This window comes from Plecotus auritus (genome assembly GCF_963455305.1).
Source record: "Plecotus auritus genome assembly, chromosome: 4".
Classification (NCBI taxonomy): domain Eukaryota; kingdom Metazoa; phylum Chordata; class Mammalia; order Chiroptera; family Vespertilionidae; genus Plecotus; species Plecotus auritus.
In genome coordinates, this window is record NC_137775.1 from 186235863 (window position 1) to 186307437 (window position 71575).

Here is a 71575-nt window from a genome sequence, read left to right on the forward strand (position 1 = left end):
AAAAATATATTTTTAAAAAGTTTATAGATTTAGGATATAATATTGTTATCCTGGTGATAATTACCAAGTGCATACATGTTTAATAATGAAAACAGTTTTCCTTACCTACTGAAGGGAAGACTGGGTAAAAGGAGTGTTTCTCTTACAACATGTGACGCTGCACATTGCATAGCCAAAGTTTTGAACTTGAGTTACCGAGTCACGGCGAAGCTTGACCGCCTCACCAATGGGGTGGTGAAATCACTCCACCCACTCTACTGGAGCCCTATTTTCTCCATATAATTCAGCTGACATACAAGCAGGACAGCCCGGAAGGCAAGTGAGAACTTCAGAATGGGGATAACCACCCCGACATCTTTCTGAAAACCTCCGAGGCAGTATGGGGTGAGGATGTTCTACCTAAGAATACTCATTTCTTGGGCTTTTACAGAATTTCCTTTTTCTTTTTTGGGAGGGGTTGGGATGTTGTTCAATGACAGAGATGCGGATAAGGGTGGGGGCGGGGAGACCCTGGGATACCCCCCAAATCTGTGTGACTCCCATTATCAGAGCCCTACAGCGGAGTTTGGCTAGATGATGAGTCATCAGGACGCTCTGGATCGCTCCTCCTGTGTGCCCACCCACCAGGAACGGTGGTACACCTTCCGGACAACGTACCATTGCTATAAACTCAGAGGGAGCGGCAATGAAATATAAATCCATTACTGTAGACCTTGTGGCCCCATAATGTGGGGATGTATTAGACACAATCTGAATGTGTTTGTCTTCATACTGCTAAGTGTGGGCAGAGGGGGAAGGGGGGATTTACTAAGTAGAATAAATAACAGAACTTAGGAGTTATTGATAAATGCTTTTAAAACAAATCACAGATGCAGGCCCTACTAAGCTATGAATTCATTTCTCTGGGCTCGATACAGCGGTTGTGGCTGGGTCTCTTTCTATCAGCTCTTCACGTCGGCCATGCTTTTGCTACCTGAGGGGAAACCTTGAATTCACGCCAAATAACTCATGCTCTTTCTTATTCAGTTGGCATTCCGTTATCTAGTTCCTGTAATTACTTTTGGTAAAATACACGTAACAATTTTAAATCGTGAATACCCAAGGAGTTAAGTAAGAATCAACAACCTGAAAAGCTCATAGGACTCGGATGGGGTAAACGCCTACCCTTGGTTCCCATGGCGACAGTGACTGACGGGTGGAGCTCCATGTCCCTTGTGCTTTTTTTTTTTTCTGGTTCAAACAAAACCCAATACTAATACATCCCATTTAAAGTTTCAGACGTGACTTTCCAATAGCATGCTTTGCGATCTTAGTCTTCTCTAAGCACTCTACTTACTGTCAGTCTTACTGCTTGATTACCAAGGAAAGTTATGAAGTCAGGAAATACTGGTGTAAACCCACATTTAACAAAAACACACACCCTCCTTTGAGACACACCGATTGGGAAAAATATCCACATAGTATTAAAATGATCCGTTCATTCTCACGGAAAGGAAAGTTCAGGTACGATTTACTCTAGCAGACCAGTCATCTACCAGGGTCTTGAGTAGCATCATGTAAAATAGCATCTACTTCTGCTGTTCCTGCTTGAAGCAGCCACTGTCTTGAAAGGAGCCACTGGCGAGAGGCCAACTATTAAATATCAAATCCCTATCCTAAGCTCTACGGCTACTGAAACATTACTCATAACTGCTTTTTAAAGGAAGTGCACACTGCACTGTGCTTCAAAAAAAAACAACAAAACTACCTGTGGATACTATAGCATAGCATGCCAGGAGCTATAGGTTGGCCTACAGTGTCAGCCACAGGACCCAGACGCTGGGTTGCCTCAGCCCCTGCTTCTCCATCTGTAACCCGGGGTACAGCCAAGAACGGCCGTGGCAAAGTCCAGCGACAGCATCCATGCCCAGGCTGCGCCATCTCGCCTTGTTTCATAAGCCGCAAGTGCCCGAGAAGAGGATGTGGTGTGGTGAAGCCTAACGTGAAACCACCCAATAAGATCCCAGGGGCGTCGGTTGTGGTAAGCGTACTGCATTTACTCTGAAATACACCTCTACTCTCTGCAGCAGCGGTTCCCATCTCTTCGGACAGATTCCATACGTTTGCAGTCAGACGGAGTAAAATGATTATTACGTAGAAAACTTAAATCCAATTAGAACAGAGTTGGGGGAGCTTGGTGAAGGAGACCCGGTTTGTCCTGCGGCTAACGGCATTGTATCTAAAGCTGATGGTCTATAACAGCCGTGGGCAAACTACGGCCCGCGGGCCGGATCCGGCTGTTCTATCCGGTTCTCTTGCTCTCCCCTCCGCTCCTTTACTTTGAATTTATTTTAGTTCACACAAACACTCCATCCATGCTTTTGTTCCGGCCCTCCGGTTCAGTTTAAGAACCCATTGTGGCCCTCGAGTCAAAAAGTTTGCCCACCCCTGGTATAAACTTCATTAAATGTCTGCTATTAGGGTCACCAACTGTTGCAAAATACCAACTGTTCTACCCTGACCGTAAATATTTGGATCTATGTTGCCTCAAAATAATAGAGAGATTATATATAACTAAAATATAATGAGTTACTGTACCACATCAGAGGAGGGATTGGGGAGACAGCAAGAGCTGGAAATAAAGTGGATACGTGTCTAGATTTACTCATAAGCAATGCTTCAGTCAGGGAGTCATTGAGCAACATGTCATTTCACAGGACAGGCTAGAAACATGGGGAGTCACTGAATGTAGAGTGAGGAAAAGGGCAGATCAGCGAGGTGGACATCTAACTCCGTGTGAGCACGGGCTCACTGGTGGCTACACAGGCGCTCATCCGTCGCCATGGCAGCTGACCCAACCGCAAGGCAGATCCACCCACCACACGTGAGAATGTGGCCCGGGGCCTGCTAACCTCCTCAGGGCCTCCCACAGCTGAGTACAGACGCGGGGGCCTTTGGCACCCGTGGCACAGACGTGCCTTCCAGAACAGGCCCGCCAGCTCTTTATCGCCCCAGTGAGGAAATCAGTAGTAAAAAAACCGCCCCCCGGATTTACACTGTCACACACAGAGCCTCTTGCTTCACAACTGTGTACAAAAGAGCTTTCCTACCTACATGGCAAGGGTTTGCAAAGGACGGAATGAGGCAGCAAGAAGACAAGACGGTGAGAAAGCGCCCGCCAGACCCTGGCCCTTCATTATCACAAAAAGAACGGCGCCAAGTCACTGCCAAGCTGTTCACACAACAGGACGCGTCAGCGGGTGGCGGCACCTTCCCCAGCCAGCGAACACAAAGCAAACCCGCACATGCCTACACTACAGCACCAGCAACGCGTCCCTCCCGCCCAGCTCCCACAGGGAGAGACGGGCTCTCGGTCGTTCTGCATGATGCCGGGATGCTAGACGGCACGGCCTCTCCGAAGAGTCTTTTAACCTGCGGGAAGCAGAAAGAAACCCTATACACGTTGATTTCATACGTGACTGCATCGACGTGGCGTCTTTAACCCCTAGGAATAATGCACTTTAAGATTCATCTGCCTTGTGTGATTCAACTGTCTGGGGAAACTGACATCCTATCAGTTGCTGAACTGAGGCTGGCTGAGACCTTTACACTGATTCTTTCTCGAACCCATGACCGCGCCCCCTCCCCCCTCCCCGCCCCAGATGAATCCTGGTCCATGGTGCATTCCCTCAGGCTTCGCTGGGAGTCCAGCTCTCCTCCTCAATAGATCGCACGTCTCCTGGAGATCCCTCGCGCCAACCCTCCCTCCCCCCCAAAGCCTGTCCTTAGTTCCATACCCACTTGCACATTCGGGGGTGGGATTCTCCTGCTTTCAGAAGAGTCATACAAAAGGCGTCATCACGGCGGAGGAGTGGCGCAGTCCCTGGATGGCAGCGTAGGGGCCCTGCTGAAAGTAGTGGTGGTACCGGGGCATGTGGAAGGAGGGGAATGTGGGGCCGCTCCCCTGCATGGAGCTGGCAATGGCCGAGGGGGTCAGGGGCATTCCGAGGCGGCTGTATGGCGGCAGAGAGCCCTGGATGGGGTGAGGAATGGGTGTTGCTATGGACGCTGTGCTGGTGCCCAGAGCCGTCAGGGACTGTGGGTGCTGAAATCCAGGGAAACTGGAAGAGGAGGACACCCAGGAGCTGAGAGACAAGTTGTCGGATGTGGTGAAGGCTGACCCTGAAAGGGGGAACAACGCATTAGACTGGAAACTCGACGTCCATGTGCAAATCGAGAAGTATACAGGGTGTCCCCCCAAAAATGTATACACGCTGTAACAGCTGATAGCTCGACTTTAAAAATGAAACATATTGCCGAAACCGGTTTGGCTCAATGGATAGGGCGTCGGCCTGTGGACTGAAGGGTCCCGGGTTCGATTCCGGTCAAGGGCATGTACCTTGGTTGCGGGCACATTCCCAGTGGGGGGTGTGCAGGAGGCAGCTGATCGATGTTTCTCTCTTATCGATGTTTCTAGCTCTCTATCCCTCTCCCTTCCTCTCTGTAAAATATCAATAAAATATATTTTAAAAAATAAAAAATAAATAAAAATGAAACATATTTTAATAATCACTGTCTTAATAATGATTCAAAGTATGTGTATATATTTTTGGGACATCCTGTATCATTTATCTGCAAGGATCATATTTCTTATTTTAAGAAATACTACGTCATAGATCTATAATCCAAAAAGACAAACATGTCAACCCTGAGGCAAATCTACCTTTGCAGATACACAATCATTTATTACATATCTGGGACAGAGAATTTCCTAAGTAGATAAAGACAACGCATCAGATGGCCTGCATACTCCCAGAGAGTGGCCGAACATCCGCATCTGCCTGAAGGGCAGGGACCGATTCGCTTCGGAGCAGCTGCAGGTAGCTGACACCTGTCGGAACCTCCGAGGCGTCCCCGTAAGGAGGGAGGGCCAGGGCAGTCTCCCAGAGCTCCTGGGTTCCCAAAGCCTTTGAGAGAACCCACATGAGCGTTTCCTTTTCCTTCCCCCCCCCCCCCAAGCTTCCACAGTTCTTTGTTAGCTACAGGACAACTTGCAAAGTAACTTCTTCTTACGTCGCAGCACCCAGATGCCTACACGAGAGTTGACATTAAATTTTCCCACCGGATAATTTCTAGTCGCGTATTTGGGTGTGGTTTTAAGAGATGTGCTATTTTTTGACGGAGTGTGCTCTATGTGATGGACACTAAAATAGGGCAGAGGGCGCTCTGTCCCTACAAACACCCCTGTGCTCCGGGCTGGGCACCTCTGGTCTCCCGGGGCCTTTGGACGGAGGACCTTCCAGTCCCCTCTCCCCCTCCCCCTGGGGCCGCTGTCTCTCCATGATGCCCTGCACTGGAAGAATCTTCTTTTTAACGTGTTTCCCATTTTGGTCATTATCCTCACAAGGTGTTCCTGACGTGAGGAGGACAGATTTTCAGATTATAAAACTGAGGGTCAGGAAGACTAAGGGACTGCCCCCCAAACCCTCCAGCTCTTTGGTTAGGAGGTCACCGACAAGTAACTCAGAGGCTCGAGATTCTTCCACAAAAGATCCAAAGCCCAGGAAAGCTTCGGGCAGCAGCATCTCCTAAGACTCAAGGGCAAAACACTGAACTCTGAGCCTCAGGGGCTGTCGCTTCCCGAAGAGGCTCCTGAAATACTTTGGGGCCGAATGTACCCTGAGGTCAAGGCCTCATCCCGCACCTGCCTCTCTCCCTTGGGCGCGGGGCATTGGGCTCCCAGCAGCTGCACGTCCGTCCGGAGCATCTTACCTCGGGTTTGTGCCGTCTGCACCTCATCCCCCAACACGTCCTCCTCCCCGTAGGTGCGGATGGGCGAGCGGGCGTAGGAATGCTTCTGAATGAGGCTCTCCACGCTCTCCCTGGGGGAGAGAGCAACACGCCCAGTGAACGGAAAGGCCGGTACGCAGGGAGCAGAGGGGTCTCACAGGCATTTACTAGGAAGGTCTCAGCCCAAAGACCTCCTTCCGGGAAAGATGACACGCAGAACATTTACAAGTGATTCCACCGCAGAACTGCGGAGACAGCTGTAAACAACAAAACTCAACAATCCAGGCCTGATGAGGGAGGAGGCTAGACTAGTCCAGGGGTCGGCAAACTCATGAGTCAACAGAGCGGCAAACCGCGGCTCGCGAGCCGAGCCACGGTTTGCCGACCACTGGGCTAGAGGGAAGAGAGAGACAGTGAGGAAAAGGTGTAGCATATTAGATGATATGCTGTATGTCGGATGATATGCTGTGATTTCTACAATAGTGCTGTAGAAAAATAAAACGAAGTGGGATTAGTGATAAGAACTGTAACTGTGAGGATTAAATGGGATACGGCATTTGAGTTGCCCAAAACAGTGTCTGGCATTTAGGAGGTACTCAGTAAATGCTAGTGATTTATAAGAGTACAACTAAAGCAGGTAAACACGTTTTATTGTCTTAGGTTATATTTTCTCCAATTTAATTCTACCCATCTGAATAATCCTAATTCAGAATAATATGATCCAAATAAGAGGATTTTTCTTAGTGAATGGAAGCTGAAGGCAGCAGAGAACTTGACTAGAATGGTATCTGTGGAGCTTCTATAAAATTATATCTATCATAAGAGATAAAATGGTAAGCTTTAGTGAGTCTGTATCACTTGTTTAAGAGTGTAACCTACTTTTTAGAATCCCTTAAACAGACTTGTTAAATCCCTTCACAAGTTAGACTTGTTAAAATGAAAATATTTTATCACTTAGTAAGAGGTACCAGTAAATACATTAAATGGAATAATGTTATATATGCTAATAAATATATGAAGGGAAAGGATAATTTGGCATGACATGGACCCTAATTAATCAATTTGACACTTATCAGATATAGGGTGTCCCCCAAAAAATGTATACACACACTTTGAATAATTTTAAAGGCAGTGTTGCTTCATTTCATTTTCAAAATTAAGCTGTCAGGTGTTAAAGGATGTACCCATTTTTGGGGGGGATGCCTGTATTTTAATCTTTGTATGTCCCCACGCTGATAATGTTGGACCCCCACAGCCTGCACAGACAATGTCACTTACTCAAGGACTTAATTCACTACAGTGTTGGAGAGGAACTGTCTTCTTGGGTAACCTGGGTCATTAAGAAAAAAGTCAAGTGAGCTGAGCAACCCTTAATGAAATGACAACCCTTACTAACAGGACACTCATGTCCTTTTACTCTGAGCCTCATGCCATGCTGCTAACACATGTGGTTATTTCACATGAGGAAGGCACTCGCTTCCAATACCCTAGCCCAGTGGTCAGCAAACTCATTAGTCAACAGAGCCAAATATCAACAGTACGACGATTGAAATTTCTTTTGAGAGCCCAATTTTTTAAACTGAAACTTCTTCTACCGCCACTTCTTCAAAATAGACTCGCCCAGGCCGTGGTATTTTGTGGAAGAGCCACACTCAAAGGGCCGAAGAGCCGCATGTGGCTCGCGAGCCGCAGTTTGCTGACCACTGCCCTAGAACCTATTTTCTCTTTGCATAGTCATGAAGGAATGACCATCCGTGGGCCCATTATGGATGGTGTGTCGCTGAAAGCATATTCCTCTTCCCGTTTTAGGCACATAAACTGCTCAATCCGAGCATTTAGCTTGAAAGCAGAGTTTAGCATCTGCTCGACACACACACGAAAAATCATTTTCCGAGCAACACAATGCATCACGGCCTGGTGAAATACGGTGCTTTTCCAGAAGAGGCACATTATATTCATTGTGTCCTTGGTAGACCACTGGTATTGTTGCTTATTCTCGTCTCCAGGAGGGAGGGGAGAAGGGGGGTTTATCGAAGTGATTTACTTGTGCCGGGCCGGGGAGTGAACTGCAAGCAGTGACAGTTCTTATACAAAGGACGGCCTAATTGAGTTACTGCCTTTTAAGTGATTGAAAACAGTGGTGCATATCAGGGCCATCTCTTCCAAGATGTTACGAAGAGTAGACAGCCCTTGCTGTTTGTGTCTAACCCCTGTTTCCAGCAAAATGGAAAGTGCAAAGAATGTATTTAGCCTGGAAACCAATAGGGAAGATTTCTAAAATACTGTATCCTGAAAAATAACAATGGCTCGCCTAATGGGTTAAGTGGTTTAGGTATTACAAGGTATAACAGTGCCTTGTAATGCTCAGTGCTGTTATATCCCAAAGCTAGAGATGGTAGTTTTAATAGACCTGCTTTGGATTGAACAGATAAAAGAAGCAGGTACTGTGATTGAAGGTCAGCCTTGCGAATATCTACGACTAAATTACTTCTCTAGGCAGAAAGAGCACATCAGCCCTGGCCAGTGTGGCTCTTATGCATGGACAGGTTGCCGGTTCCATTCCCGGTCAGGACACATGCCCAGGTTGTGGGCTCGATCCCCAGTAGGGGGCATGCAGGAGGTTGTCAATCGATGTTCTATGCTCAAAGCAATGTTTTTCTTTCTCTCTCCCTCTCCCTTCCTTTCTCTCTAAATACAAATAAAACTATTTTTTTTAAAGAGTACATCGTATCTTAGATATTTTTTAAAGATTTCTTCTGATTACTTTGTAGACATCAGTTCCAAGAATAACACGTAAGAGGCACAGTCGTGTTCAGAAGGTGGGCAGGACAGAGAGTAGCTACAGTGCCTATGTTCATCCTGCCAAAATGATCAGAACCATTCGAAGTCATTTCAACTATCTGTTCAGACTCTAGATAAGCAGAACCAATCCAGCCGTGGGCAAACTACGGCCCGAGGGCCAGATCCGGCTGTTCTATCCGGTTCTCTTGCTCTCCCCTCCGCTCCTTTACTTTGAATTTATATTAGTTGACACAAACACTCCATCCATGCTTTTGGTCCGGCCCTCCGGTCCAGTTTAAGAACCCATTGTGGCCCTCGAGTCAAAAAGTTTGCCCACCCCTGCAATAGACTCTACCCGTTTGGAATGGACTGCCTTTCCTCTGTCTTTGAAACTGGAGAGCAGATCCCTGCTTGAACAAGGCCTTCCTTCTCCCTCCCCTGCTCCTCTGCACCAGCAGGTACCTCACGCGTCCTCCTCCGCTGCACTGACCAGATCCATGGCAGTTGCGTGTTTGCGTGCGTGTCTGTGCTGCTCCACTGCGGGCCTCGGGACCAGCAGAGCACCGTGTTTCTCCATCAGGCACGGTTCCCACACTGCAGTGTGTGTTATGGACTGAATGTTTGTGTCCCCTCCGAGGTGCAGTGCTGAACTCCTCATCGCCAATGCGATGGAATTAGGAGGGGGGCCTCTGCAGACAGTTAGGTCTCGAGGACAGAACTCTCGTAAATGGGATCAATGGTCTCATAAGAAGAGATGGGGAGCTTGATTTGGTTCCTTCTTCTCAGCCAGGTGAGGACACAGGGAGAAGATGGCTGTGGGTGAACCTACAAACACTGAATCTGCCCACACCTTGAGGTGGGATTTCCCGGGTTCCAGAACTGTGAGAAAGAAATGTCTGGCTCTGGCCGGTTTGGCTCAGTGGATAGAGCGTCGGCCTGCGGACTAGGGGAGTCCCGGGTTCGATTCTGGTCAAGGGCATGTACCTTGGTTGCGGGCACATCCCCAGGAGTGGGTGTGCAGGAAGCGGCTGATCGATGTTTCTCTCTCATCGATGTTTCTAACGCTCTATCCCTCTCCCTTCCTCTCTGAAAAAAATCAATAAAATATTTAAAAAAAGAAAAGAAATGTCTGTGTAAGCCATTCAGGCGATGGCATTTTTGTCCCGGCAGCCCAAGCAGACTAAGACAGTGTGCACCAGAACTACCTGGAGTGCTTGTCAGAACAGGAGTGCCTGCCCTACCCTAGAGTTTCCGATCCAGTAGGTGTGAGGAAGGCCTGGGGTTGTGACATCTGGGTGTTTCCAGGCGATGCTGCTGCTGCTGACCTGGCCCGCCCCCCTGGGAGAACCCTGCCCCCGCTAGCAGGAAGAGCATGCTTGCTGCAACCCACTTAGCTCAAACCCTAGCTCTCCACTGGCCAGCTGTGTGCTTGTGGGCAGATCACTTCTCCAACCCTCAGTTTTCTCATCTGTGAAGTGAGGACATTACTATGCTCTAGCTCAGGGGTGGGCAAACTTTTTGACTCGAGGGCCACCATGGGTTCTTAAACTGGACCGGAGGGCCGGAACAAAAGCATGGATGGAGTGTTTGTGTGAACTAATATAAATTCAAAGGAAAGGAGCGGAGGGGAGAGCAAGAGAACCGGATAGAACAGCCGGATCCGGCCCGCGGGCCGTAGTTTGCCCACAGCTGCTAGCTCTAGAGTTATTATTAAGAATGAATGAATGAACATATTGCATTTTGGCACCTGGAATATAATCAGTGCTCAGTAAGTGCTTATAGATAACAAAATTCAATGATAACTGTTATTATTGAGGATCCAGGTCACGTGTTCCTAACGCTGGTCACACAATCATCATCGTTTCAGATGAAACGGAGACTTGCAGTCGCTCCAAAGTGCCAGGTTGCATGCAAACCAGCCTCTAATATATACATGTCAGAGACGAAATTAAATAAAAAGTAAATGTTATTTCAATTTACATTTTAACTTTCTCTCCTAAATATGGACCTAGAAAAAACTGTGTCCTGGGAGAAAATGTCAAATCCATTAAAATCAAATCTAACTTATAGGAAACAAAATATTTCAAGTTGTTCTTACTCATCAATTGGCTCATGTTTGCATCATGTCTTGCTGGCCTTAGTAAATAACTCCTTGTCACAATATTTTTCTGAAGATTTATGCAGATAATTTTATAAATTACTGGAAGACAATATATCAATACTTAGAGCTTCCACAAAGTACTTAATAAATGAAAAGTTTAGGTAATACAATTTGAAATGTATTATAAATCATTAATTTTAATTTGAAAACGGAAATATATTATGCAATCCATTTTGGAAAAACAAAATAAGTCTAAATTAATCTTTGAAAAAGCTTTTAGACTTTCGTTTATTTTCATTTATATCTGACTCAGTCCTACCCGTTTTTCTTTTCGGTAGTTGTAGACAATTCTGATTTTACTTTATCATTAGCAACTTAAATTAGTAAACGACACTGAATGAAACAAAAGCTGTTACGTTTCATTTCCTAAGTCTCACGGCTGACAACCCGAAGAAGGGTCTCGGGCAAAACACGGATTACTCGACTCCTCAATCAACTCCAGCAAATTGTGAGGCAGGGAACAAAAGCCCGTCACACACAGAGAGGCAGACACGCGCAAGGGGGAAAGGAGGGTAAGTGACATCAATTGCGAGTCACTCTGCTCCCCTACCTGTCACACTGGTTTGTCTGACACTTTCATAAACAAGTGCTTCCTCCTGGGAGCTGCCGATAAATGAGTTGGAGTGCAGAAACACGGCTTTGCTAGTTAAAGGAATTTTGTAGCGAGTACTTCTATAATTTGAAAGAAAAAAATTAGTTCTGCTCAAAGCCATCCCTTCCTTTTTGTGGTTATTGTCATTTATTCAATACACAGATTTTATTCAAAAGCAGACTTTAATCCGGCGACCAAACAACAATCGCTTTCACTTGATGCATGCAGCCTCTTATACTGAGTCTGCCTTCATCGGGGCGATTTTTAAAGGAAAAGTTTCTTTCCTAAGAAGCTGCGTGATCAGAATCGTTCTCTGCAGCTGGGCTTTCATTTCTTCTACAGAGAGAGGGTGTGGGGAGCTGATGGGCTGGGTCTCTAAGACTCGTCATGGCTCTAAGGATTTATGAACCTATAACTATAGAAACCAATGTAAACAATTTAACTAGCTATTTTGAAAAAGTCCAGTCCTGGTTGCAAAGAACCCTGAGTTCTAACTCCAAACCTTCGAACTAACTGAGCGACTTGGGCAAATCGCTCGCACTCTCTGGCCTCTACTTGCCTCGCTGGTAGAATGACAGGGGTCACCTGGATGGCTCCCCACGTCATTTCAGCCTCAAAATCAAGACCTCCTGCAAAGCTCAATTTCCCTCGCAAGTTTAAACACGGTATGTTAGGGCACGCTCTAAGATGCCCTAAATAAAATTTAAAATATTCTCCTTATGTGTTAGTCTATGTTTAAGGAAGAATAAACTGTATACCAGCAATTAAAGTTATTTTTATTTAGGCACGATTGGGATATCATATGTCGCTCATTAATCCCAGAAAGAAAATTCAATTTTCAACTCCTTGCTTTCTAGAAGCCTCTTCATTCTGAGCGACATGGATTCCTGAGGCCAGTCCCTCCCAGCAGAGGTGACGCAGACACCCTCTGTCCTCCCCCATCTCAGAAGCCGTAGCTCCTGCTGCAGAAAGTGGGCCCCCGGGGACCCCCGTGGGCCACAGGGAGCAGCTGCCCATCCCAAGGACAGAGGCCGTCGTTACTAGCTTTGCCCAGTTGCTATCTTTTGTACTTTTACTCCTGAGTAGCTTGCCTCTCAAGAGTAGTGGTTGCCCTGAACATCCAGGGGTTTTTGCTTTGGGAGTGTTATTTTTTTAGCCGATTTCATTGAAAGTAATAGTATACTATTACTTGGATTTTATCTTCAAGGTACACATGAGCATGCACGTGGCGGGAGGGGGGGATTCTGAGAGATGGAAGCTCGCATTTTACAAGTTTGAGTACTTGCTTCTTACACATTTCCAATATATTATTTTGCCATTTTAAAATGCAAATCTGGAAAATAGTCAAAAAAAGTATTTTCTGAGTCCTTAACACACTGGATGGACGATGTTTTAGGACTCCCGCGAACACCTACTTACCCAAACGCCTCTTCCACTGCTCCCTACAGGCCTTGCTAGTTTTTAGCACCCTCAACGAGAAAAACTAGGCAGCCTCGTTTTCTATCTCATAAGACCGACAAAAATAACCTAGACCAGTGGTCGGCAAACTCAGTAGTCAACAGAGCCAAATATCAACAGCACGACGATTGAAATTTCTTTTGAGAGCCCAATTTTTTAAACGTAAACTTCTTCTAACGCCACTTCTTCAAAATAGACTCGCCCAGGCCACGGTATTTTGTGGAAGAGCCACACTCAAGGGGGCAAAGAGCCGCATGTGGCTCGCGAGCCGCAGTTTGCCGACCACGGACCTAGATGATGAAAGCTACAGATTCTTTAGAAAGGATGCATCCCTCTGTCACCCTGTTCTGTCATCTTTCTCTGGCTGGAACTACAGGTGCTAAAATGACCCTACGAGTATGCCTCAACCATCGTGGAAGACAGGAAGGATCAAGTGTGGGCAGAGAGCCTATCCCGCCAGCTTTGTCAAACAGCATCACCACACAGGCCTCGAAATGGAATTCTACGTTCCTTCCTTTTAACCCTGAAAGAGGAAGAATCATCCTCAGGAGGTCAAATTCCTGGGCAGGAGTTTTCCTGGCTGCCAACATTCCCACCGCCCCTTGAAGCTCTAAGCCGGGATCAGCGGAGTTTCTCTTACGGGCCGGACAGGAACTATTTTAAGCTTTGCAGGCCTTATGGTCTCTGTCAGATACACTCAGCTCTGTCTTTGCAGCACCAAGGCCGCCACATACAATATACAATCTGAAACCATAACTGTGCTTCAATAAAACTTATTTATAGACAATTCCACTTAATTTCATGTTATTGTTGCATGTCACATATTATCTTTTAATAATTCCATTAAAATGATTTTTATATTTTTTCAGCCATTTTAAAATGTGAAGTCCGTTTTAGCTTGTGTGCCGTCCCAAACAGAGAGGGATGTACTGACCCACATTCAAAGCCGTGTACCTGCTCAGAGGTGTGCCCACTGACCCCACGCTACCCCTAAATCCTTTGGCCCCATTACTCCACAAGCCAGCCTAGCGCTGCATCAGAACCCAACTCCACTTTCTTTGTAGCACCTCAGGCATTAGGAAAGGCCTAGAATGATCCATACACTGTGAACCTCTTTATCAAATCTGCCAAAACGCTTGCTGCTCCGTGGCTGGGGGTAGATAAGACTTCTATCATTTCCCGGAATAGTAGATTTGCAACTCACTCTGCTGAAGTTTCCCTTCCTCATCTAAACTAACACGGTGTTGTTGAGTTCGGAGCAAAGAAGCTTGATTCTCACTGGGCATATGTCCAGATGTCATGTGTTTGAAAGTGTTATTCAATGCCAGGGCGTTTTAAACATATTTTGTAGAGACTCTCAGTATGAATTCCGAACCAATGTGCTGAGATAAGCCTATGTATTTAATTCTCGGCCCCACGGATAGGACTGAGAAAGCAAAGGGAGCTCAGGAAATGGGGGAGAGTGCCAACTGCTTATTCAGGTATTTGAGCCACAAGCAAGAAAGGAGGGAAGCATCAGCCAGCATGCCATTCATCTGTGGACAAGCAGAGCTACCTGGGGGGGTGGGGGAGGGGAGAGGCGACAAGGCCTCAGCCTCACTGAACCCCACCCCGAAGCAGCCGAGGTTGATAGAGGCAGATCTTGGAGCAGCTTTAAGAAGACCCTGTACTGTTAAAGCAAGGACTGTAGTCATGAAAAGGACACTATCTGGAAATGTAGAAGTACAGCTGGGAATGGTGAGAGAACAGTCACTGCGTTGTAAGAGAACTCAGTAAAGGCAGTAAATACTGGATGCTGCAGAAAACAAAATCAACAAATTAGCAGATTCAAAAGGAATTCTCCCAGTATCTGTAAAAAGTGAAAGAGATGAAAAATATTAAACAATAAATAAGAGAAATAGGGAATAGAGTTAGGAGATGTAACATATGTATAATAGGAGTTTTATAAGTTCTGAACAGAGAGGACTAATTAGAAGCATGAAGGACGAGGAGGAGGACGAGGAGGAGGGCGAGGAGGAGGACGAGGAGGAGGACGAGGAGGAGGGCGAGGAGGAGGGCGAGGAGGAGGACGAGGAGGAGGACGAGGAGGAGGATTAGGAGGAGGACGAGGAGGAGGAGGAGGGAAAAAAAGAGAAAATTTTTCTGAGCCCAATAATGACTTGAGTTTTCAATTCAAAGGGCTTGATTATATTGCAAACACTAATGAAAAAAAAAATCTACATTGCATTTCAATTATTTTTTATTTATGGAAAGTCATATTCTCCTATTTTCTGTTCATACTTTTTTTTTTTTTTATCTAGCCCACGAACACAACCATCAAGGCTATAAGAAATCCAGTGGGAATTTTGAAATTGAGTGTGTTGCTGTTCTTGAGAATATTGGGTAAGTTTTTACATTCTCTGGTCTAATAGAAGCTAAAACTGTTATCTCTAATAATGACATTTCAACTCAGATATGATATATATCCAAATTTATTCCCATGTGTTGCCAATTCTTAGGTTTTCTAACAAAATAGAAAGTTCTGAGCAAGAGTGATGCAATCCAACTTTCTTCTTTGACAAGATCATTCTGATTGGTGTACTGAAAATGGACTGAAGGGCAGAAAGATCAATTAGAAATTAATGTAATTCTCTAGGAATGAGATGAGCGTCCTGGGTAAGTGCGGTGGTGGTAAGGGAGTGGGTGAGAAGTAGCGGGACTCCTCTGGGTATAGTGTGAAGGATTAGCTGACAGTTTGGATGTGGGCAGTGAGAGGAAGAGAGGAGCCCCAATTACTCCCAACATTTGGGCCCGAGCAACGGGAAGGGTGCAGTTGTCAGCCGCTGAGACAGGGACTGCAGGGAGGAGAGGTATGGAAGAAGAGAGATGGGCATCTGTGTTTTAGATGTGTGAGATTTTAGGTCTTTGTATGGGGAGAGGGAAAAGTAAAAGAAACAGCCAGTCAGAGCTTTAACTCTAGTGAGGCCAGAACCAGAGATGCAAATTTAATAGTAGTCAGCCTACAATGGTATTGAAAGGCATGAAACTGGGTCAAATCACCACACGGAGAAGCAGACTGAGAAGAGAAGTGGTCCAAGGATGGAGGCCTGGCGCACATCACGGTAAATAGGTGGAGGACAAGAGAAAGAGCTAACAAGGGGGAGAGAGAAAGATAGCCAATGAGGGAGAATAAAAACCAGCAGATGCCAAAACCGGTTTGGCTCAGTGGATACAGCGTCGGCCTGCAGACTGAAGGGTCCCGGGTTCGATTCCGGTCAAGGGCATGTACCTTGGTTGCGAGCACATCCCCAGTGGGAGGTGTGCAGGAGGCAGCTGATCGATGTCTCTCTCTCATCGATGTTTCTAACTCTCTATCCCTCTCCCTTCCTCTCTGTAAAATATCAATAAAATATATAAAAAAAATAAAAATAAAAATAAAAAAATAAAAACCAGCAGAGTGGGGCACTCTTGGGAGCCAAAAGCAAAGAGGGAGAAAATGGACAACTGTGTCCGACCTAGCTGATAGGTCAATAAGATGAGGACTGAGGACTGACCGCTGGATTGAGCAATGGGGAGGCCATGGTGACCTGGACAAGGGTGGACTGGTGGAGCAGTGGGGGTGGAAGTCTCAAGGGCACGGCAGAAGAGGGAAAGGGAAGAGAGGGATTGGAGAAGAACACACACACAACTCTTTTCAAGGAGCTTTACTATAAGAAGGAGCAAAAGCTGGGAGAATCTAACTCAAGAGACAAATGGGATCAAGAGGAAGGTGTTTTTCCTTAATGCAAGAAACGTCAGGACATGCGATGATGCAAAGAGAAGGAAGGAGTGACAAAACTTTTTTAAGAATTAAAAAGCAAGTAAAAGAAAGCAGCCATTTTGTAAGGATAGCAATATAAGATTTAGACAAAGTAGAATTAAGACAAAAAGCATTAAGTGGGATAGACGTTCAATATCTATTTGATAAACTGTGGGACAAACTAAAAAAAATAAAGAAGTATTCGCCAAAAGAATACTGCACCCAGAGGCATTTATGAGCAAGACTGTAAAATCTTCAGGTAAAGGATCACATCTTTGCTATTTAAACTGGTTCAGACAATAAAAAGAAGGAAAATGTATTTCAGCTCATCTAAACAGATTAGCCGAAACCAGATACCAAAATCTCGCAGAGAAGGCAAGAAGAAACGAAGTCAAATCCGTTATGAAGAGTGACATAAAAAGTCTTCAATAAAATCAGTAGATGAAAGCTAGAAATGTACTGTAAGAAAAAGAGATACAATCCAGACAGGATCTATTCCAGGAACACAGGAATGGCTCAACATAGACAATATGACTATCATGAACTACACTGCTCTTTAAAAGTACAAAAGTAACTAAAAGGGTCTCATTCGGTATTAAAAGAGCATTTAATATAACGCCAAGTAGCATTCAGGATAACATAAAATTCCTAATTTAGGCCCGGGAGGGCATTACCTCAACACAAAGATACCCATCTGAAACCGACAGCCAACGGAAATCACAGATTATGAGAAAACACTAGAGGCATTACTAAAGAAGTCAAAAACAAGAGAAAATGCTGTTATCATTACTTTTCAGTAGTGTCCTGGAAATTTTTGTCAGTGCAATAAAACAAACAAAAAAAAAAGACGTTTTTAAAAGTGTAACTATGGAAAAGAAAAATATAAAATTATCATTTTTATAAATGATATAGCAATCTAACTGGAAAACTCAACAGACTAAAAGGAAAAATTATTGAAACCATTATTTTTAAGTTCAGTAAAATGGCAGGATGCCAAAGACATACAGGAATCAGTAGCTTTTTACAGACTAAACTGGGCAGGTTTCTAACGAAAAAATTCTGTTTTCAAAAGCAAGTCCTCTCCCTCCTGCAAAAACAAAACAAACAAAAAAAAAAACCACTCTTAGTACAAAAGTGTCCTTTCCCCCTTCCCCTGCCACAAAAAAGAAAAAAGAAAATGCCAATAGACTGTCCATAGGTCATTTATTTTATGGGATCATCAGATAGATACTTCTTTCCCTGAAGTAAAATAGCTGTAAATTACATTATTTTAAGAAATCTCTTTGGGCGTTTGGTTCGCTTCTTAGCTGTCCATTGTAGGTGTATGTGCAAAGCACCTAACGAAAATACTTCCTACTCTGGCACACAAGGCGGATTTCCTTTCACCGACGAGGGAGATGCTGTCCCTGAGAGTAAGGCGCCACGTGAAGTATGTGAGACATTCAGTATCCGAACTGAACCTCGTCAAGTAAGATCGAGAAAACCTAATGCCTTTTAGAGCAGCAGTTGCCAACCAGTGATCCGTGGGCCACTGGTGGTCCATGAGGCGCAAAGGGTGACGCCTGCTGTTTCAGAGCACCCCAAAAGCTCATGCCGCTGTAGAGGGACGGATGCTCAAAACGATGAGCGTGCAGGTATAAGGCAAACACCCTTACAGGCGTTTTTGTTTGGGTGTCCCACGGTTGTAAATCTGGAACAGGAAACTGGAAATCACCGAGGTCACATACTTACACCATCCTATTCAATTAGGTTAGAAAAGTGCCAATTCTGTCATCGTGTCATAAAAAAGTGCATTTTTCTCTCAGATCCCTTCTAAAGAGAAGTTCCCTGAGCTGTTACAGATGGGGCTGTTTTCCATCAGTTACAAGGAGCAATTCAATTATCAGGTGGTTCAGTGCAGTAACTGACTCCAGACTAATTTAATTCCTTTAGGTCTCTAAAGATCAATTGATCTGATTTGTCCCATCCCCAAAGGCTGTTTAGGGAAAATTCAGACTTAAAATACTTGGAAATGAAATCCAAAACCTTGGCCGATTTCACACAACTTGGGTCATCTTGCACATTTCCAGTTAAGTCACACAAGACGCTCTCACAGCCTCCAGACCACCGAGAGCTACCGAGTGCCGTGTGCGTGTGAGTGCCCTGAAGTCGGGATGCTGGCTCAGAAAGCGGAAAATGTGGCGCGTGCATCAGCCAGTCTGTCGTTCTACAGGGCAGGTGGTCTGGACACTCCCAGCTCATGAACACGTGTGCAGGGAAGGGGCTATGCTCGCTCCAGGAGTAGTTCATGAAGACCGTTAGAAGTAGACTTGGATGGGGCAAAAACCACGCTCATCTAGTAAAATAAGAAACCTGCATTTCTAAGCTGCTTGCGTAAACGCCACTTTCCTTGGTTCTCATAAGAAACCTGCGAAGCCGCAGGGGGATTTTTCTGTTTTCCAGATGAGGACAACAGACTCAGAGGTCAGGTGACTTCTCCAGGAACCCTCAGCCACTCAGAGGCAGAGCTGGGACTCTAACCCATGACTCTGTCTCCCAATTCACCATGTTCACCCTTGATGTGAGACAGAAGGTATGGCCTATGCCATGAAAACACATCACTAACGCCCACACTGAGCCACCATCTTCATTCTGGCTTGACCCCAGACGAACCCCGAGGAAGGTGCACTGATTACAACGCCACCTGCAGAACCCCAATCTGAACCGGCGCCTCTGGCCCTCCAGAAACAGATTAAAAAGGTCATGCCTCCTGAGTAGCCCTTGTGCACGGACTTACGTGTTACCCACGGTCACTGAGGTGGGTCTCAAGGCCTAAGTCCCCCCTATGTCCCAACGAACCGGAGGGTCACCCACTGCCTTTTCTGCTTTTGCACTGGATGTTCAACCACAAGCTCCAGCTTCTTTCTCTCATCTCAACACCCCCAACCACTCTTCACCCTCTCCAACTAACGGATCTTTTCTTCCTCCTCACATCCCACGGCCGCTGCCCACTTTCGGCCTCTCCTACTGGCTTCAATGCCTCCCCACAAAGCCTCTATATCTGCTCCCCCAAATTAAAGCCACCCCTCTACGACCTGCCATGTGGAAGGCTGAGGGAAGGACCGGACAGGTGTTGCTAAAACGTGTCATTATCCCTTAATTTGAGTTGCCAACACAGGCTAGGAAGAAGTGCTAAGGTCAGAGGACGCGACCACGTGGGAGATAATGAAGAGTGTGGCAAAGTGTGGCAGTTGGTGGGAAAATCACACCAAGGTTTGGAGATAAAATAAAGCAGAGGGGACCCCACCTGTCAATAAAGACTTCAGGCCACATAAAAAAGCAAGCAGAGGAGATGAGGAGGGTCTGACCGTCTCATGGATAACATGGCGATTGGAGTTGATGACCCTGTTGCATAACTGCAATTTGTTAATAGAGTAGAATTCAAGTGTTCTCTCTCTCTCTCTCTCTCTCTCTCTCTCTCTCTCTCACACACACACACACACACACACACACAAAACACACAGAATAAGTACAGAAAGTTACATAGTATGTGTAAGAGATATAAACAATCAGGTTAAAAAAATCTTCTCTCTGAAAAACACATTTTTTTGACATTCCTGTTGAGCAACCCATGGATCTCAGTGTCGTCATTTCCGATCACATAGATGGTCTCACGGTGTGAACCATCTGAATGAAGTTAAAAGTGGGGTGAGTTCCAGGCACATGCTTGTCACCTGTCGTCTTAAAGGTCCTGAGACCTGACATCTCTCCTATGAAACAGCAGCAGTCTAAGCTCTGGGTAAAAGTGTGCCTTGAATTACATGACACCTCTCTTTTTCCAAAATCCCAAACTGCCCTTGTATTCGTGGTGTTCGCAAATATATACCCAGTTCCGAGGTATCAAGATTCCATTTCTCTGCGGATGCCACTCGAGACGTGGAACTTAACGGCATCCAGGGGACGAAGACTTGGATAACAACGCCCTATTCTTACAGCTGAATAAATGTCCCCACCAAAGGAACCGCTTCACGGAGAAGCTGAGCACAGAGGAGATGCGGCTGCGCAGCTGTCGCCGCTTAAGCCCTCCTGTATCTACAGGCTCATAGCGGGAGGGGAAGGGGACAGAGACCGGGAGATTGTGTCCAGGGAGGCCATGGCTCTCTGGCGTTGAAAGGAGTGTGCCCGGGCAGACTCGCTCTTCTCTTTATCTTATCTGGACAAAGAAAGTAAACAGAAAATTCTCATTACCTCTCGATGTCAGTGAGCCTGGAGGAGTCGCGAAATCCTTTGGCAAAGGGGTTGCTGTCTATTTTCAGCTTGGTTATCTGGAAGGGGAAGAACGGGTGACACAGCGAGGTCATTTCTGAGGTCCGGAAAATAAAAGCAGAAAGAAAGGGCTCGTCCCTTTTCCATCCCGGCTCCGTAAGAACATCCAGTGTCGGTCAGTATCGGGAGAAAGGTCGCAATTGCTAGAGAGTTCACAAGAGGGATGGATGCGAGGGGATGGTCGGGGAAAACCTCGGAGAGAAGGCGGTATCAGAGAACAGGCGGCGGGTCAGTGGATGGAGACCATTAGGGGTGGGCCTCTCGTGAACAGTGTGAAGTATTCAGACAGTCGTCATCGTCATCGGCTAGGGCTCCACTGGGGGGGGGGGGGGGCAGCTGTCCGGAAGGCCAGCACCGGTGGGGAATGGGGAACAAAAATAAGAACACTGCCTCATGCTGACGTGGCAACATCATTTATTAATACCATGGGCACATATGTACTAGTATATACCATAATAGATAAAAAGGTTAAATGGCCAATAATAGCTTCATGTTTAATTCTATATTGAGATACATGACATAAATAGATGCTATAAAGCTTTTAGAATATAAACTTACCCCAGTACCCCCCCCCTTCCATCTTACTAAATTAGACTCAAATGAGTCAGTCTTTTGTTGTCCACCCATGCAATGTTATTGATAGACTCTATGCTTACATTGGTGGGGGGGGGGGGAGTTATTTTCTACTAAGAACCATGGTCTGAAGCATTAGTTGTCTACGCTGTGCTAGCCCTAATTCCCACAGAGTTCATATTAATGTGAAAAGATCTATTAAACCGTACGCACTGCATCTCCCAAGAATAATACATTAGGTTTGGAGCAAAAAATAAGCGAATAAAGAAAGGAAACACTGATTAAAAGATGCTCGTAGAAGGCCTGAGTGTCAGAGCTGGCAGGAATCTAGCACTGACCCCGCTATGTGGTGTGTGAAGAAGGACCGGGGCCCTTTAAGGGAGTCACAGCTCATCCGTATCACTACGAGAACCCACGGCAATCTTCAGAGAGACACACACACAGTCTTAACCTGGGGAAAGTTGTGGGCTGAGGCGCGTCCTCCTCTTTCGAAGTAAGGCGATCCCACCATCAGAGGAGTATGAAATGCTCCTTTGCCAAAAGCAACTTTTCCTCAGATCCGTGTATCTATTGTTCACTTCAAGCCACTGGCACCTCAAGAACTGCTTTTCTTATTACAAAATAAAGGCTTTTCCTTTTCAAATTTTTAAAGTACTTATTGATTGCCACGTTTCTTTTTTTTAATGTATCTTTATTGCTGAAAGTATCACAGATGTCCCATTTTCCCCCCATCGGCCCCCTCCACCTACTCCGCCCCCCGCCCCAGGCCTCCTCCGCAGTCTTGTCTGTCCACGGGCTGTGCACATATGCAGAGAAGTTCTCTGGTGAGTCTCTCCCCCCACTCGTTTTCTTACGTGAGCTGACCAGTGTACACGCTGGAAAAAGCTCCTTATCCCACTCAGAGTGGAGATTCCCACACTCTCCTGACTCAACAAGGCACCTCCCTGTCAGGCACCTGGCCATGCCTGAGAAATGCTCATTTTTAGCCCAGGACCATTCACTCTAGAGCAGCCACACCCACAAATCTGCTAATCTCCTTTTCAGCTTAGTTCGTGGGAAGGGGAAACAGGGAAGGAAATAAGCTAAGTACGGGAGAAACCTGCTCCCGGGGGGGGCCGGAGCAGCCACGTGGAGGACGCAGAGGGAGAAACACACAGGAGGCCCGGGTGGCTCCGGTGTGGCCACAGGTGTCTGGGGAGAACCTTCTCTCACTCAGCCGCGGACCCCAAAGGGGGACAGTCCGAGCCCGTCTTTCAGAGCAGGGTTTCCTTTGGAAGCTCAATTTCCAGGACGAAGGAGAACGTTTGTATTTGTTTGAAATCAACTTATAAACATCTTCTAACGCCGAAGCAATCAGTACGTCCTAAGATGATATAATACCGCCAAGATTTTAAATTCAAAGACAGGAGCTGTCTCTTTCTACTGGATAATTATGTTAAAGTACTTTTTATTTCTAAAGCGCTTTATAGTTCATGAAACACTGCTGCCACAATAACTCATCAGCAAAGAGTTAATAGAGATGGATTGCTTACCATGTCCCACGCGAACCACTGGACGGTGCAAAGATAAATACATGGTCCTGCCCTAATGGAGCTTAGAAGGCCATGGAGCAGGCAGAGGCACACAGGGCTGAGCAGGACCGAGGTGACTCAAGGGCCAGTAAAGAGAGTGGCATCGCACCCACTGCCGTGTGAGCGACCTGCAGGGTGAGCCGACCCCAGGTGGAAATTTCAAACTGAAACTGTGCGACAGAGCGATGTAGTGAAGTCTGTTTCTAAGCTCAATGACTCAGGCCAAGCTCATTTATAAAGTCACAAGGTAAATGGATCTACCAATGAAGGAAATTTCCTGGAGACTCTGGCAGATAATACATCTGCTGGAAAAAACCAAATGCAAATAACCTATGATTTCACTTCCAGGTGGAATTTAAAGAACAAAATAAATGAACGCACAAAATGGAAATAGACTCATGGATAGAGAACAGACTGATGGTTGCCGGGGGGGAAGGGGGCTTGGGGCTCTGGGTGAAAGAGGTGAAGGGACTAAGAAACACAAATTGGTAGGTATAAAAAAGTCCCAGGGAAGTAAGTGTGGCATAAGGAATATAGTCAATGATATTATGCTAACTACATATGCTGCCAGTTGGGGTACTGGAAATATTGAGGGGAACACTATATCAAGTATATAATGTGTACACTTGAAACTAATACATAATAAAAGAAAAGAAAAACCAAGGACGTGGAAAGAAGTCCTTTTACACCATCCCTCTAAAATGTGAAACATTAAGCGACCTTTGGGTATTTACTAACTAAAAGGACAGGACGTATTCTCTATCTGTTATAATAACTGAAGAAAGACTTTTGACCCACTTTGTCCCTGAAAAGCATTGTGAACATTGTATTTGTCGGTCTCTATAGTTCCAAAAGGTAAGGGTGATGCTGGTAGCGTTGTCGTGGAGAATAAATACTCCCAACACATAATGTTCAACAGGCGCGTCGCCACATCTTCCCGCCTTAGCTTTGAACGAGAAAATGGATTAGCTTCAACCAGTTTTCCGATTTCTTTGCGATTTCCTCTCGTTACGGGAAGGCTCTACTTCCAATCGTCTTTAAATCCCTCCTTCATGAGCCCTAGGAGTATCAGTGGTCACTTTTTTCTTTACTTTTTGATATAATTTCAAACAATAACTTAGAGAACAATGTAGGGTGCTCTCATACACCTCGACTTACCAGTTGGCCACAGCCATGATTTAACTTGCGTGCACTCGTTAGAAAAGTTGCTGGAGACATAACCAGCTATTTACTTCCTCCATGGCCCATGTTATCTAGGGCCAGGGAAAACAGCTGCTTTTGGAAGTTGGGGCGGGGAGCTCTTATTACTAAAACTGCGGGGGACCCTGGATTCACACTCCCATCTTGGACAGGTTGTAGGAGTGCTGTGAGCAGCACAGGGACGTGGGCTCCAGTTCTTCACCAGCCACTGTGCGCTACACCCGACTCCCAGACTCCTGGGCTGTCAGCAAGCATCAGCCAGAAGCATTTGCTGAACTTCGCTTCCAGAGAAAGCAGTCGGAAATATTTTTCATCTTTTTACCAGGTAAGAGACTAAACGAACTCTTCTTCCGTTTACAGAAGAAAAGAAAGCGTTTTACTGGATTTTCTATCTTAAAGATAAAATAGCCAAAACCGGTTTGGCTCAGTGGATAGAGCGTCGGCCTGCGGACTGAGGGGTCCCGGGTTCGATTCCGGTCAAGGGCATGTACCTGGGTTGCGGGCACATCCCCAGTGGGGGGTGTGCAGGAGGCAGCTGATCGATGTTTCTCTCTCATCGATGTTTCTAGCTCTCTATCCCTCTCCCTTCCTCTCTGTAAAATATCAATAAAATATGTTTAAAAAAATAATAATAATGTTTAGGTAGAATGTCAACGTTCCAGGTAATCATGCATTTTGAAAGATCAGGCACAGGTTTCATTCCGTGGCTGTGTACATAGAAACCAGTCATTACACAGACACTCATCTCTGAAGGTGTGGTTCTCCATCCCTGCATGAAGTTTGGGACGACTGGAGAAGTCACGCATTTGAGAACTGATGAGAGAAGGGACCTGAGTTACAGACAGTGATCCCGTTGGACATCACTTTGTTTGTCCCTAACATAGCACACCTGCAGCCTGTAACGCCACTGAACAGAGTCACCCATGTCAAAGGCAAGGATCCAAAACTAGTCGACCAGTAAACATAGGATGTAGAGTCTTGATTAGCCAAACCGCAGGTATGGCTTATAATGCAAAAACAAATTTAAAAAGCAGCAGTCTCTTATATTGGGTGTGAGGAAAATGCATTAGCAGGTAAGGACAGCACACTGTGCTGAAGAAATCCTGTAGGTAAGTGTACATGCACGTATATGCAAATCACCAACGAATTCAGGTCAAAACATATGCACCTCGCCACATCTGATCTTAATAACAGAACACAATGCATGTCCTAACAACGCACTCACTCTTTCAGCACCCCCTTTCCTGTGGGTAAATGTAAGCATGACGGGAGGGCAGAGTTTGACGACCAGCTGTGCCAAAGAGAAGGGGACCTTCCAGGGGCTGACTGTCCACGTGACATCACGGGTCGCTGCATAGAGCGGAGGTTCCCAGGCGCGAGGTGGAATTGGCCCTCAGAGACCGTTTCTCCAATTATCGGGGAAGATCTGTCCCCAGGCATTTAAAAAGGAAGCCTGACCTACACTTCAACTCCACGGCGGCGGCCTGCCGCTCTAAAAACAATGTATGACCTTTAAATCTTAAATTATAAAATAGTTTGTTGAAAGTATAATGTATTTAGCTTTTATCTAATAATGCAGACAAATGTGATCATTTCCTCGCCAAAACCAGAGGCAAAAAGATAATAATTTGTAAAAGTCCCATTTTCATTACTTATAAACAAAACTACCAGCCATAATAAATGAGATGCTTTTTCGCAAATTGGAAAACTCTGATTTGGCTTTTAATAGATGTAAAAATAACAGTCCTAGCTAAAGGTTGAGACATACGAAGGTGATCCTGAATGCAAACTTTCAAATTTTCTTCTTCTCTCTTCTGCTTTTTTTGTGTGTGTGTGTGTGTGCATAGAAAACTTCTAATATTTCTACTATCCTCAGTAAATATTTATTGTATCTCTTATATACAGGGTGTCCCCAAAATATATACACACTTTAACAGCTGATAGCTCAATTTTGAAAATGAAATGTATGTTAATAAACACAGTCTGTATAATTACTAGTATTCAAAGTGTGTATAGACACTTTTGGGACACCCTATATTTATTTTAGGAAGGCCAGTACAGAAACATGACATAATAATGAAAAAGCAGAGGTGGGAGGCCTAGAAAGAATCGAGGATAACTTTAGAAAACTGTATAGGACTAAAGTAAATATTAACCCTCAAATTGATTTATTCACCCCATAAATGTTTATTAAACATGAATTTTGATGGGTTTTATGAGGTTTATAAACCATTCAATCTGGCTTGAAAATCAAGTCTTTGACCATTACTTGAATTTCAAATATAGACCTGGCACTGTGCTGGGAATCAGGTAAAGGTAGATGCATAGAAATAAACTGACTATTTTCACTGGGCAACATTTTCAAACTCAGTTTCCAAACCTTGACACTGTCAGTGGTAATGTCCTTGGCCTGCAATCCAGCGTGATGCCACCGAAAAGGAGGAATGAAGATCCAGATGTGTGACCTTGGGCAGGTGTATTCACTACCCTGAACCTGTTTTTCCATCTACAGAATGGTGCTCAGAGGGCCTTCTTCAGGGGTGTCAGACTTAAATGAGATATTGAGGAAAAAATGTGGAGAGGTTTTTCGGAATTAAAAGCAATAAATCCAAACCATGAACTTCAGCTGGATTCTATCTAGTTCAGAGAGGGAAAGGGGATTATAAAAGACATTTGTTGGCCCATCCTGAAAACTGTAATATTAACTGAACTTCAGATGATATTAAGGAATAATTCTTAATAATTTTCATAGCTATGATAAAGATATTATGGTTACAAAAATTACACTCATATCAGTATGTACTTGCGGGAGTATTTACAGGTAAAGTATCATGATGCATGCAACTTCGTATCCAACGATGAAATGAACAGGAAGTATGGATACATACAGAGGTAGAATGGGGGAGGGGAGGCAAAGTGACAAAACGTTAATTTCTGAATCTGGGTGGAGTACGTGAGGTTCACTTTACCATTCGTTTACCTTTTACATATTTGACCTTTTCTAACAAACGTACGGCTGCTACCAGGTGCAGCCAGCGCTAGTGGCCGTTCTGACCGCCCGTTTAAGATCACTGCCATCTCATTACACTGGCAGGTAAGCAGTGAGCACTTGTTGAAAAGGGGAAAATAATGATCACAAAGAGGCGAAATCCTCTAAAAAGGATGTCTGGGAGTCCGTCAGAGCCACAAGCCAACAGGACACCCGGTACCTGAAGCTTAAGAGATGGGCACACTGACTGCTGCCCCTAAACACGTGGATTCACAGAGAGGCATGCGGGAAGGTCACCTTGGTGAGCTATTTAACTCCGTGCCTCTGCTGTCCCTAGAAGGTGACACAAAAATGCCGCTGTTCCTATCGCATAAAGTCACAGAAACAACGCATTTTAAACGGTGCCTTGCACACAGCAAGTGCCCAAATATTCGCTGTTATAATGATGTAAACAAGCCCCTCCTAGTCGCGTGAACCTTGGTCTGAGAGGTCCTGCTAGCATTCATTCAGGGTCGCTCCTTCACTTAGGAAACCTAATCTAAGATGCTCTCCCGCGAAACGTCCTTTAACTTTGCCTGTACACCTCAAGATGACTAGTCTGATAACATTTGTGCATTCACATATCTCATTAAAAAACATGCCACTGACATTTTAACATGCCAGTGGTGACAGGTCCTCTTCGGACATTCCAGAGACAGTCCTTGATACCACACGCCTCCCTTAGACTGCCTTAGGGTGTCCAGGCACGATTATGCCCAGTCTCTCCCTGGATGCTCACGGGACTTCGCTAAGACGGTCTGGGCAGCTGTTGCCCCGTCACAGGTGAGGAAAACGGCAGCCGTAGGGTGACATGAAACCTCCTCCACGTTGTGTAGGAATTACAGGTGCTCACACCTTACAGTCACCGCTCTCCCGGCCATCGGCCCACATCCCCGCTCTGGGCTCCCACTTCCTTATTTGAGCAGGGCTATCTGGGCTTTCAGCTTGGTCTCTTTTTAAATATTTTTATTGATGTCAGAGAGGAAGGGAGAGGGAGAGAGAGAGAGAGAAACATCAATGATGAGAGAATCATTGATCGGCTGCCTCCTGCACACCCCCTACCAGGCATCGAGCCTGCAACCCGGGCACATGCCCTGGACTGGAATCGCACCGGGACCCTTCGGTCCGCAGGCCGACGCTCTTTCCACTGAGCCAAACCAGCTGGGGCTCAGCTCCCTCTTGTTGCTTTTCCCGAGAGACCCAACACCCTGTCTCCTCCGATGCACCATCCCACACTAACAGTCATTCACTCGGAACCCGAAATGTAACATCAAGACAGGAGCAGAGCCAGAGACCTGGTGACCCGTAACTATTCAAATGAAAGCAAGATGCGAAGACCTAGCGAGGGGGGCACACCACCGAACCTGTCAAGTAGCCTGACGGTGTGAGTTCCTCCGCCTGAAGCACACACAGCACAAGGAAGCACAGCCGTTCCTTCCCGGCCGTGCAAGTTACTCGTCCTCTCTAGCCTTGGCTTCCTCACTGCAGAACGTCACTATTACCCCGGTCTGCAAGGTCATGCTCACCGTGAGAGAAGAAATATATGGGGAAGTGTCTAACAGCACCCAGTTCTTACTAAGACTTTGATAAATATTTACTGAATTGAACTAACCCATATGGATTAAAAAAATGCACACATTTTAAATGTGAGGTACAACAGAGAGTAGACAATAGATAACTCAATATTATAAATTAAAATGTTGATGTTAATTAAATACACACTGCTTGCCTACTACAGTTTATTATGTAAAGAGACATTTAAAATCATTCTACGAGAATGATCACACCCTAAATTACAGCTGAATATGCCTCAGAAAGTGTCAAAAGCATCAGTAGTGTGGGCAGTAGTCTAGAATACGTGTGCTAATTTAGCAAAAAAAAAAAAAAAAAAAAAAATGGAACATCTGTATTTTATGGGGCAACAACGAGTGTATGGTTATGTACCTTAGGAGGCTCTATCAGGAAGAGGAAAAGGAAGCCGGTAATTTCTCGAGAAGAAAATTTAAGAAGCCAGACAGGGGCAGGTTTGGGTCAGAGCGTGGGCAGTGAACAACCTAACCGGGAGTATACAGATTCTAGAAAAGATGGTGCAACACGGACCTTCATAACCTTGAGTGCGGCTCACTCAACACACGTAGAGGCCCTGGCTGATACTCAATAGCGCTCTCCAAAGAGAACTTCCATTTCAAGGTCTGGGATCCTTGTTCTCCCCAGGAAAATGGAAGAACCTCCTAAGTCCTTATCTTATTCAGGAAATGAACTGTGAACGGGCACTCACCAGCTGATTCTGATAGGCAGTGACTGCCGTAAAGACGGTCTCTGGGAAGATGAACGTCCTGAACTCTTCAGACTTCAGATTGAGCAACGAGGCCGTGTGGTCTTTCTTCTTAATGATGTGCACCCGGGGCTGGTACTTGTGCATCGAGTTCAAAATGATCTGCAACAAAGAACGGGGGAGTACTGAACGTGAGGTGTTCACGTTGCTCACCAGCCCAAACGGCAGTGAGGCAGACAAAGAACCCAAAGTCTACAGCTTCAAATCCAGTTTTTTAAGAGTAGGATCTACCCTATTCCGTTCCTAAAGCAAATCATTTTCACAGGACACTGCAGAGTCATCCTTGTCAATCACATGTCATCACACCAACTGCAGAGAATCCAGGGCAAGTATCTTTCTGAAGATCTTTTCTAACATGATGGGGGAAAGTCATGTGGAGAATACATTTGTTTTTAAATCAAGTCTTTAAAATATTTCTTGTTTGTTAGTCTGGTTAGATCAAAGGATATATGTCTACATTTTCCAAAGGAAGAAATGACATATGCTAGGCGGACAGATTGTTATTAACGGGGGTGTGGTATTGGGCAGACCTGGGTTAAAATAGTGAATCTGCCACTTTCTAGCTCTTTAATCTTGGAGTCAGTGATCTCACCTCTTCAAACCTCATCTCAAATACAAAACTAGTATTAACCCCATGGGGTGTGGTGGGGATTAGAGGATGTAACCCTGGTAAATCACACAGCAAATAGGAAGGGCTCGTTATTTAAGAGCACGGAATAACATCACAGATAGTTCCTTAAAGAGAAATCTTATCAGACGTGCGAAGAGGCCTGTGTCAGCGGTGTTTGTTCTAGTAACTATTGCTAAGAGCTCAGCACTCCAGTTTCTCCTTTTCCACATTTTGATGACCGCCTTTATTGACCCAAAATCATCAAACTGTTTTGTTTTTAATTGCAAGGCTTCTCTGTGCTCTAATATTTGTAAGACTCTCTACATAGGGGATACAGAATGAGTAAAAAGCACTTTCCCAAACTTCTTTCCACATCGTTCCAAATGGTTGGCTTGGACCTGAAACCAAATAAATTGCTTCTGGCGTTGCCAACACCCATTGGCCCCAGGGGCCCTTGTTTATCGCGACCCAGTCAGAGTGACCGGGTTCATTCATAGCCCTGCTGGGGGCGCTGTTCAGCGGTTGGAAGCAGGTGAACAGGTTTCAAACGTACCTGGACATAAACCCTGTGGCTCTATCGCATCTCACGTGAGTGTGCTCAATGGAACATGCTCTGGGCAATCCCCAAGGGGCGGGGGGTGGTCTCATCCCCATTCCTTTTATGCTGCATTATCTGACAGACCACTGACAGAATTCAGATGTTTAACCCAAGAAGGGGATGTAGTAGCCTGCAACGTGCATGTTCTCTTTGTTTAATGGGCAAAGGCACAAAGCAGTTGCTGAAGTCTTGGGAAATCAATCCTTGGTGCTGAAGGCCCGGCCCCCTTGCATAACAATGGCCTCCTGACAAGATGAATACTTGGAGGTTCTCACAGAGGATTCGCAGGGAGAGGGTGGGAGGGGCAGAGGGCGAGGGGGAGATTGGGGGAGGAAGTTTTGTGTGACTTCTCCCTTCCACCCCGTCCCGTCCCGGGAATCCACACAGTCCCAGGTGCTGTACTTACGTGGCCATGTTGATCCAGTTCATTGTTGGTGAGCTTCACCTTTTCAAAAGACACCATCTGTTTGAGTAGCTGCTCACCCGTAAAAGGGGAGTCTGGGTGCACATACAACCTGAGAAAATTATGAGATTCCATTGAGGCATTTTTTAAAAAACATGCTCTCTGTGGGTTATAAAATATTCTGATTCCAAAGGAACACAAAACCCCTGTATAAATGGTGAATTTTATTTACCCTGTATAATGTCAAACTTAATAATAGAGCAATACCAAAAGAACTCTAAAACCTCTAAATGTGTTTCTTCACATACAATGCTCTAAAAGGGGTAACACTTAATACATTTTCTATCATCGGTTGAGCAAGCCATCTTTAAAGATGGGTTTTTTCCTATCTATCTCATAGGCTACTGGGCTACTTCTGTAAAATATGAAATCTAGTGGTATAGGTATTTTCAAAAGAAAGATTAGGCTATACTAATTGCATAATAAGTTCCCAGGATACGCACTGCTAAAAATCAATGAAAACAAAGAATTAAAAAAAAAAGAATTCTAAAGACTCCAATCATTTAAAATTGAAGGTGACTGAATTTAAAGTTTATATTCTTTATAAATATAGGACAGAGTAACTTTAATACAGGGACCTGGGAACTTTTAACAGTCCACACATCATAACGTTGTTAAGTGATGAGAGTGAAAACAAGCTGAGAAAGCTTCAAATTATTCAGTGTATTCATGTGTAAAAAGCCCAAGCAAAAAAAAAAAAAAATGTACCTATCAGGCATTTATCATCTATTGATCAGCTGCTGCGTGCAAAGCAATCCTTCACAGTTAAATGCACAGCATTTGTCCTGTCTCCGCGGATCCCACTAAGCACAGCTCTTTGTCAATCCCAACCACTTGACATAAGCTTTTCTGAAGTCGGGGGAGATCACAGAACCAATGAGAGGGGAAGGAGATGTGGTCAATTCAACAGCACAAATTCCTTCCTGGCAGTAACAGGTTATTTGCAGATCAATTTTCTATAGGATAGTGTAACTATAGCTAAATGTAAACATTACATTTGGGGCAAAGGCCAGGGAAAAGGTCTCAAAACCTTTCCTTGCAGTGTCCACCTGAAGGACAAGAAGTGGGTGCCGTGGTCTGTCACGGAAGGGGATGGAGAATAGAAGCATCAGGTGCACATGCTGAAACCAAGCCCCCAGACGCAGAGCCCAGGAAAGGCTGCAGGCGTAAGGATGCTTCCTGGACCCAGGCAAGAGCCCGGGAGGTTTTCTTTAGGAGTCTGCTTGCCTGCCTGCATGTCGGATTGCTCTTTCTAGGAGGAGTGCTCAAAACTGCCGTTCAGCTGAAGAATTCTTTGATGACACAACCATCATGGCTTTTCACGTGTCACCCATCCAAGGCTACACCTTTTTGGTGCATCTGTTTTACTGATCAGTCCCACGTCCCAGCCTCCCTGCCAAAAAGACGGCTCCAGAACATGTCAAGTCCCAGAAGCTGCTGAAATGTTCTCCCTTCAAGTATCAATTCACCCAATGCAGTCATATCAATAAAGCGTAACACACCTAAACATCAATTACTTGAAAGAAAAGGAAACAGTCTACGCGAAAATAGAGCACTATTTTAGATGGCGTGTAAAGTCTTGCCCATTATGATGGTCAAATGACATTGTCAAGCAGTATTTCTTCTGATTAGGAACAACGGACTGATGATGTTCAGTCTGAAATAAAATGTGTCCAAGAACTAGAACCACAAGGAATTTCCACCATCGGTACAAAATAGATCACCCTCCCAAGTTCCCCTCCTTTTCCTTATGGAGCTAGAAAATATAGCACTATTTCTTTTTTAAATAAATAATAATAAAGAATAGTTGCTTACATTACCTCAAGTATTTCTATCCTATCCTATTGCTATCCTACTGAATATTTCTACACTAGGTGTTTTTACCTGGTATCAATATAAATAGGCTGAACTAAGATGAATGAAAAAACATACAGGAAGCCCCTCTTCTCTCCAGGTCCCTGGGACTTAAAATTCCAGCAATAGCTTACACATGCTTCAGCTAAGATAGTGTATTTGACATGCTTTCCTTCTCCAACCAGAGCAGATTCGTAACATAAACAAGGCATGTCCTAGTCCCCAAGTCCTGCTGGCCTGCCCGCTCCCCTTCCCTTCAGATAGGAAGAAAGCGTATGCTAAGTCAGAGTGATTAACTTCTCAGAGGAAAGACTTCGAAGGAAAAAAAAAAAGATTTGTTTGTAAAAATGGTTAGGAATCTGCTAAAATCTCTCCTTTAAAAGCTATTTAGTAGTAGTAGTAAATAGTGGAGAATACTAATTATATTCATTTTAATATCTATTGTAAACTGTTTAAAAAATGAGTAACAATTTTTAAAAATGTCTTTAGTCATTTAATATGTTTTTAACGTGCTGAGCTGGAAGGGATGGGGGTTTCCTGCCTGGTCTCCGGGGGCATGGGAAGCTCTGAGGGGCTCCTCTCTCCTCTCCCCTCGGGAACCCAGCACCCTGTGGGCTCAGTAGTGGCACAGCTGCCAAATCAGCTAAGGTTCCGTGTGAACCGTGTGTGGAAATGGTCTGTGTAGGTTCTGTGCCTTGACTAAGGCGCCAGACTACACACGTACCAAGAACCAGCTGGACCTTCAACGTTCCTAAATCTTCCCGTCGAAATAAAAGTTTCAGCTCTGATAGGAACTTCCAGCCAATTCCATACATTAGCCCTAAAACAACCTGAAAGCTGTGCGCCTCGGCTTTAGAACTCTGAGTGTAAGGTCAGCTGGTAGCCTTTGTGTTAAGACTATCGCTACGCAGCCCATCGCCATAGCTGTTAATTGTTCACAGAAGCAAATATGTGAACAGGAGGTCTAACCCCCCCTTGCCCAGCCCCCCCGCCCAAGCCCAATTGGGCAAAGCAGCAATAATAAAGGTTTACCTGTGTGATTTTTAAACAGGGTTCTACTGGGAAAACGTTATTACGAATGAATAGCACAAAAATAAACATGTATGATCCCTAATATCCCAATTGAGTAATGTTTCATGTTAAAAAAAAAAAAAAAGCTAACCTGATGTTGAATTCCATTCAGCCACTTAAATTTTCAACTTAAAATCTCTGAACGCTTTCTGGACAAAAACCACCACATTTTACCAGAATGGTATTTATTATGTGCAGATAGAACCACATTGTTAACAAATATTCACTATAAGCAACCACTTTACCAAAATGCACTTTTTAAAAAACGGGATTTCAGGGCAGCCACTTCCTACTAGTGCTAAGCAGCCAACTAGAAATGATGAGTGGCGTATGAAACGGGTCCAGATCTCTAACGAACATCCCAACTGCCATTTGGGGGAACTCTGACATGAATTCAGAGGGAAAGGCACACACTCTGCCCTTCTCAGAGACGAGCTGGCATTTCAGTCGATCCCGGAGTGTCTGGGCGGGGAATCCTACCAGAGCTCAGAGCTTTAAAAACAGACCTGCTTTAAAACGCAAACCGCCAGGGCAGGAGGCATTCGGCTAGCAGGGTTCAAAGGCATGTTTAGTCAGGCAAAAGTCTGGAGGCACACACCTGGCCGGCAGCGGAGGGTCCGCCTTGCCAGCCACCAGCCAGGAGGAGCGGTGGTAGGCATAGCGGTACCTCTTGTTGTCCACGGGGACGATGTCCATCAGGACTATGTACTTGGCCTCAGGATCCACGCCGGAAAACGACACCCGGATAGTAGGAAACATCCTCCTGACACAGGGAGACAGGGAAGACCGGACTGAGCTCGCACAGCCTGGAGAGCCGCTGAGTTAGAGGGGAGGGAAGGGAAGGAAAGGGTGGGACACACACCACCCCGCCCCCCCCCCCCCCGCCACTCCCAGAGGCCCCCAAACCCTTTCTGTTTCCTGTAAAGCCGGAGATGTGAATTGGGAGACCTACGTGCTAGATAATCTTACAAGAGTCTCCCGGCTGGGGAAAGTTGTGTTTCGTTTCATTTTGGATGCCCAACGTCTGTGATTATGGAAAAGCCTAGCTTTTCAGCAAGCCCATTGGGCTCTGACCCTGGGTCTCCGGAGCGACCCAGCCCTGCAACTCCCCGGGGCTGCTGGGAGAAAACTCACTCCTGCCGCAGAGAGCGGAGCAGGATTCTCCGTTTGGGGCTTGGGGGACCTTGGCTGTATTTCCCAGAGTCCTGAGAGCTGGGCCCCAGGGCCACCAACCTCCAGAGCCTGGCTGCCCGCCGGCCCTGAGCCTGCCCCGCAGCGCGCCAAGGGCCTCGGAGCCAGTGCCCCTCCTACAGAGGGCCATCCTTACAAACCTCACTCCACCGCCCAGGTCCTCCTTCTCCTTTAGTGGGGACTGGAGCTTCTGAAGATTGAGCCCATATTAAGGAAGCTCCCTGCCTGCCTTGCAGCACCCAGCCGCGCCCCGCCCCTCCCCCCCCGTCCCTCCTTCCCTCCAGATGCCGAGCCTGCACCCCCAAACCCTCCTGGGCTGCGAGGAGGGGGGGGCAGACATTCCTGGTCCCTGTGCCCTGCTCATCAAGACCGAGGTGAGGTTTCCCACGGCCAGATCTTGAGAAAGCAAACGCCTGGGAATTCTCTGAGCAGCACTTTCCGCAGTAAGTCTGCGGGAAGAAGCCCTCCCCCGAGCGAGCGAGCGAGCGAAGCAGCTCTCTCCCTGGGCTCAGAACCCGCAGGGATTCACCCAACTCCGGGAAACGCCGCCAAGCCACCCGGGGAGCACCCCCCCGGCCCCTCCTCGCCCGCCCAGGCCCCGCTACCTGCCAGACTTGGTAATGATCATCTCTGTGCCCAGCTCATGGAATTTGTCCCAGAGCTCCTTGGTCTCCAGGCTGCAGGCGATTTTAGCCATTTCCTCGCTGGGGATGATGGGGGTGGTGGGGATCAGCGGCTCGGTGCACAGCGAGGAGGAAGCTGGGCTGCTGCCGCCTCCGCTGCCGCCAAACTCCCCGTGAGCATCCAGGCTGGTGAGCTCGCCCAGGGGCTGGGCACAGGACGACTTCTCCACAAATTGTTCTGCAAGAGAATGGACCGTGACAGCCAAGGCTGTGAGCGGAGATGCAGGGAGGAGAGCCGCACAACTGAAATAGGGGCCCCGATCTGCCCTTGGAAAAGTGAAGCTCAGAAACTCCAGGAAGGCAGCTGAGAACCCACCATCCTATACATCAAGCCTGCGCTTCCTGGGGAGCGGCGCGCCCACGGCTTGCTTAGGGAACCAAACGAGGGAGTTCCAGAGGCAGGGTCTGTTAGCCCCACTGAGGCCCACACTGGAGAACAGACATGTGAGGGCCGCAAAGGCGGTGATCACGACGCATAAAAAGCAAGGGTTCCCGTTTGCATCCCTCCCAAGTCCTAGACTTCACAGCCTGTGGGAGCTGGTGCCAGCGCTGCCCCTTTGACAACCGAGAGAGACTTCTGTCCAGGGAGAGCCAGGGAGTGAAGAGATGAGCCCTTCCTCTGGCTGAGAGGGACTCCCCTCCTCCTGGAGCCCCCTCTCCACAGAAAAAGGAAACATGGGTGGGAGCGGAGGGGCGGTTAAAAGTAAAAAATGAAGGCATTTCACTTCTCTGCCTGCCTCTCGCTTCATAGGCCTTAGGATGTGAGATTAGAGCATCGGTACGATGTCCCTCCCAGCCTGAGATCTTACGAAAGACTAGCATTTGGCTTGTTAAATCACAGGAGTGTGCGCTCTGGGCCGTTTCTGGACAGAAAGGTGTTAGAACTGAGGAAACCACGCCGAGCCCCAGGCTGGCCGGCATGTTAAAGTAGGAAGGAGGCTTTGCCATCCCCCAGGAGGCGGGAATACCACTACCAGGAACCAAACATCTCCCCCCACAGCTGATAAGGGCCTGGGACTCCACCAGTCACTTTGATGGAGCACAGGGGGACTTTTGTAATTATCCCAATTATCTTGCAGCCCTTAAAAAAGAAACTACTTGAATCTGCGATGTGAAACTGACCTCCAAACAACTCTATTCTAAGTGCCCCCCAGGAACTGAAACCAGTTCTAAATTGTAGGTATGTACATCATAGATTCGTCGTAGAAGATGTTTTATCGTCTGTATTTCTCCTTGACTTAGGGCAGCAAATAGAGCATTTTTACCTTTTCTTCTTCTACAATAACAATCCAACTCCTAGGAAGGTTTTAAATTAAAAATTATCCAATTGTTTATCTTATCCCTATATTTTCAAATGCAAAACAAGAGACTCGTGCTACGGGGGAAATCTTATCCTCTAAGAATATGTTCAGAAGCTCGTTCACGTAACGTCTTCACAGGGGATGAAGAAGGAGCCTTGGGAATTTTCTTATTTCCTGACCGCTGAAAATGCAAACTCGCTAAGCCTCGGACTAACCCGTGCAGCAGGGCTGGGAAGTGGAGGAAGCGGAGGAAGAAGAAAACGACACGGAAATGCTTTCGCACAATGTCCAACGTCAATTATGTCTCAAAAAAAAAGTTTTTCTAAAGGAAAAGTCTGAGGCTGTGCTTCTAAACCAGCCGTGGGCAAACTACGGCCCTCGGGCAGGATCCGGCTGTTCTATCCGGTTCTCTTGCTCTCCCCTCCGCTCCTTTACTTTGAATTTATATTAGTTCACACAAACACTCCATCCATGCTTTTGTTCCGGCCCTCCGGTCCAGTTTAAGAACCCATTGTGGCCCTTGAGTCAAAAAGTTTGCCCACCCCTGTTCTAAATAGACTTACAGGGTTTAAATGGGCGGTCAGGAGACACGTCTGGCCTCCACCCTGGCTTCAACAGCCCAGTGGGGTTTCATACTGTATTCTCTCTTAACAGAACCCCGTCTTTCTCTGGCCGGGAGTCCATGGCTCACAGTCACCAATTGTGCTCTGTGGCACTGACCCCTAACGGGGATCGGAACGACTTCTGGTTCCTCCAGGGGGAAGCTTAGCCACAGAGGGAGGGGGTGGGGGCTCTGTGAGCTGGGCATTGTTTAGAATTTACATCGGGTGTTTTTTCTCAGGAAAATAAATAGACAAGGAGGCAATGTGGAAAGGACAGTGGTGCTGAAGCCTGCTTGTTTCCCAGGCTGCTGTCTGTCCTTCTGGGAGGAATTTTAACCTGAAATGGTCCTTTCCTGCCGGCTACCAAACTGTGATGGGGCAGCGAGAAAGGATCCGGAGCCCCCACACAGGAGTGGGCACCGTGGGCAAGTCCCCCAACCACAACTTCGGAATTGGTGGTTAATATTTTTCCCTGCCCGGCCTGGGTTTGTTCGATCGCTCGTTTCCATTCCGTTGGCAGGTTTAGGTTTAGATGGGAGGGTGGGTGGGAAAAGCCAGGGAAAAGCGAGAGCCGTGGAGGAGAGACTTTCTGACGTTGTGTGTTCTGGAGCCCTTCCGGTTTCTTCTTCCTCGGTTCTGAGCGGCTACAGGGGTTTTAATTCTCTTTTTTTCTGCCCAGGCCCCTTGTTTTTCATCTCTAGGACTTCATTTTTCCTATTAGTGTTGTTGTTTTGGATGTGAGATGTTAAATTGTTGGGAAAATGGGGGGTTGGGGGAGGAAGGAAAAAATTGGGAGAGTTAAAAAGAAATATTATCCGCTTGCTATTTGATGTTTTTCACTGTTTTAGGGCTACCAGCTGGTCGGGATATGAAATAATTATTTCCTGGGGCCCCAAGAGGTGACAATGAGAACACTGCTTTCTCAGTTGTAAAGGGACAGTGAAACCACATAATGCCCTTGTGCTAAGGGGACCATAATCCCTTTCCTCCCTTTCCTCCCAGCCTCGAGTCTTCTATAAATGGTAAAGGTTGTTAAATAAACAGTATAGCTAAAAGTTGAGGAATTTGGGAAATGGTTACTGGCTAATGTTTTTGCCAACCTCTACTGAAATGACGGCACTTATAAAATGATGTCTTATTGATAAGTCCAGAACTTCTGAGACGAAAATGGCTCACGCGGGGAGAACTGGCTTCTCCTACAGCCCTCGACTGTGGTTTTAAGAACGAACCCCGTTTAATCTAGTCTATCCAGTCGGAAGGAAAACAAAATTAAACCAGTTTCTTGTGAAGTCGCCTGCAACTCCTTAGATTCAAATGCATAAGCAGGTGTTACCCGCATCGTAAAGCCTGTTGCGTCTTTAAAAATGGGTTTTATTATTATATATCCTTCGATGTCGTTATCCCAACAGAGTTATGCACCACACCCACCCCCCCTGGGGTTCTAGGCCAAGAGGGAGAGCACCTACCGCCTGAACGAGATGCGAAACCGCCTGTATTTCAGACTCTGAAGCACCCCCCCCCAAAGAAAACGTGGGCGTTAAAGGAAAAACTCTCCCACCCCGACTTAGGGCCGTGGCCTGCGAGTCAGAGGCTGCCGCGCGCGAGCCGGGAAAGGCGGCCACCCCCCGGAGCCCCCCGCAGCCCGGGGGCAGGGGCAGCCGGACGCGCAGCTCCCCGCCTCTGCCCACCGCGGACGGCGAGGCGGCCGACTTACCCAGGGGTTTGATGGTGTTTTCCGCGGCCTCCTTCTCCTTGGAGCCGCCGCTGGACATGAGCGCCGCGATGGAGAAGGCGTTGGCCCGGGAGGAGAGCTGGGGCTTGGGCGACGCCGTGAACTCCATGGCCCCCAGGACGCGGTCCTGCCCAGGGACAGGGCTTGCCGAAGCGCCGTCCACCTTCCCCAAGGGAGACAAAGGCCGAAACGCGGCGCAAAGTTTCCGAGTGCAATCACAGCGCAGCCGGGGACTCCAGGGGAGCCCGTCCCGACCTCCCGAGAGCGCCACACCGGCCTCCCCACTCCGGCACCGCGAAGCGCTGGAGCCGCAGAGCCTTCGAACCAGCGGAGAGGACGGGAGGTGGACTCGGGCTCAACCCGGCGCGCAGGCACCGGCGCGCGCGGCAGGACCACAGGCTGCGCCGCTAGACACTGGGGACGAGCACCCGCTGCGCAAAGCCCAGGGCAGCACCCCCACCGCGTCCTGCCTCCCTTTCCCCCGCGGGGGACAGCCGGAGGGGCCCCAGCTGCAGGGAGTCCAAGAGAGGGTGCGACAGCAGGGAGCCGGATCGCCGCGCAGCGCGGCCCCCAGGACACTGCGCCGCGGCGCTCGCAGCCCCGCGCCTTAATTTGCTGGCGGCGCCGATCCCCGCGGCCAGCAGCCAGTCAGCGCCGCCCCACGTCACCGCTTCCTGGTCCCGCCGCCGGGGGCGGGGCCGCCGGGCGAGGGGGAGGGCGCGCCCGGGGCGCAGCGCCCGCGTGGCCTCGCGCCGCACCCGCCGCAAAGCTGGCACCCTTTGGGAAAAGGGGTGCCCCCACCCCGCTGATCTCGGGGCTAGAGGGAGGCGCGCGCTGTCGCGAGGGGGCATTTTTTCGCGACCTAAAATCCGAGATCCCGGGAGTGGCGCAGCGCGTGAGCCCAGACCAGAGGGAGACTCGGGAGGTCCCGCTGCGTCCAAGGGACAAAGATTAGTCTCACCGGCGCTCCAAGTTCCGAAAGGACGTTTGGAAACGCTAAGTAGAGAGGAAAGCGGCGCCGGAGAGCCGGCGCCCACGGGCCGGCCCCATTCTCGCGGTCGCCCCCAGGGCTGGGTCCCGGGACTGGGTGGTCTCCAACATCGGGCTGCTGGACCGTGGGGCGGCGAGGCGCAGCCCAGCGAAAGGTGCGCTAAGGGGGTGCTGGGAACCTTGCGCAAAGCATGGCGCACTCGCCGCCAGGGTTCGTGCTGCACAGCGGGGTGCCTCGTCCCCGGGCTCCCGTTCTGCTAGGGACTCGGGAAGACGGGGCTTCGACCCCTGGGAAGGCGGGGGCGGGCGCTGTGCGGGGACACGCGAGGCGTGGCGGGAGCGTGCGGGCCCACAGCGCGCGGGCTTGGCCGACGCGGGACCTCTGCCCTCGCAGGCTCGGCGGCGACCCGGACTTCCCACGGCCTTGCGGGGGGGTGGGGGAGGGGGGTCGTCGTGTTGACCTTGTTCAGCTTAAATAACTCAAATTCTCCGAATTCGCAGGGTAATCCGCTTCCCTCGGAGGGAGCCGGGTAAACTCGGGCTGACACACACTGGGCTGTACATGTAAATATTTGCGCTCCTTTTCAGCCGGTCGGTCTGGCGAGTAAGAGCCTCTTGGTGGGTCTTACGGGGAAAAAGAGAAACACCCCCTCTTTCCCACCAGCCTCTGACTTTCCTGGCCGCATCTCCCCTCCCTGGCTCCTGAAACGAACCGGTGGGGGAAAGCGACAAGTCGAAGCTGGAGAACGTCTAGGGAAGGAAAAGGACGCCAGCTGGGAGTCGCGGTTTCAGCCCGTCCTGTCATCGTGTGGCCATCGTTTCCAACGAGGTGCTGCACGGAGGTGGCTGAGACGCGTGTTCTGCAGTCAGCCTCCCTGTGCAACGTGTGCATGCGTACGTGTTCGGGGGTTCATCAGAACCACAGGCTTCTGTGCTGCAGGGGGCTCCGCCGTCCCCCCCCCCCCCCTCCCCGCGCCTCTCTCTCCCTCCTTTTGGGGAGAGAGGCCGGGTCTGGCGCGGCGGAGGGCGTGTCTCCCGTGCAGTCGGCCCAGCCGGCTCAGGGCTGACAGGAGCCCGGGGCCGCACTCCAGGCCACGGTCCTGACACCCGACCCTGCGGCCGCTCGGCTGTTCCTGCGGGGCGGACAGTAGGGCTAACGCGGGCTGAGAGCAGAGGCTTGCCGAGGAAGCCGCGGTGCCAACCGGGCGCCTAAGGATCAGTTTCCATTCTTGAGTCTTTGCTCCACTGCTGTTTGGGGACAACCCAGACCCAACCCAGACCCTTCAGCTATTCAAGGCTCCCACCTCCCCCACAACCCCACCTCAATTCAAGAGTGACACTCCCCTCTTTCCAATGCAAGGCGCACACTGGCTCCTTTCCTGCCTCACATGCTTAAGAGTTTGACCAGGAAGGAAGACTTAGGTTGAGAGTTTTGGTGCTGGTGGTGGTGGGTGTGTTCCTGTTTGTGTGTGTGTGTGTGTGTGTGTGTGTGTGTGTGTGTGTGTGTGTGTTTAGGGCGGTGCTGTCAGGATTAGTGTAGAATTTAATATGTGCTCTGCTGGTATTAGTTTTCAAAAACTTACTTTACTTCAATTTAAAAAAAAAACAAAACTGGCCATTGCTTTTTCTACACAGGGAATGCCGTATTTTTTCTCAGTTGTCTTAATGGGTCAGACTGGAGTTGGAATAATATCCTGAGAAGGCATTGGTGGAGCAGTTGGCCGAGAAGGAAGCTGACCCAGTGGTGGCAGCTCTGGGCCTCCTGCAGCAGGAACCGGGCTGCTCGTCCAGTCCAGTCCCCGGGGAAAGGAGAAGGAAGCTCAGCGGGCACCGAGGCGGAAGGCAGCCCGGGGAGTGGAAACGGCCCCTTTCAACAAACCTGGGCGCAGAGGTGGGCTGTTCGGGGCCGCCTACCAAGCTATGCATCTTGCCGGCGTTGAAATCACTGCAGGAAAATGTATACACTACAACATAATTATCGGGCACCGTGTCCCTTCCTTGGATTTATTGCCTTTGCAAATCAATACAGCGCTATAAAAACCGGGCGGTGCCGGCAGAGAGGTGCTTGTCAGGAGGTGACTCCGAGGCGTGAGGGCTGAATTCCGAGGCCCTCCAACCCCCCCCCGCCCCCCCGCGTTAGGGCAGGTTGACAGGCAAAGCCACCAAAGGGGCTGGAACGAAGCAACCCCAGTAACACTTCCCTCCAGGCCCGTCTCAGGCTGAGGACAGGCCCGACGTGGGTGCTGCTTGGACACGGAAAGCGCCTTGGACGCCAAGAGACTTTGTCTTGCCTGCAACCCGTGTTGTGTTAGCCCCGAGACTTTGCCTGTGTGGGTTCCTGGCACCCCTCCTTCCCTCACCTACATTAAAATGGGACCAACAACTTATTCCTGCCGGGAACAGGGCGCTGCGGCTGGGTGAGGTAGGGCGCGTGAAGCGCCTACACCATTAAGCAACTTAAACAGTTACCCCAATTTAAGTAAACCATTAAGTACAGAATTTTATTACATTTAATTTTTGAACTGCAATTTCGCGATCCATCACAGAGCTGTAGACCGTTTTGAAAATGTGCTCAGAGAACTGGGGTCCCTGGGTGGTGGGAAGGGAGCATTAAGCCCTGCTGAGCTGTGGAGGCTAGGGATTTAAACTTGGTTACTCGGCTGAGTTTGATCATACGGACTCCCAGTATACGGAGGACTGGACGATGCCTTACACTCGCTGCCCTTCCAAATTCTCATTTGCAGCTTCCGCAACTCAAAAGTCAGTCCGCTCCAGAGCCGCCCTGGAAGTCACAGGCTTCCGGCTGTTGGCCAGCGGTCCCTGCTTAGCTGCTAAAGCAGAGCCCTGGCTGACAGGGCAGGGACTGGCCCGCGGGTGCCGCGGACGGCCGCAGGCGCTGGGAGCCAGAGCTGCGCCGGGGCGGTGGGACAGGGTACCGGACCCAGAGGCCATCAGGCACCTGCGGGTGACCCCCCGACAGAAGGTGCGGGAGGAGACGGGTTCTCAGCACCAGGGCAGACATCCCGCCCCTCCTTGCTGGTGGACGCTTCCAAAGCACAGTGACGGCCCCACCTGCTGGCTCAGGGGTTGAGCATCATCGATGAACCCGGAGGTCACCGTGCAATTCGTGTCAGGGCACGTGCCCAGGGTGCGAGCCGGATCCCCAGGGTGGGGCGTGCAGGAGGCAGCCGGTCAGTGGTTTCCTCTCATCAGTGATGTTTCTCTCCCTCCCTCTCCCTCCCTCTGTGAAATCAATCATAACAAATATTTTTTTAAAAAAGGCACAGTGATGGGCCTCTGGGTTTCTCAGTTCGGTGTGCCGCAGGGGGGAGACTCCCGAAGAGGGGGGAAGGGGGAAGGGAGGCCGCAGCCTCTCCAGGCCTCTCTGCAGGTCCCCGTGCTCCCCGCCCCCTCACCCAGGGCAGTGCCCCCCGCGCCTCGATGTCACGGTGCGCAGAGAGGGCGGGTCCCAGCCTTTCCTCGGAGGAGCTGGGGAGCAGGCGCTCACGCACACCCTACTGAGGTTACGTTTTCTTGACACCCCAAGCGGCCAAGCGTGGCGTCCTGGCCCAGCGCCGGGTGCAAGGGCGAGGCAAAGGTCAGCTCCTCTGTGCGGCCCGCATTTGTCACCTGACCGTCCCAGGTGGCCTGTGTGCGCGCATCCCGCCCGCCACCTCACGTTGGCATCCAGCCATCTGGCCCAGGAAAGGGATGTCCTGCGGGCCAAGGCAGGTCGCACCGGGTCCAGGCCCCTGTCCTCAGGTGGTGAAGGGAAACGTCACTGGTGGCCGGAGCCCTGGGCCTCCTCCGGGGTCCACCCCGAGGCAGTCCTGGGCCTGGGGGCAGAGGTCAGGCGGCTGGGCCCCAGAGCCTCCACCCAGGATGCTCCCTCTGGGCTGCGACCCTCCCGCTCTACCCCGCGAGCACTCGCTTCCCGGTTCTTCCCAGGAGCTCCAGGCGCCGCAGGCTTTCTGACTCGGGAAGGGCCGGTGCGCTACACTCGGGAAGGGCCGGTGCGCTACACGGGGCATAAAACCATCCCAAGACGACAAGGAAAGATCTCTGTCCCTGTGAGCGAGGGATGCTGACCGCTCTCCCCCGCCCTCCTCCTCCTCCTCCTCCTTCTCCAACCCTCCTCCTCCTTCTCCAACCCTCTTCTAGGGATCTCCCTGCCTCCCCGACCAACTCCCGCCGCTAGGGAGCCTGTCTCTAATTCAAGCTCAGATCGTTTGTCCGTTGTGAATTAGTTGCATAAGTTTTGCTTTTTAAAATTACCGCATTAAAATATTATTTAATTAATTAAAAATATTTAATTACTTAAAACATTATTTAATTGTTACTTAATTTTTTGCCCCCCCCCTTAAATTCTGGGCTCTCACCCTAGTCCCGGCCCCATCAGCAAGGTTTAGGATTTGATCGAAATTACGTTGATGCTAAGCCTTAGAGAAGGAATTCCAACGCAAATTTCTAGCTTCCAAAGCTTCTCTCCCGCCATGACACGGGCACTGACCCGGTGAAGCGGGAACTCCCCCGGGGAGGAAGGAAGCGGACAGAAGAGGAATGTGGGAGCCCAGCCCTCCAGGGCAGACCCGTGGGGCCTGCCTGGATGGGGCCCGCTGCAGCCGGACGGGCGTCCAGCATGCTTCCTGAGCTGCAGGTTCGCAGATGTTTAAAGCTCACTCAGAACGAGATGAGAGAAGAGCAACCACAGCCGTCTTCCTCCCACAACGTGGCGCCAGTTCTGGAGGTGTCACCCATTGTACTTAGAGATGGCGCACCTGGGAAGACGACCAGCCTTCCACCAGCCAGCTGCCCCTGTCCTCTCGGGTGATTGCTGGGGCACCACTGCCTTGGGCCTTCGGGAGCTGGCGTGGAGCTGCTTGGTTACAAACCATCCTGCCTATCCAGAGGTTTAGAAGGTCAAGGCTAGGAAGTCACAGACAGGAAGTAGCCCTCCAAGGCCTCTGCCGCCAGCTCCCATTGTGAGTCGCCCCAGAAGCCACCAGGAAAGCTCATCCTAGTCCCTGCCAAGGGCAAGACCTACCCAGGCAGGGCTTGGGTGCCTATTCCCAAAGCCAGCATGCTCCAGACGACTTGAAGCATGTACTACACAAGGGAACAAAGACACGAGCACCGAATGAAAGGTAGAGCGTGCAGAGTACTTGTTCATCCATCCCGTGTTGTCTGGTGCGTACTCCGGGCTGGGCACTGTGCTAGGTTCCGGGAACAGACCAGCCATCAGAACCCTAAAGTTCCTGCCTTGTGCAGCCCACAAACTGGAGGGAGACACTAACAAGCCTGTAAAAACCGCAAGAAAGAGAAACTGTAACAAAGACTTGAGAAAACAAGGAGCGGAGAGAGCAAACTCAACCTACTTGGGGCAGTCCTTCATTCTGGACCAGGCACTGGCTTACTGGGGTGGGGATGTGGTTGGATGATTTGCATATGATCCTCCCTGCCCAGCAAGGATTCAAAGCCCAGCTGGAGATGTATAAAATAGCATGGATATATATATAAAAAAAAACACACATTCATTCTCCTCAGCATTGAGCTAAAAGAACTCTTGGGATGCAGGGGCATCGTGGCTCCATGTGAAGCACAAATAAGACAGCTGATAACGAATAAAAAGCCTTGCAGAGGAAGGTGCTAGGGTCTGGCATCTGAAACACCCGTTTGGAGCAAGCTGTGCTCTCTCAGTTTCCACATCTGAAAAATATGGTTACTGAGGACAATGCCGACGTCAAGAGTGTGTTGTGAAGATTAAACGGAGTAATGTCCCCGTGGGGTCAAAGAACCCTGGGACTTGGGAAGAAACCCCTTTGTGATTTAGGGCTGATACCCATTAGATCTGATCACCAAGTGTGCTCAAGAGCTCTAAGAGTGTAAGAAACAGCTTTCTCTCTGGGTCCTGAGATGCTCTGGGTCTCACTCAGGGACTCCCGTGCCATGGCGGGCGAGGAGGGGGCCAGGTCCTCGCCCATGTTCCAACGAGGCCTCTGCTACGAACACTCGCTGCTTTGAAAGGCAGAGGCCCACCGCCGGCCTCCCCGCTGCATTTTCTCCTGTGAACTGAAGCAGCGTGAAGGCGCTTGGAGTACATCTCAAGTTCTGGATGATGCTAGTTTTTCAGTGCGTCACACAGAGCCATTGCGCGCTTAATCCGTGCCAGGCGCTGCGCTTAGGCTTTGCAAGAAATAAGTGACATTGGTAAGAGCGTCAGTCGGGGTCGCATTAGCAGGTGCATGTTCACAGCTGCAGAAAATGAGGCTCGGAAGGCTAGCGTAACCGCCACCCCATAGGGAATTCTAGCACTAACGCGCTTGAGTTGGGTTGCTGTCTGGAAGCAGAGGCAGCTCGGCGAGGGCTGAATTCTCTGGGCCTGTTTGTAAATCGCAGCCCCACCCAGTGGCAGGCAACACGTGCGCGTCTTTGTCGTCTGCCCACCGGGACCAGGGGCTTTGTGCCTCCGAACTGGGCCCCGCGCAGCCTCCTGGCGCGCCCCGCAGCAAGGCCGGCCGCGCGCAGGTCCTCCGAGGACCGGGCTCAGGCGGCCTTGGCGGATGTTTTCCTTTAACGGGGCCACTACCGCGTCAGGGCCAGGTTGCCGGCGGCCACGGAGGCGGCCGGGCAATGAGAGGCCGGAGTCTGGGAGGCTCACTGCCCGAGGAAACCCCACGTTTTGGAGGCAGACGGCCACGTTTTGGAGGTTCGTGGGCCCCTGAGCTGTGTGGTCTGCTCTGAGCCTCAGTTTCCCGAGCTGTGAAGAGGGAGGCTGCACGGGGCCCTGAGGCCAGCAGAGCGCGCCGGGAGCGACCGCAGTTGGGGCGATGCCAGGCAGGAAGCGGATCCTTCCCGCAACCAGGCGGCGCGGACGCGTCCCGCCCTGGGGCTTGCAAGGCGAACTCCCGCCTCTCCCGTCTGGGGTCCGCTGCGCCCTCCCACCAGCCCACCCCATCCCAGCAGCCGTCGCCCGTCCCAGACGTTCGCCTTGGAGAGGCCAAGGGGACGGCGGCGCCCTACACCCGGCTCCACTCCTGCCCCCACTTGGTGACGCTAAAGGGGCATTCCGACTCCTACAGACTCTTCCCGGGGCGAACAGTTGGGGTCTCTTTGAAAGATACGTTTTTGGACAAGCAGACCCAAACCCGTTTCTCCGCTCGCGACACACGAGGCTCCCACCCAGGACCCGGCCGCCGCCGCCGCCCCTGGGGCCGGGACGCAGATGTCCGAGCCAGAGCCCCCGCCACGGCGGATGGGTCCCGGCTCAGTCGGCGCGGGGACCGCGGGCTGGCGGCGGCGGGGCCCTCTCTTGGCCGCCCTGCCGTTTAATCAGGGCTATTATCAGACTCGGCTTGCAGGATGGCGCCGTCCGAGCTTTACCCCCATTAGCGCAGGGCAGGGTGGGGGCTGGGTCCCCAGGCCGCGCCTGCCCGGCCGCAGCTGCAGCGCTTCTGGGCGCTTTGAGAAAGGGCGCGGCTTGGGCCGTTCCAGCCCAACCTTTCTCCGGCTGCCAGTTCACTACACTTCAATTTCCTGGCTCCCGGTTCGACCCTTACTCTCTCTGTGGCGCTGGAGCCAATCACGGAACTTCTCTGAGCCTCAGTTTCTCATCTGTAAAATGGGCACTTAAGATTGTCATGAACATTAGCTAAAATGATGCACATTGTTATGCTGATTACCTAACACGCACACTTGGTGTTACTGCTATTAGCACACTAGAATTGTATCTGCTTTTTAAAAGGCTGTTAATTATATTATTATTACTATTGTTAAACAAGAGGCGAAGAGAGGAAACAAGGTTGAACAGTTCAAAGAGATCCAAAGATCCCTTACAGAACTGCTGGTTGTAGTCACGACTGACAGGGTTGGAGTCTGACCTGCCACTTCATCTCTGTCCTCATTGGCCGTACCTGTAAAATGGACAGAACGCGAGCGCCTGCATCCATTACTCTTGATGCTGAGCCCAGAGCGGGCTCTCCTTAAGCACAGGCTAATGCTATGGTTTACTAGCAAAATGTTTTTACAAACCACAGACTTCAGATTTAAAAAACAAACAAACACAACTCCCTAGAAGCTGGCTACTGTCTCCTGATTCTCAGGGATATTCAGGGGTCCAGGGGCTCAGGTTTAGAGCCCAACGTCAGGCCTGCGAATGCTGGGAAAGGGAGTGTGAATCACCCTGGCCTCCGGGCTTTCCTCTTTGCATTCCCATCACAATGCCCTATTGACACAGTGCATTTAAAGATAAAAGCTCAACAGCAAAATCAGTCACCATTATTTTCCTGATGGCTGCTAAAAGATTAGCACTCGCCGAAACCCCAGTATTGTCCATCGTGGGTCGGTCCGTTCCTAATCAGTAAAGTGTAATTAGCAAAGCAAGACTAATTATTAAAGTGACCTTCTAAGTAGCGAATGTTTGCGAATGGCCCTTAAGTGGGATGTGCTGGGCCCGCGGCCCAATCCCGGGGACTGTGCTCCACTTGAGCCAGCTCGGGCCGCAGCCCTCCAGTTTCCCCCAAAGCCTAGAAGGACGTTCTTCCTCTGGCAGGGCGGGCAGATGGCTCATAATACCGGTTACCTGATTTGCACCTACGGGTATTATCCTATTTTAGTCCCCGCACCTTACAGATAAGCAGGTAAGGCGCAGAGAGGTTGTGTAACTTACTGTAAAGCACACAGCTAATAGGCGGTGGAGGACAGGTTTGAATTCTTGCCTGCTTTTCTCCAAGGCTCCTACGCCCCCATCTCCCGGATTTTAGCCCCTGCTCTTTTGCTCCTCTACAAACATCTCACAGCTGATGGTAACTCGGGGAGTCCAGAAACAAACAGAACACGTCGGCCAGTTGTCTGCTTCCAGCAGGAGGGGAGACAATAAATCCCACGCGGGGGTCTGAGGGCCTCTGCTGTGCAGGGTGACTTCTTGTCCGTCCCTTCCCCTTTATGGCACGATTCCCTTTTTGTAAAACGATGGCATGCTTTTTATATTGTATAATGTTAGTGATACGGGGTCGGGCAAAAGGGAATGTGTTGGCCCACCCACTTACATAATTTAGGTATAGTTTCAGGAACCTTGTGATCCGAGATGCAAAGGAAATCTGTATTTCCCATCTCTGGTTTCTTGGTGTTGTTCCTATTTGGGGGCAAGCTTTCCCCTGGGGTCACAAGAGGACGATGAGCAGGTCTCCTGGTGGAGAGGTCCTTCCTTGTTTGCGCCTGTGAGGAAATAGTCTCTCTCCTTCCGTTGCACCTGCAGAGAAAGGAGCCCAGGAAATGTCTTGACATCTCCTTGGCCCTGGTTTAGGGATCATGTGCCTTGAGCCCAAAACCATGATCAAAGGATTCGGGTACCCTGGTTGGCTTAACCAGCTTGGGGCTCTACCCCTGGAGTTGGGGGTGTGGAAGTCCTCCCAAACCACACGACTGAGAGACCAGGAAAGGGGTGACTTCATTAAGAAAAAATAAGATTGCTACTGGCCATACTCGAGCTTGGGAAACCTTGCCTAAGGAGATTTTTTTTTTCCTCTCAGGAAACCTGGACTGTGTTCCCCAAATGAGGCTTTGCAGGACCCAGGTTGCTTCAGAGGGTGCCTGTGTTTGTACATTCCGAGAGCTAAGAATGGCCGTTACATTTTCAAATGGTTGGAGGGGGAAACCGAAAGAAGAGTCGTATTTTATAATGAGAAAATTATTTGAAATTCTAACTTCAGTGCCCACGAAGTTTTATTGTAGGGGTTGGCCAACTTTTTCTGCTAAGGGTCAGACAGTAAATATTTAGGCTTGCAGGCCATATGGTCTCTGTCACCATATCCAACTCTGCCATTGTAACATCATAACAGCCACCGACAATTCGTAAACAAGCGAATGTGGCTGGGTTCTGATAACACTTTATTTATGCACACTGAAATTTGATGTTCATACAATTTTCACATGTCACACAATATTATGCTTTAATTTCCATTGAACCATTTAAACATGCAAAGATCATTTTTTTTTTATTTTTATTTTTTTGGCTAGTGGGCTGTATGAAAATAGGTGACCGGCCAGATGTGGCCCACGGACCATCCGTTGCAGACCCCAGGCTTACTGGCTGCTTTTACAGTACAGAGGCAGAGCGGAGGAGCTGGACAGAGACCACGTGGCCTGCAGAGCCTGAAATATTTATTAGTTGGGTCTTTACCAAAAAAGTGTGCTGCCCCTTCCTCTCAAAGGGTACTTCTCAAGCTTTAATTTGCATACAAAGCACCTGGGAGGGTGACTTGTTACAATACAGAACCTACCCTAGCCCGTGTTGCTCAATGGTTAGAGATTCCACCCTTGCACCCAAGAATTGCAGGTTTGATTCCAGTCAAGGGCATGTACCTGGGTTGCAGTTTGATCCCCGGCCAGTTCAGGGCTCCATGCAGAAGGCAACCAAATCGATGTGTCTCTCTCACATCAATGTTTCTCTCTCTCTCTCTCTCTCTCTCTTTGGTTTCTCCCTCCCTCCTTTCCACTCTCTCTGAAAAGCAATGGAAAAAATATCCCCGGGTGAAGATTAATAATAACAAAAATGCAGAGAGTCTGCATTTCAACAGTTTCCCAGGTGGACCACTTTTGGAGGTGTTTCCAGTAATTTTCCTCTGGATCTTCCAGAGAAGAGACCTCAGTGGAACTCCTCTCTTGCTCCACCCCCACGTGAATTAGAATCATTTTCGCAGGCGGATTCTTAGAGAACCCTTGATCGAGATGCTTTAACAGAGATTCAGTGACTGATTCGCTGAGGCCTGGGTAGTAGCCAAACAATTATCCTCAGAGCTGGTGCGACTTTGATTGTTTTTTTGTTCAGCAAAGGATGATACTATGTATTTTAAATGCCAGGAATCATCTAATTATTATAGAATAAAGACTATTTTTTTTTTTTTTTGGTTGGCTAATCTCCAACAGGTGACTGATAAAGGAGTGAATGCTGTTTATAGCATCTTGATTTCACACAAAGGCAGCCATTTAGGGATACTGATGGCTAGCCAACTGGTACCACCCTCGGTTCCTCACTTAGCGTTTATGACCTGCAGGATCCGTCTCTATGCTCAGATAGGCTTAAAGAGCAGGGTTGGGCTTTTATCTATTCTGTATACAGTAGCAAGACAAAGTGTCTAGAAAACCCATTAAACCCTCTTTCTGTTGGCTTCCTCTTTTCTTCTTCCCTTCCCTCTTTCCTTGATGGACATCCGTCTTGGATGTTTTATCTTTGTCTCTAACTTTAGTAAACTTTCAAAGAAAGAACCTTGCAGAAACACACAGCTTTTATATTTGAGCCAAGAAAGAAAAGAGGAAGGGGGGGGAGGTGTTGGCCAGACGTGAGCTTCGGGGCTCACAGAATGCGAATCAAAACTCAGGTCCTGGACAGCAAGGAGCAGCACCGGAGAGCCCTGAACGGCGGGGCTGGGGGGCTGTAGAAACAGGACAGCCTGGGCCCTGATTGAGTGGGGGGTCTGCAAGGTGATGTGAGACACGTCGTCACCCACACTGTTCAAACAGCACTCAGGACGCCGTGGGTCCCCTGAGTGGAAAAGCACCATTTGTGTTCTTCTTTTTCTCACTTGCTAATGACTCCAAGCTGGCTTCCTAATTCAATCTTTGCACTTGGTCATAGAATCCAGGCCTGCCAGCACCCTCGGCTTCTGGGAGAGGGATTGGCCACCGGGAACGAGGAGGCGGGGGGAAGTGAATATTCCGTTCAAAGGCTGCGAAGTCCAGGGCATCTGGAGGAGATACTGATCTATTATTAACTCAAGTTTTAGGGCTTCACATTGGACCCTGCTGGGTATTTTTGTTTTCATTAAAAGTAGCAAAATTTGAAGAGAAACTCTTTTCTAAGTAATGTAAATTAAGAAGCAGATCCTCCAATTCAAGCCAAGTTTCTATATGATTCTGATCTTGACCAACTCTTTGACCAGTAGATTAAAGTGAATAATGATGATTATTTTTTAGAAGGGCTATTTCAAATGTTCTTAAATAAACTCTTTTTTAACCAAGTCATGGTGATAGAGAAAAGCAATGTTTTCCTTAAATAAAACAAACCCACAACAACCACCCCAGATATCTTCCTTGTCAGGGTTGGGGTGGTGGAGACGGAGAGCCTTCCCTTCTTGACTCACGACTTCCCATAATGCACAGCGGTTAGCCTTCCAGTTTGAAAGGCTCCAGAGTAAAAGAAACCTGGAAATGAAAATCCCCTTAGACCTCTCAGAATAAATGACGTGGATTTGTTAAGTACACAGACTGGCCCTCTTAAGAGGGAGATAACCACTATTGCTTCAGAAAGAGAATCGATGAGGCCAATTGCAAGTCTTATTTTACATTAGTGATTTTACACCGATAAAAATAACCACCTGGGGCCCTTCACAAGGTGTTGGTTTAAAACAAAAACCAAATGAATTTGGGATCTGTTTACATTTCCAAGATAAAGCAGCAAAGTGGAGTGAAGAGCCTGCCAGACTGGGAGTCAGCGACCGATTTCTCAGGACTCCTGGGTCAGCTCCGCAGGTCTGTGAGCCGCAGACATTTCAACTTCAAAAGGCAGAGAAAAACTTCTGTCCTGCACTCTGCACGGTATTTTTTCCCCTTCTTGTTAATTGTGGTACCTTTGTGAGATACAAGTGAAATAGAGGATATAAAATTTCCCTTGAGAATGATAAATTCTAACAAAATGTATTTTGGAAGGTGTAAGTCGGTTTGTTTAGACTGTAATAGTTACATGACCATTTTAACACCCAGTCACGGACCATTTCCCTCTTTCTCCTCCTAGCCTCAGCTTCTGGAGTAATAATGAAGTCAGTTTCCCTTCCTGCCTGAGCAATGGTGAGCAACTCTACGTGTCCAGGGAGTGCAGCTACTTCAACAGAGGCTCGGTCTCCTGGGCACACAGGTGAGTTGGGTGTGAAAGGAAATGGTCACAGCCAGGTCATATGTCCTAGAGCAGGGGTGGGGAACCTTGGGCCCAGGGGCCATATAAGGCCCACAAAATCATTTTGTCTGGCCCTGCCGAGGCATTAGGGGTAAGTTAATTAAATGTTTGACCAAATATAGCAGGCTATTTTTAAGTTGATAATTTTGTATGGCCTGAGAATCCTATCTAATAAAAGAGTAATATGCAAATTGACCATACCTCTGCTACACCCACAAGCCATGCCCACCAGCCAATCAGGAGTGAGTATGCAAATTAACCCACCAAGATGGCTGCAGCTACGGAGAGAGCAGGAGGCTTGGGTTTTCCCAGCAATGGAGGAAGCCAAGCTTCCCTGCTGCCCTGGCCAGCCCAGGCCTACACTCAAGGCTACAAAGTTTAAATTATAGAAGATAAATAAATCCCAACAAAAATGGCTGCAGCCACAGAGCAAGCAGGAGGCTTGGCTCTACTCAAGGCTACAGAGTTTCAATTGTAGAAGATAAATAAACCCCAGATACCAGGGCCTCCACTTGGGTCACCAGGGGGCGTGGCCGGCCTGCAAACCACCACAGGCCTCTCACCCAGGCTGCCCCACGCCCCAAGGGAACCCCCACCCTGATCCGGGACACCCTTCAGGGCAAACCAGCTGGCCCCCACCCGTGCACCAGGCCTCTATCCTATCTAATAAAAGAGTAATATGCAAATTGACCATCACTCCAACACACAAGATGGCTGCCCCCATGTGAACACAAGATGGCCACCACAAGATGGCCAGCAGGAGAGGGCAGTTGGGAGGGACCAGGTCTGCAAGGGAGGGCAGTTGTGGGCGATCAGGCCAGCAGGGGCAGGCAGTTGGGAGGGACCAGGCCTGCAAGGGAGGGCAGTGGGGCGATCAAGTCTGCAGGGGAGGGCAGTTAGGGGTGACCAGGCTGGCAGAGGAGGGAAGTTGGGGCCGACCGGGCCTGCAGGGAAGGGCAGTTGGGGGGGGGGGGACCCAGGCCTGCAGGGGAGAACAGTTGGGGGGGACCAGGCCTGCAGGGGAGGGCAGTTAGGGGTGACCAGGCCTGCAGGGGAGGGTAGTTAGGGGCAATCAGGCTGGCAGGGGAGCAGTTAGGCATCAATCAGGTTGTCAGGGGAGTGGTTAGGGGGTGATCAGCCTGGCAGGCAGAAGTGGTTAGGGGCAATTAAGAAGGCAAGCAGGCAAGCAGTTGGGAGCCAGCAGTCCTGGATTGTGAGAGGACAGTCAGACATCCCTTGAGGGGTCCCAGATTGGAGAAGGTGCAGGCTGGGCTGAGGGACACCCCCCCCCCCCAGGCACGAATTTCATGCACCGGGTCTCTAGTGATGTTATAAATATCCAAGTGGCCCTTGGCAGGAAAAGGTTCCCCATCCCTGTCCTATAGGATGGGGCTGGGGGTGTGGGAACGTTGCCTGGGAAGGCTTCCTAAGTGAAGGTTTTGAAGAGTGGGTAGGAGTTCCTAACCCAGCGAAGCAACAAAGCCACCTGGTTGATGAAACAAGAGGTTCTTTCTCAGATGAGAGAGAGAGAAAGAGAGTTAGGAAGGTGAAGGGCATCCAGAGGAAGCGCTGCTCCTTTGTGCTCCGGGCTATCGGACACGGACACACCGTATACATCTTTGCTTAACTATTTGATGAGAAAATAAAAGATGCTTGTGTGTGTGCGGCTAGAATAGAGAGGCCACTTCATGCATATGGTCAGTGCCGCCAAACAGGACACTAAGCACCTGGGATCACATTCCTAGTCACATGGTCACGATGGGCCCGGCCAGGAGCTGCCTGCAGAGAGAGGTGTGGCTTGCCCCAAAAGCCAGCACTTGCCGGGAATGAGAGGCAGCCACAGGGTGGAAAGCCAGGCCAGCCCGCTGCGAGGGTCCAGGCAGGAACGAGACACAAAGTGCGCACCCAGGAGAGCTCGCCCTCCCCAGGGTCTGGGCTGGACGAGCCGGCCTAGCAGGAGGGTCCCCCTGTCCTGCCTGGAGCAAGGTGCGGGTGGACGTCTCCTCTAATCTGTTCTGATGACAGGCTGGTGACCTCCGTGGCACACGCTCTTTAGGGGAAGAAAACTATAAAGTGCAGAAGCCTAAACAGTCCAGCCCCCGGGATTAGCGGAGCATGTCCAGCCTTCACCTTGAATCCCTCATCGTGCTCAATTTCCCATTAAGGCGAGGCGAGGCGTTAAGAAGGTCGGCATTTGAACCAGAGACAGCGGCTTGCTTTCCTTCGTGGGTCCATCTCGGCGGCACAATTAAAGGCCTCCCTCACCGCTTCGTTTGCAGCGGAGGAGGCCAGAGGACACGTACCAGGGACGTTCAGAGGGACGTTGGTGCCCGGAGAGGGGGCCTGTGGCGCTCCTGCCGAGCCGCCTGCACCCAGACCCCTCGCAGTGGCCTGTCGGGGCAGAGCCTGCCTTATGAGACCGGACAAGCGTGCGTTCCAGAGGAAGCGGAGGGGAAGTTCTCCGTTCATATGACTAATTAGACGGGCCTCATGCTGGGTTGCTCTTTTTTGATGCAGGTCCTGCTCCTAATTGTCCCTTCGCTCCTCGGAAAAGTAAGGTTGAGTTCAAATGCTACGTGCCCTGCTTTCTTCAGCATTCCTGACCTGAAGCTGATGCGGGCCGACAGGGGACAGACGGAGAGACCCCTTGGTGCACTCAGAGCAAACCTTTGCCAGTTCCCCACGAGGAGGACTGGGCCACTGGGCGCGGCTTCTTAGGGTGTTTAACGCGGCTCCTGGCCGCTGGGGTCCTGCCCGGGAGACCGTGGCCTCGCTCTGGGACGGGCAGCTAAGCCCCAGCGCAGAGGCCAAGTCGGCCTGGGTAGTTCTCCAACGGCCAGCGCAGTCATGGGCACAGCACGGCCATGTGCTAAGGGGATAACACTGGAGATGGGGTGTGAGAGACTGATTGCAAGAATGATTGCAATTCTTCACTCCTCCCCTCAGCCCCGCCCTTGGCAAAGTTCCTCCTATCAAGAGGTGGGCTGTTTCCCACCCTCACACCTGGGCTCCTTTTGACTGGCGTTGACTAAATGAAGGCAGCGGAAGTCAGTTCCAAGCCCAGGTCTCCAGAGGCCTGAGCACTTATGTGCTTGAGAGAATGCCATGTGCGCAAGTGGAAGGAAGAGCGATCACAGGAGCAAGGGTGAGGACTCTCAGTAGAGGCCATCCTAGCTCAGGCTGTACCCAGCTCACCTGCCACCCGACTGGGATGCATTCGCAGACCCAGCCGTGTCGAGGTCAGCCTAGCCTGACTCCGGCCAGAAGTCAGCCTAGCGGTCTGTGGCCTCAGGAGGGGGAAAACGATCATTGTTTTAAGTACTTAAACTTTGGAGTGTGTGCTAGTTCAAGTCCCTCGAGAAGCAGATGCCAACATGGAATTTGATGTCCGGGAGATTGACTGGGTGAGATGCTGTTGGAGAATAAAAGAGGAGGGAGCCAGAGAAGGTGGGGGAAGCCTTTAGACTGAGACTCTGTGGAAGAAAGGGGGAAGGAAGGATTGAATAGGCAGGGTCTCAGCCTGCAGCACAGGGCTAAGGAAGTCCTGGACGGCCTGATGGGGAGTCTTTGAGCCAACGTCGTTGTGAAAGGAACCCCACGTGTTACCGAAGTAGGCCTGCGTTAGCACCCCACTGTGGCCAGTCAGTGGAAGGGTGGCCTCATTGACTTGGGGATGATCCACAAGGGCAGCAGCTGAGGCCATAAATCAGAACACTCCCCACAGCTGGAGATCTGAGTGGCGGGGGCTGGTTTGTTACACAGCATTACTGGGGCAACAGATAACTCATATATAATGGGGCAAAGAGATTTTGGTGCCTCCAGAGATCTTTGCTGTGTCCTGAGCTTTACCTGTTTTCACCTTAAACACGTCTCTTTGACTGAAACTAAAGTGGGATCATTTCCTTGAATAGCATTAAAGTTTCAAAATGTCCTTTGCCAATGGCAGCACCCAGGCCTAGAATGTCCTGAGAAAAATGTGACAGACCCAACCCCTTAGGGGGCATTCTTTTATTCATTATTTTGCCCAAGAAGTGTCACGCAGCGTCCTCCACGGCATGCCAAGAGGAGACAGAGTCCTTGGCTAAAAGGCTTTTAATTACCTAGATTTGCAATTGACTTCAGCCTGTGAGATAAAATTTATGGACTATTGTTGTTGATGGCAAATCCTTTACATAATACATGGTCTGGGTTAGCATGCCTCATTATTATTGTTTCTATAAAGCATTTTAATTACTCAGCATTTGTAATTACTGCTATTAATTAGTTTTTTATAGACATCTTGGAAGAAGATACAACCTCAGATTCAATTAACATTTATGGAGCTCCTTTATGTGCTAGGCACTTTGCCAGGGACAGATTTCATTGAATTTGCACCAAAATCAGAGGAGCTGCCCATTATCCCCATGTGTCTCAGTGACCAAGCGCACAGCTGGCAAATGAGACCACAGGCTCCGGGTGGGGTCCTCTGACTTCATAATCCATGCACTCAACATTGAGCTTCCACGGAATTCTAGGAGCAGTACTCTTTGATCGTAACAAAACACGTTTCCTGTTTGCAAATTGTCCACAGATTAGTAGGGGAGACACGTATCCCATTTGCATATACAGAGTGCCATGCACACTGACTGAGAGAGACCCAGGGCACTTCGACCCAGGAATGGCACCTGTCATGGGCTGCATTGTGCCCTCCCAAGATTCATATGTTAAAGTGCTAACTACCATTACGTCAGATGTGACTCTATTTAGCGTTAGGGCCTTCAAAGAGGTAATCAAGGTAAGATAAGGTCATAGGGTTGGGTCCTAAACACAAACGATTTGTGTCCTGATGAGGAGAGACTGGCTGCAGACATGCGCACGCAGAAGAAAGACCATGTGAGGACACGGCGAGAAGGCAGCCGTCTGCAAGCCAAGGAGAGAGGCCTCAGAAGAAACCACCTCTGCTAACACCTTGATCTCGGACTTCTAGCCTCCAGAATTATGAGACAAGAAACCTGTTGTTGAAGCCACCCTAGTCTGTAATATTTTGTTAAGGAAGCCCTAGCAGACTAGTACAGCACCCACCCTACTGGGTGGGGTGGGGGGAGGCTGTTACAGGAGCATGTGGAACAGAGAGGTAGCAGGACACGGTGAGTACCAGGCCACGAACAGGAAATGTGGCACGATACCTGGAGAGGATCTTGTAAAGGAAATCTCAGTTTCTGTGCCTCAGCTGTAGGAACAACTGCTGTTCCAAAAAGAGTTGTTTTTTAAGGTCTAATTGTAAAATGAGACAATATAAAAGGGGTTTCTAAGAGATCTGTTAGCAATTACCTTTCCCAAATGGCACCTTTATTAACCACTTAGTAAGATATTTATATATCAAACTTCTTTTTCTGACACACATTTACAGTTCTAGCTGTGGAAACCTCGCATCTGATCTCTAAGTAGCAAATGCATTTACCTGTTTCTCGTCACAAGATACCAGCTTAAAAAATGTGGTGTCTTATCTAAACTTTCCTCAGATTGACTTTCAGAATATGTTAACAATAGAGCTGGACTAATTATTATGATAAAGCAAAGTGGGAAAAATCATGAGGACTGATACTCTATATCTCTTATCTTGATGGAAAACAAAAGACACCAAGGGAAATGGTCTTGGGCTGATTTATATGATAGTTAACCAGCTTATTTCAAATTTATTACTGATTTAAATGCTTGTTCACATCTTGATAGTCAGATACACATCCATGATGGAGTCTTAATTTATGCTCATTTCAGCGATGTTTGCCAACCAGGCTTTGGAAATCTTCAGAAGAACACATACAGTAAGTGCAGTAACATCATTAGCCTCTTAATTTCTCTTACAGCTGTAGCAACAACCATGTTGCTCAGCCTATGTGAAAGCTGAAGCCAGGGGAAACACCTGCCTGGTTTTTCCAGTCCCAGGAATTCTCGGACAACTTCTCTGCTAAATGAGGAGCATGACTCGATGGATCCTGGAATTTTAGGGCTGGAAGAGACCCTGATTCACTGTTGATAGCTCAGGCAGTTTTATCATGTACATCCCCTCATTTCTGGGGGGCATCATTGAGAGTGCTAAAGATAATAAAATGCCATATCTAGGAGAAAAGTCTTGCCCAGCCTGTGTGGCTCCGTGGTTGAGCGTCAACCAGTGCACCAAGAGGTCACTGGTTCAATTCACTTCCTGGTCAGGTGTATGCCCAGTTTGTGAGCTCGATCCCCAGTAGGGGGCATGCAGGAGGCAGCTGATGTTTGATGTTTCTCTCTCATTGATATTTCTATCTCACTATTTGTCTCCCATTCTCAAAATCAATACAAACATATTTTTTAAAAGCCCAGCCCCCATGCTCCCATGCTGACCACCATGCTTCCCAGAATCATGAAGAAGAAGAAGAAGAAGAAGAAGAAGAAGAAGAAGAAGAAGAAGAAGAAGAAGATGATTCTAGATAATAGCGAAGTGGTAATATACTTCTTATGGGCAGACTGTGTCTGTGAAACCAAGCGAGGGCTACTGTCCTATTTGAAAGTCACAGAATACCAGAACTGGGTGGTGGTGGGGGGTGAACTTAGATATCCTATTGCTCCATCAGCTCATTTATAATAATAAAAGCATAATATGCTAATTAGACTGGACGTCCTTCCGGATGAAGCCGGGGCTGTGAGGGAAGCCCGGGTCCCGGGTGCTGGAAGGAAGCCAGTGCCGGCAGCTGGGGGAAGGAAGACCTACTCTTGCAAGAATTTGGTGCATCGGATGCCGAAACCGGTTTGGCTCAGTGGATAGAGCGTCAGCCTGTGGACTGAAGGGTCCCAGGTTCGATTACGGTCAAGGGCATGTACCTTGGTTGTGGGCACATCCCCAGTGGGGGGCGTGCAGAAGGCAGCTGATCGATGTTTCTCTCTCATCGATGTTTCTAACTCTCTATCCCTCTCCCTTCCTCTCTGTAAAAACTCAATAAAATATATTTAAAAAAAAAAAAGAATTTGGTGCATCGGGCCTCTAGTTTTATATATCATTATAGACTGAGTGCCAGAGTGCTTGAATGATGCACTTTCTCACTCTGCCAGACTGCCTAGGAGCTCATCTGTCTCATTTCTTTGTCCTGGGTCCCTAGGAAGACTGCATTTACCAAACTTGTGGTCAGGTCAGAGTTATGTGACTACCCATGGGATGTGAACACAAGTGATTTGTGCCATTGTAAGCCTGATACAATCCTCTTCTCTCATTCGTTGCTTGAATGCTAAGGATCCTGTGGTGGACTCAGGATATCTTAGAAGATGGAAGAATTGGCATCTCTACAGATAAAATAGTACCCCTAAAGTATCACATTGACGTCTGCACACCTGATTAGACTGTGACATAGCCAAGAAATATAGTGCCGAGAAATATACAGTATAGCCAAGAGAACTAGGCTACCAAGATTTTGGGAGCTGTTTTTTACAGCAGCTCATAGAACTCTACTGACGAATACACTGATGCTGTAATTTGGTGGTGACAAAGCTGAAAACAAGATTTCTAATATTCTGTCCACGCCGTGACTGGTTTGGTTCAGTGGGTAGAGCGTTGGCCTGCGCACTGAAGGTCCCGGGTTCAATTCCAGTCAAGGGCATGTACCTTGGTTGCGGGCACATCCCCAGTGGGGGGTGTGCAGGAGGCAGCGAATCGATGTTTCTCTCTCATTGATGTTTCTAACTCTCTATCCCTCTCCCTTCCTCTCTTTAAAAAAAATCAATAAAATATATACTTAAAATATTTATAATATTCTGTCCTTACTTTCAACTATATATCATCCTTCAAGCAGAAATTATTTATTTTTACAGACACCCAAGGAATGTTTTCTTACTGAATACCTCCAGGAGAAGGGAACTTAAGTTTTCAAAGCTTAAGTGACAAGCTGTGGAATCTTCAGAGTTCTCAGTTTCTCTTTCTGTAGCATTGATTTTTATTCCTTCAGCTGCAGCAGATGGGTAGTTGGGCAATTATCCAATGTGAAAGAACTGTGCTTATTTTTTTGGTTGCTTAGAAGACGTGGAGGACCTTAGCAATATTTAGGCACCTCTAGAAATTTATCAGGAGTCAAGGGAAATGACTCATTCTGTTTGGAAAAGACAGTCTCATCTGCTTTTAGTGGTGCCTTTTATTCTTATCATTAAGAAACGATTAAGAAGGCACTTGGTGTTACTGTATATTGAACACTGAATTCATATTAAACTGTGGGTCACTTGTCTCCATAAATTCACAAATGAGTCCCAAAATAATCTCATGTTCATGTTCATGGGGTGGTAGGGAGAATGCTTCCTTCTTCAAGTCACTGTGGTAGACTCGTTGATATACCTGTTGTGCCCAAAGGGTGCATTCTGTTTCTTAGTTGGGAATTTGAGCTTTTTAGTGATGTTTCCTGTGGGATTTGTTTTTGGGGGGAAGGGGTCTTGTTATTTTTTTTTCTGATTTAAATTTTTTTCAGACTGGGGTGAAGGATAATTTACTTTTAGTCTTCTTATATCACTTATTTTACCCTACTTTCTTAGAATAATAGAACTATTTCGGGAAAGAATAACATTCTTGATGAACACTTTTAACTTGAGTTGAACCAGCTGACATGTTGTTCAGTTCCCAGGTAGACGAGTTGTAATTGGCTTTCTCCAGAAATCACAACATTCTTTTCAGGGGGCATTGGGAAGCAGTTTGACCTAAACCGACGTGAATTTTAAGTGAGAAAATAACATCAAAATAAATTCAAATAAATAGAAGGAAAGAAATAAATGTGAAAACAGAAATTAGTAAAATAGAAAACACAGATCCAATAGGGAGGATCAACAAAACCAAACGTTTACAACCAGTGATGTAAGAGAAATCCAGTTGCTCCACATCCTGCCCATCATTGGGGGCTTTTAATTGTAGCCATTTGCCTGGGTTTGACACGGTATCACACTGTAGTTTTAATGTCTTTCCCTGGTCACAAATAATATTGAGCATATTTTCATGTGCTTATTCGCCATTCATATATCTTCTTTGATGACTTATCTGTTCAAATCTTTTGCCCATCTTTTAAAACGTGGGTTGTTTATCTTTCTGTTACTGATTTGTGAGAATTCTCCATGTATCCTGGATATACATCTTTTGTCAGATACATGAATTGTGAACATTTTTCCCTACCCTGTAAGTTGCCTATTTATTTTCTTAATGGTTTCTTTTAGTGAACAGAAGATTTAAATTTTATAAAGTCTAATTTATCTTCATTTTTTTTCTTTTGTACTAGTAAGTATTGTTTTCCATGTCCCATCTAAGAAAATTTTGCTTAAACTCAGGAAGCTATTCTTTTATGTTTTCTTTTGAAGCTCTAAAATTCTGGCTTTTACATGAAGGTCTCCAGTCCATCTTGATTAAACTTTGTGTGTGGAATGAAGTAGTGACTGAGGTTCATTTTATCCAACTTAGTTTATCAGTTATTCCAGAATCATTTGTTGAAAAGATTTTTCTTTCCCCATTGAAAATCCATGATGCCTTTGTTTAAAAAATCAATAAAATGCACATGTAAAATAAATTATTCATTTTATCCAGTAAGAGGTATTATAATAGAGTAACATGACTAAATTTGTAAAAAGAAATTTTTTTAGACCTAATTGACTACCTTGGCTTTGGGGTTATAGACAGTCAGACTGGTTGGTAGTTAGTGGCTGGGGAAGTCCTTCCCTGTGTCTCCAGGTAGTACCCAGACCAGTCATAAGACAGACAGAACCCTCGGAGGCATTCCGTTTTCTTTCTGAGATCCTTATTATCTGAGGGAGCACATTAAAGCAGGAGGCAGGAATGCCCCGCCTGGCCAGCCAGCTCAGCCCCACCCACCCTGGCTCCTTACAGGACAAATGGCAGGGCCGACTGCCCAGACATCCAGGATGCCCTGAGGGGTGTTCCGTTCCTCCTCGGATCCCAGTGACGGGGAGCGAAGTGGCCATGTGCAGATTCTCAACCTTCTGTGCAGAGATGGGGCAGGGATGCAGGAGAGAAGTGTTTATCCAAGGAAAATTTCCTTCTAGAGGATAACAACATTGCCCTAGCCCAGTGGTCGGCAAACTCATTAGTCAACAGAGCCAAATATCAACAGTACAACAATTGAAATTTCTTTGGAGAGCCAAATTTTTTAAACTTAAACTTCTTCTAACGCCACTTCTTCAAAATAGACTCGCCAGGCTGTGGTATTTTGTGGAAGAGCCACACTCAAGGGGCCAAAGAGCCGCATGTGGCTCGCGAGCCACGCTTTGCTGACCACTGACTTAGCCAGTTTAGCTCAATGGATAGAGCATCAGCCCTGTGGACTGAAAGGTTCTGGGTTCAATTCCGGACAAGGGCACCTGCCTGTGTTGCGGGCTCGATCCCCAGTGGGGGGCGTGCAGGAGGCAGCCAATCAATGATTCTCTCTCATCATTGATGTTTCTATCTCTCTCTCCCTCTCCCTTCCTCTCTGAAATCAATAAAAATACATATATTTTTTAAAAGTTAAAAAAGAAAGAAAGGAAGAAAGGAAGAAAGGAAGAAAGAAAGAAAGAGAAAGAAAGAAAGAAAGAAAGAAAGAAAGAAAGAAAGAAAGAGAAAGAAAGAAAGAAAGAAAGAAAGAAAGAAAGAAAGAAAGAAAGAAAGAAAAAGAAAAAGGAAGAAGCCCAGCCAGGTGTGGCTCAGCGCTTGAGCATCGATCCAGGAGCCAAGGAGACAACATTTCCCCATCCCAGCTTGGAAAAGCTGATGGCATGATTCCAGTGTTTCACGTTGTAGCTGATGCTTAGGGCTGATAGAGCTCCCTGTGTCATCTCCACTGTACTACTGATGTCCTGCTGTACCTGTTGATGTGTCTATCTCTTGCACCTGGGCTCCAAGCACCATGAATAAGCCTGCCTCTTGTTCATCTTTGATGTCCCTTATATCCTGGGATAGAGTAAGGATTCTGTTAAATGATGGGGATACTGGTAGATGTTCATAAATCCAGGATCTAGACTGGGCTTTGCCACTAATACTGAGTCCCCAGATAAGTCTTTTCCCTTCGATCTGAACAATTAAAAGGATTGGCAGTTCTAAAAGATCTCTTTCAGCTCCTACATTCACTAAATCTATAATGTCTATATAAAAGAAATATAAATGGCCTTCCTGGATTCTAAAAAAGAGAGTAAGTTTACCCCCAAAACCACAGCAAAAAGCTAAGTCTATGATTTTCCCCAAAGAAACTAAATGTAGGTGGTGAATTGCAGGCCCTTCAGGTCCCCCAGAACTGGTGTGAATCTTTTTCCTTCATACTTTTTTCCTCAGAAAAAGAGGGCTTATTCTTATTTATATTGGGTGGGAATGGCAATGAGATAAAATACAAAGGGAGGGGAAAAAGTTTCATGATTTTAAGTGAGTTTGATGAGAAAGAATTTATGATGTCATTGCTTGCCTCCTGTTTATTTCATTTTTAACATCCCCTCCCCTCCTACACCTTAGCTCTCCCTCCAAGAGCCAGGCTTTTATCACTGGGATCATTTGATAAAAGTCCTACTTTGCTGTGTGACATTGCAAAAAGGATCTGTGTACCAGGAACATTCTCACCATTTCCAAAGGATCCAATTTTTGTCTCACTTGCTCTGTAGAGATGTTTCCCCTCGGGGTGTTCTTACTCACTTGAGTGCTTTAAGTCTACATTAATACACTTATTTCAACTAGACCTTTAATCAATATTTCATGGGATGTACTGAGAAGACCCACTTAATCTCTTTAAGTCCCTGCAGGTGTAGGAGTGAGAGAAAGCACTGGCCCCAGAGGATGGTTGTCATTTACACACAAATGAAGATGTTCCTATCGATCATGAGCTTGTTGGGATAATAATACTTGTGATAAATCAGTAACAGGAAGGGGACAAGGCATTTGACATTTTTCAGAATGGGACATGGGGTCCTTAAATATCTATCAGAGTCCCATTACTAAAGGAGTCAAGGTTAACCATGGGTTGACCTCCTCACAAGAAAAAAAATATTAATACAATTAAAATTACTCGAATAGCCAACCAATGGAGGCACAATTGAGTCCATTATTTGTAAATTTAGATATTTTAAAGGTTCCTTAGAGCTTTGTCACCCATAGCACCTTGCTCTTGTTTCATGAATGAAATATCCTCTTGGGAGGACGCTAATTAAAATTTTAAATTTCTTTTCCATTTTTCATATCTTTTGTTCTCTTTAACATTGATCATGCTGTCTGTTTACATTGGCTCTTTCATGGTTACTTTTGGTTTTTCTCAAATGTCTGATGGTCTTTAATTGCTCACTGGCACTTATAAATGAAAGAGTAGGATGGTGCGTGGTCAAGCTGGTGTGGATTTTCCCTTTTTGTGCACAGCTGTTTCCATAACAGGTTTCTCCCCTGAGTGGAAGACATGACTGTTGCTGGGCTTGCCTATGGGAATATTTCTCTTTAGAGCAGAGGAGGAAGACAGGTTGGGGTCCCATAGCTTGTCAAAAGAAGGAAGACTTTACCTGCTACTAGACAGAGTACTTTAGTGTTTTTATTCCTGGAAGAGTCTCCATTTCCATACCCATGTTCCCTGCATGACCATTATGTAGGACTAGAATTTTCTGGAGCTCTGTTCTACTTTTCTCTCTTAACTGAAAATATATATATATATCAGTACACCCGCTCCCCAGAGTTCCAAAGGGGGACTTATCACCCATGGAAAGTGTTCTCAAGGCTTTGTCCTGGAGGCAAACACCATGGCAGCCTGCCCACATGCAGGGGTGGAAGGGACAACAGACCCAGCTGCTCAGCAGGCAGTTCCTGATTTAATCGTCCTGAGGATGTCCCATGACCAGGCTTCCTCCCATTCTGTGTTTGTGTTCTCTGAGTTGGAAGATTTTAGACTCTTGGGAAGAACAGCTCTCTTTTCTGAAGTAGTCTTTTTCCACTTCCGTTTTGTGTTGTAGCTTTTTCTGCTCTGGTTTCTTAATTAATCTGACCTTATTCGTTTTTTAACTTCTAGAAATTCCCCAGAATATTTATGGCCTACTGATTATATCCTGTTTCTCAGATTGTTATGAATTTATTTTTTTTAATTATGTACTTTGGGTCATTTCAAGTAGATTTTCACAGAGAGGAAGTAAATGTGTGTGCTTAGCCTGCCATGTTGAAATGGACGTCTTCACCTATTTTTGATCCACAGTTCAAGTTCTACAGGCTATTCTGCAGCCCTGGGAGCTCATCTGACCGTGTATAACAAATGTGGCCCAGGAGGGGATTAAACTGACCTCACCTGCGAGAACCTACAGTGTGCAGTCTGTCATGAGCCCCGCACACCTGCGGGAACTGCCCCAGCAGTCTGCCCTGTCTTACGGTTTGAAGGAGCTTCTCAGGCACCACTGGCTGGGTTGCCCTGCACGCAGCGTTAGGGCAGGCTGTGCCTGTGGGAGCAGATAAGAAGTGAGCTTAGAGGGGCCCTTTTATCAGCTGCTGTGTTCCCAGAGACCAGATCATCTTCCAGGAGTTGCTTAGAGATTTAAAGCACTGATGTGACAAGGATGCTTTGATTCCAATGTTCCAGCTGTCTCTGCTCAGCCAGTGTTTATGTAAACTTGAAAAACCCTGCCACTACTGTTCATCGCCCTCATTTTTCAACCTTAATGGTAATTACATTCCAAGGACCAGGAGAAATTTAGCGTCCTTCCAGTCTGGGGTGAGATTCTCCCTTAGACATGGCGTTGGAGTGTTGCAGCCCAGCCACTGAGGGCAGGGGCAGAGAGAGACACACTGACGATTAGTGCACATGCCCAGCTCTGTCTTAAAAGACCCGAAGTCTCTCTTCACTTCACTGTATGAATCAACACTCAAGAGTTAGAAGTTGCGGCTTTCTGGCTATACTCTGTGAAGACTGTGATCTCTTTCCCAAGCCTCAGCCTCCTCTTATTCCCCTCACTACTCTTCCCCCTCAACCTCAGATCCCATCTTCTTTCTTTTATGGTCTTTTCCCCCCAACATCAAAGATGGGACTCTGTGAAGGAGTGAGACCTGTCCCAATGGTTCAGAATTCTAAATCAAAACAACAGGAGGGAACATTAAGAAATGACTCATGGACATATGTTTGCCCTTTGACCAGCTTTAAGTGCCTCTCTCCAGCCTTGCACTTCTACAGAGCCTCACTTTCTCTTCCGTATTCTGTCATTACCCCCACACCTACTTTTTTACAACAGCAAAGGGAAAACAAAAGACTTTGGATGGGGGAGAGGGTTGTTTGTGAGAATATAATGTTTTCATCTCTTCACTCCCTTTCCACAATCAAGGCCTAAAGGATGGAGTTGGTAGGTGCCAGTTGACTTATCCTGGGCCTTGAGCATCCCAGCCACCTTAGGGCAGTTCTCTGATGTCTGTTTGGCATCTGGGTGCCACTGAATCCTGGCCCTGCCGTGGTGCCTCTGTGAGCCCTGCCTTCAGGCCGATCATAGGAGTGGTGTCGCAGGCTGTGAGCACAGCCTCCCAGATGAAAGGAACTTGGATCCTGTTCTTGGAATCCGGAGCAAGGATCCTGAGGGAGCCTCGCCCTTCCTCTTCGAGGTCCACCTCTGGCAGACTTTTCCATCTGTCCAGGAAAGCCAGCTTTCAACAACTAGAGCTTTAAGAGCATTTATCCTGCTCTTGCACCCAAGAGCTGGTCCACAGCAAAGCTCTTGACTTTTCTCAAAACCAACTTTGCTAGGCTGGGAATACGAACTAAACAGAGTTTAGTTTATGGATCCTGGCATTTCCCAACTCACCTATCTTAAGCAGAAATTCAGGAGCAGATGCAGGTTTTGGGAGGCTTGAAAATGTGTACAATGTTTAGAGGCTGTCTTTAAGAAAAACCATGTGCCATTATACAAACAAAATTACTCAACTCCCTCTTAGGCATACTCCCAAAATGCCCATGACACTTCTTTCTTATTTTTTATAACTCACCTAAGGAGTAAGGATATATTTTTTCCATTGGTTTTAGAGAGAGTGGAGGGAGGAAAACGGGAGGAGAGAGAGAGAGAGAGAGAGAGAGAGAGAGAGAGAGAGAGAGAGAGAGAACACAGAGAAAGAACATTGATGTGACAGAAACACATCGATTGGTTGCCTCTCACATGCAACCTGACCAGGGCTCATTTATGTATGTGCCCTTGACTGGGTCACAGGCTGATGCTCTAACCAGGCGTCCTCAAACTATGGCCCGCAGGCCACATGTGGCCCGCCGAGGACACTTATCCGGCCCGCCGGGTGCCGCTGCCTGTCCTGCTTAGCAGCCGACTTGTCCCGGGCCCGTAGTGCGCATAGGAATTTGTTCATAGTTGTTTTTTTTTTAAACTATAGTCCGGTCCTCCAACGGTCTGAGGGACAGTAAACTGGCCCCCTGTTTAAAAAGTTTGAGGACCCCTGCTGAGTCTAACCACTTAACAATGCCAGCCAGGGCAAACCCGTGACATTTCAAAACCAACAACCTGGTGAGAGTGATGAAGTAGAAGACGGAGTGGAAGAGCTTTATGCACAAAGATGTCTGTTGAAGTGTTATTTATAACAGCAATCTGGATAAACTGACTAACAACATGGGAATGACAAGTAAAATATGATGTATTCATCTGGTGCAATGTTATACCATTAGTGCCAACCCCCCTGCCCCCGCCCAAAATGCTTATAAGAATCTCTGGAAATGCTAATAGTAATGTTAGAAAATAATAGCACACGAATGTTATATAATAGTACATATAAACAGCTAATTGATAACACTGTCTTTGAGTTCCCTGCCCTTTGGACATGCTCTTGAATAACACATAGCTTTTTAGGTGAGCAAAAGAAAGTTCTGGATACTTGGCATTTCCAAAGTTGGGAAGACCAACACTGACCACACTAGAGGAAAGTCTTTTTTAAAAAAAACCTCTGCTTTTATATGATTTTTAAAATATAATTCTCGACCTTGATGGCAATGTGCTGAAATCAGCACATTTATTTATTGCTGATAGAATATTAAATAGATAAAACTTTTGGCAATGCTAATCAAAAGCCTCCTATGCATTCATTCCCTTTGCCACAGTAATCCCAATCCCCAGCATTCTACTCCCAGGAAATACCAGAAATATAAAGATATGATGTACAAAGATGCCACCCGTAATAAAATATGCAATAGGAAAGTGTTACTAACAACCTAAAGATCCAAGAAGAGAAGTGTTTAAAAAACATAGCTATGTATTTGCAATGGCATATTAACCATTGAAATGGTGAAATCAGATGACAAAGAAAAAGGATAGAACAAAGGTAAGAACATACGAGGACCTGTGAGTGAGGTTAGCACAGAAATGGAGATTGAAGAATTTATTTTGTTAAACTCTAACGCAGGGGTGGGCAAACTTTGTGACTCGAGGGCCACAATGGGTTCTTAAACTGGACCGGAGGGCCGGAACAAAAGCATGGATGGAGTGTTTGTGTGAACTAATATAAATTCAAAGTAAAGGAGCGGAGGGGAGAGCAAGAGAACCGGATAGAACAGCCGGATCCGGCCCGCGGGCCGTAGTTTGCCCAAGGCTGCTAATGTGTACCAGCCACTGCTCTGAGCTCTTTATGAGGAACGAGCCATTTTATCTGGAACGTGGTGAAGCCTGGTTCTCTGGAGCTGGACATCCTGCGTTTATCCTGAACACTGTGCTCCCCAGATTTAGCCCTAAGCTTCCTAGTAAGGACCATGCACATGGAGACCAGGTCAGTTATTCAGTTCTATGTCAGTAACAGGAGAAGGAAACAATTCGATAGAAGCTATTCCTGAGACTCAAACCAGAAACACATCTCTCCTGAACACCACATAAGCAAAATGTGGTGTTACTTCACCAACATCCTTGGAGGAGGGAGCACGCCCCACTCTATTTGACATTGTAGATACCCTCTGCTCACTGGGCCAGCGGCCTCATTGCACACCAGTGGATGCATCTGCAAGGGCAGTTCTATCAGGAGTAGATGGGGGCAAGGGAGCTACACGGAAATGCTCAGACGCTTTCTGTAGTGAGATGGCTTCATTCAAGGATAAATTATGTCCTCTTCAGTCTCTCTTGGACTTTCTCTTTCAAACTGCTGTTTTTCCTAAAATGTCTTCATATACATCTTATTATGCTTGACTACCTTTGAATGTTCGTTGATATTCAAGAGTGTGGATCAGGAAGGCGAATCAGAATTCTCCTTGCACCGCGAGGGCTTGCTATGGGCAGGCATCTCTTTGAGGTGAAAAGGTGGGGAGCTAACTATGATGCTGAAGGCCTTCCCAAGGCCAGGAGGAAGACGGCTACTGTAATCCCTACAGTGGTTGCTTTAATTTACTTCAAACATATTGGAACTTTTCCTTTCATTTTTAGAAAAATGCCTTTGTTTTTCGGCTGGGGAATAATGCCGGCTTGTCTGACTGTTGAGCAAGGATGGAGGCATTTCCTATTTTGTTTATAGATCCTCATTCATTCCCTGGTCTCCAGCCCTGCTTCTTATTCCCACTCTTGTGTGTATGTGTTCCCCAGAGTCCAGAGGCTCTGGCTTCTGCTGCTTCCAATACCCCCCGTTCCTCCAAGTCGCTCTTTCCCGTGCTCTGCTTCCAGCCACGGATGCCTCTGCATTCACGTTCTACCACCTGGAAATTTGTTCAGTTCTCTGATCTGTTAGCTAGTAGCCTTCTAGGCACTGGCTATGGTAGGTATATGTCTTTTAGTTGCTTTACGATCATTTTTCTCAGGGCTAAGGAGATGGAAATGGGGATTTAGTCTGCCATCCTGCAGTCATGTCTTTCAATGTGCTTAAGAAGAATTCCTGCTCTAGCTGGTTTGACTCTGTGGATAGAGTGTCAGCCTGCAGACTGAAGGGTCCCAGGTTTGATTTCGGTCAAGGGCACATGCCCGGGTTGTGGGCTCGATCCCCAATGGGGGGCATGCAGGAGGCAGCCAATTGATGATTCTTTCTCAACATTGATATTTCTATCTTTCTCTCCCT

General features: G+C 47.9%; 1 protein-coding gene across 2 annotated transcripts; it reads right to left on the reverse strand.

The window, feature by feature from the left end:
* Window positions 1–449: 449 nt before the first annotated feature.
* TBX20 (T-box transcription factor 20) lies at window positions 450–40238 on the reverse strand. 2 transcript variants are annotated; one of them, XM_080666708.1, is made up of 9 exons: window positions 39639–40238; window positions 35944–36199; window positions 34746–34910; window positions 31166–31274; window positions 29495–29653; window positions 20767–20843; window positions 5752–5861; window positions 3777–4161; window positions 450–3411 (listed from the first exon to the last, which is right to left on the reverse strand). In XM_080666708.1, exons 1-8 carry the CDS (start codon window positions 39763–39765, stop codon window positions 3821–3823), a joined length of 1344 nt encoding a protein of 447 aa, XP_080522834.1. In that variant the 5' UTR covers window positions 39766–40238; the 3' UTR covers window positions 450–3411; window positions 3777–3820. The 2 variants fall into 2 exon arrangements, with proteins under 2 accessions (XP_080522834.1, XP_080522833.1); XM_080666707.1 differs by having other exon boundaries at window positions 450–4161.
* Between the last annotated feature and the right edge of the window lie 31337 nt (window positions 40239–71575).

Coding starts and splice junctions, on each gene's coding strand:
- TBX20 (XM_080666708.1), bottom strand. CDS start 39,765: ATGGAGTTCACGGCGTCGCCCAAGCCCCAGCTCTCCTCCCGGGCCAAC. Junction 29,654..31,165: donor AACTGGATCAACATGGCCAC/GTAAGTACAGCA, acceptor TCTTTGTTGCAG/ATCATTTTGAACTCGATGCA. Junction 20,844..29,494: donor CTGCCTATCAGAATCAGCTG/GTGAGTGCCCGT, acceptor TTCCCCTTCCAG/ATAACCAAGCTGAAAATAGA.